General features: G+C 39.0%; 4 protein-coding genes and 1 long non-coding RNA gene across 5 annotated transcripts in view; 3 read left to right on the top strand and 2 right to left on the bottom strand.

Annotated features, from left to right (window-relative positions):
- Nucleotides 1–4,059, bottom strand: part of LOC145492709 (uncharacterized) — a 5,961-nt gene extending 1,902 nt beyond the window's left edge. Inside the window, exons 1-5 of the mRNA XM_081472110.1 lie at nt 3,415–4,059; nt 3,110–3,204; nt 2,603–2,762; nt 501–564; nt 1–208 (exon numbers count right to left, since the gene is read on the bottom strand). The exon at nt 1–208 is cut by the window's left edge and continues 46 nt beyond it. Of these exons, the coding sequence (XP_081328236.1) occupies nt 1–208; nt 501–564; nt 2,603–2,762; nt 3,110–3,204; nt 3,415–4,047 (1,160 nt within the window). The 5' untranslated portion in view covers nt 4,048–4,059. The remainder of the gene's footprint in view (nt 209–500; nt 565–2,602; nt 2,763–3,109; nt 3,205–3,414) is intronic.
- A 6,148-nt stretch (nt 4,060–10,207) lies between these two features.
- LOC145493891 (uncharacterized) lies at nt 10,208–16,661 on the top strand. The gene is made up of 2 exons (XR_014050198.1): nt 10,208–11,805; nt 14,662–16,661. It is a non-coding gene; the product is annotated as an uncharacterized LOC145493891 (long non-coding RNA).
- Nucleotides 16,662–22,059: 5,398 nt separating this feature from the next.
- On the top strand, nt 22,060–25,660 carry LOC145492711 (uncharacterized). The gene has a single exon (XM_081472112.1). It carries the CDS (start codon nt 23,252–23,254, stop codon nt 25,658–25,660), a length of 2,409 nt encoding a protein of 802 aa, XP_081328238.1. The 5' UTR covers nt 22,060–23,251.
- A 4,609-nt stretch (nt 25,661–30,269) lies between these two features.
- Nucleotides 30,270–39,222, bottom strand: LOC145493879 (excitatory amino acid transporter 1-like). Its single transcript, XM_081473358.1, has 7 exons — nt 38,613–39,222; nt 35,968–36,010; nt 34,923–35,218; nt 33,895–34,128; nt 33,272–33,466; nt 32,409–32,543; nt 30,270–31,957 (listed from the first exon to the last, which is right to left on the bottom strand). Exons 1-7 carry the CDS (start codon nt 39,083–39,085, stop codon nt 31,738–31,740), a joined length of 1,596 nt encoding a protein of 531 aa, XP_081329484.1. The 5' UTR covers nt 39,086–39,222; the 3' UTR covers nt 30,270–31,737.
- A 1,989-nt stretch (nt 39,223–41,211) lies between these two features.
- On the top strand, nt 41,212–50,176 carry LOC145492588 (ADP-ribosyl cyclase/cyclic ADP-ribose hydrolase-like). The gene is made up of 8 exons (XM_081472020.1): nt 41,212–42,030; nt 43,756–43,844; nt 44,633–44,765; nt 45,942–46,033; nt 46,948–47,040; nt 47,793–47,879; nt 48,544–48,645; nt 48,909–50,176. Exons 1-8 carry the CDS (start codon nt 41,755–41,757, stop codon nt 49,054–49,056), a joined length of 1,020 nt encoding a protein of 339 aa, XP_081328146.1. The 5' UTR covers nt 41,212–41,754; the 3' UTR covers nt 49,057–50,176.
- The last annotated feature ends 8,269 nt before the right edge of the window (nt 50,177–58,445 follow it).

Below are 58,445 nucleotides of genomic sequence, written 5' to 3' on the forward strand. Positions count from 1 at the left end.
CGGAGAAGATTTAAGCACCGTGCCAGTTCCTCTCTATCCTTTGAAAACAGAGCTCCAGTGTCCCTTTGAAGTTCTAGCTTCTTGACTGTGAGAAGCGATTTCAGTTTGCCTCTTGACTGGTAATAGGAAGCTGTGAAGCGGTCCAGTAACATTCCATCTACTTCCTTTGATTTCACAGCTTGAATGACGTCGTCAATTCTGGAATACTCTAAGTATAGGAAGAAAAAAAATGACGTTTTCTTTAAAGGTCATTGAGAATAGGACCGAGAACGTCAATCTAAAATTTGTGATCGTAATGATAATTCTTAATTACTAGACATCTGATGTGTAATGGACGCCTAGTTTAGTGTAATGTTACATTTAGTTTTTCTTGTACAAAACCTTTGCCTTCTGGTAAAAAAAAACCTGAATCAGATAATACGCGATGACTGTAACAGTACCATTTCGCTCTGAACCACCCAAGTTTCAAATATTTGCCCTGTGCATCAGTTTTAACCAACCTGTTGGTTTAGCATCTTCCTCAAGAGCATGCTGGTATTCTGTACTATTGGCCAGCACTGCAACCTAACATAAATTATGAAAACATATCGGTTATTTGATGTATATAAATGCAAATTTTCAATGCTCTTTCAACGAGCGGTTCCGAATGGAGAGTGCGAAGTCAGCAAGCTTCACTTAATTATAAATAGGTGAACGACATAAAGATCGATATCGTGTTCATGAAAAATAGTGACTCGGATATAAGCGTTCTACAATGGTATATTTGCGCTATCCAAACGCGCTCTGTTGTCCCTCTGTTGAGAACGCAAAAATCAAAAATCAGCTGTTTATATAAATAACACCAAAACAATTCCTCCAGAAGGGAATGCTAATTTAATACGCAAATTTGTTTGAACTAGCGATGTCTCGATACTGAGAAAGTCCATTTTCAACTTTTCTACAGTGTTCCGTAGCGCGGTTTTGGTTTATATATATTCAGACCTTCATGCAACTCAAAGGACGATCGATATTATTGCTTCTAAGTGATTATCGCCCTCTTAACCATCGAATGGGTCTTCTTGATGTTTATTCCTTAGCATTTCGAACTCTTTAAAGGTTTTTTGGCTCTAGACCTTTACCATCTAGAAGAAAATCACGCCACACGACGCCATTTTTGTCTACGGTCAAAAAACAAAACTTTCCCCTACCCCCTAGAATATGAAAAGGACGAAAACACAATAGGTACCAAAAAACTCTGGTGATTGGGAAAGAGGTAATTTCTTATTATTTTCAAAGGACCACTTGCATCACCTACCCTGCAAGGGAATTTATATGCTTCCCCAGCTACCCCTACACGAAGTTAACGGAGTTAACAATGAAAATTTAAACAGATTTCTTTCACGGTCTTTTAGTATGTCGTTATATTGTGTCTAGCTGACGAAAATATTGACATCAGAGGGCCACGTTTTCGATCAGGGACTAGCATTTGGCTCACTTGAAGTTTCTTCTGAATATTCAAACCCCATAGTTTTGTTTTGGACGTCGAAAAGAACATTTCGATTTCTTCAACCTTTCGGGTCCGTATGGAACGTGAAAGGAGCATATTGGAAAGTGAAAAACATGCACGAATGAAGAGGAAGAAGAAGCAGCAGCAGTAGTAGCAGCAGCAGGTTTTGCAGCAATCTGCAAAAGAGCCGATATCTCGACCAATATTTCTATAATACGGACCACACGGTAGTTCAATAACACATGTATTATATTATATTGCACACCTTTTGAACAACAGGAAGTAAGGAAGTCCAAATGATCCAAGTGATACGAGGCCATTTCTAAACACTTTTGCCTACGCAGAAGACTAGAAAACTGAAATCGATATATACATCATTCTTTGTTGTTCAGCACGCTTGAATTGACAACGACGACGGCGACGCCGGGGACGACGCCTAGTAAAAATGAATTTATATTATAACATAACTAAAGCAAAGCGCGCGCTCTGATTGGTTAATTTAGCGTCTACTATTTGCCCATGGGTGTACGCTGCTGACGTGTGTGCCAATGTTTACATAGCAAATCTTTAGACAGACATTGTTTCCAAAGTAATGGCCGGCGTCCTTCTCCCAGAAATGCGAAACTGTCTTCACAGTTGTGTGAAGATGAAACTTTATCGAGTTACTGGTGTGCAGTCGGTTGTCATGAATGAATTTTCGCGCGCTTGTTTTCTCTTGTCATGTAAGACTACACGAACATTTTTTTGTGATGTAGCTCAATAAAAGGACTTCTGTTGTTCCAATGTCTCAATGTTATGTTATAAAACAAATGGTAAACGCCATAGCGTGCACCATTGAGTTATGGATGCACTTGGGAGGTTTGCTAAGCACTCAAGAAGCTAGAGTCTTACGACTCTTACGCTTCTTTCGTGCTTAGCAACCTCCCGCGTGCATCCATAACTCAATAGTACACGCTATGGCGTTTACCATTTGTTAATTTTACAAGCGAAGTTCGCAACTACTCGTTAAACCTCTTGTTTGGTGGCGTTCTTGTTGCCGACGTCATCGTGGTTTGCTTGAGTTCCCTAAATTAGGATATCACAGCAACAACAGCAACAAGAGATATTTGGACAAACCTTGACACCGACAAGATCAGTTGGTTCCAGTTGCAAGGAAGCAGCTGTAAGTGCAGAGGTGATGTTCGCCATGAAGATCGCCATGATAATGAGACCCAACAGGATCCAGATGATAGAGAAAATTCGAGCCACGACCGACTTTGGAGCTTTGTCGCCATACCTCATGTAGAAAGAAACTGCTATTAATTTATGATAGTTTTATACGAATTGGCTAGTGGAATAAGCATTGCCAGTAAAAATGTCAGTGATAGGATTTTAAAAGTACAGGCAAGAAAAGTATAATGGACATATCGTCACCGAATGAATAATAAAAGTTGAAAGCAAATAATCTTATTTTACTTTTTTACACGTCGTTTATCCGAGAGTTGCCTCGAGAATTTGCACTAGTGAGTCCAACGTTCTTTTAGCTTAGTGATGTTTTCAAGTGCTCCGAATTACTGTCGTCAACCTAGTCTATAACATAGCTGCCAATGATGGACGCTTTGTTATCTGTCAATATGTTCTTACCCCACTGTGGTCATGGAAATAAAGGACCACCAGAATCCATCACAAGATCCTTTGATGAATGAACGTGGGAACTCTTCACTGTTCCAGTAGGTGTCCTGTCAGTTCATAAGAAAAACAAAAACAAAAACGATCGAGTGGCAAGGCGATTTGCTATGATTACGTCTGATTTTATACTAGTTATACTTATGTAAGAGCTCGTCTAATGTTGAGAGAATTTTTAAATATCACTTTCAGTGTAAATCTTTAGATGAACTTGCATTCTTACGATTACCTATACTAATCTAGTTACACAAAGTTAAACATACCAGCGCCCACATAATGATTCCAGCAATAGCCGTGAGTATCAGAGTCACCGCAAACAATGACCAAGACTTCAGCACTGCGTCCAAGACAAGACTGAGCTTGTAGGCTTCATCTTCACTAGTGATGAACTCGCTCCCAGGATAATCAGTGATTTTGAAAAAGGAAAATTCGTTGTAGCGTCGGTTTGTGGACTCGAATATAGGAGCAGCGACGTGGACTTTGTTTTGCCTCAGAAGCTCAATCATGTGAAATTCACTATCAGCTCGAAATGTTTCTAAAAGGTATTTTGTTGGTTCATGTGCATGACGAACACCGCATTTAACTGTTATGAACGGCAATAGTACGTCTCTGAGCATACCATGGACTTCGTCGTCTAGCGATTCATTGGTGGGTGATGTTGTGTAAGGAGGCTTCTCAATCCAGGCTATTATCAGATCTTTCTCTGGCAAGCGTAGATTGTCCTCGTCGACTCCGTCTTCATTGCCAGGGATGGACTCGTTTCCAATCGTTGAAGTTGCTCGCAGGTGAATAACACAAAGACAAATGACAATCGTTGAAAGACCTTTTATCCAAGAGCTCATTGTCGCCCTATATATGGGAGAAGAATAAGGGAAAAAGGTGTTAACTGATGACATCTCACGGCTGGAGATTTGACATACTACCACGGCTGTCCATACATGTAATAAGAGACATGAAATGCATGAAGACATGTAGTATGTCTTAAGTATCAACTTCTCAAGAAAATGCACAACTAACAGGTGTATAATTTCTATTTACAAGGCTGACAAAGTTAAAAGTGAAAAACACACCGAACGTTTTCGACACTAGGTCATCGTCAGGGTAAGTGAGGACTTACCCTGAGACTTACTCTTATTTACCCTGAAGATGACCTACTGCCGAAAACGTTCGGTGTGTTTTTTACTTTTAACTTTTTTAGCCTCAGTTGTAAATAGAAAATATTGTAAAATCAAAGCGAATATTATGGACATAACAGGTATATGCTGTTATCAAATTTAAATTCTGAAACAGTTCCTGTAGATGATAGCGTCCAGATCATCTCTCTCATGGCCCATTGTCCGTCCAAGGGGTTGTGATAAATAAAGAACCATATTATTTATTACTAACTAGATCTCAGCATCAATCTTCATAAATGGCAGACCACCTTACTTCTCTTACCAGAAAATGCTGATTGGACAACATAGCAGTTTAGCTTTAATAACCAACATCTCAACGTATGGGACAGCATTATTAATATGTACAATGCCGGCATTATTTACTCTATAATGCTTACAAAATTCCCACAAATTGTTTCCACGTTAAGACGACAGTATGACGTGGACTTTGATCACTTTCGAAATATCTCGGATGAGTTTTTTTCGCACTAAACTCGAGATTAAATTATCTAATTGTTTTAGTTGAATTCTGACAGAATTTCCTTTAAATAACGATTTCCAACCATTTCTCAACACGGTATTAGATTTCATGCTTTAGCGGAATAAAGCGGATTGAATCGTAATTTGAAACTTGCAATTGTGCACCCGCCCTCGTCGGCTAATTGAAAGCTTTGGGGTTTTAAAGTCGCATAACGGCCAGTTTCCTTTCTTTAGGGTTCCAGAGAATTAAGTTATCTAGCAATATTTGTAAATCATTTAATTTCCAAGGGGCATCTGTCAGACCGATAGTTCCGAGACCTAAATACTCTACTGATTGTCTTTCTTGTTCACCACTAAATTTTCTTCCGCGTGCCAGTGCAAAAAACATTGAATTTTTTCATTTTTTTCAATATAAGGCGTGAAAGCCAAACGTAAAATTTAAAAACAAAGACAGACAAAACAAGTTCGCATTGCTTCGCGGAAAAATCATAGGCAAATGTATGATAAATTTTGAAACTCGACTTTGCTGTTCATAAACTGTGCAAAATTCAATTTTTAAGAAAATTATTTAATTTAGTATACCAGCGGATTCAGCTACAAACACGGCAATTTCTGATGCATGTTGCATGCCCATGGGTCGATACAGAAATTCTAAAACAAGCCTTATTTTGTTAACCTGTTACTCTGATTAGTGAGGATATTTAAACCCAAAAGTACTGAATGGGTAAAAATGCCTCCTTATTGTTAAGAAATGGCCGAAACAAATTATTGTCTGAATTAGTTAATATGCAAAAGAAAACACTATTTCGTTAAGCAGAGTGAGTGAGTGAGAACTTTATTAAAGTGTCAAAAACCTTATAGCCTGGAAATAATACACCATACTAATTAGGGGACACTGCTAAAAAACTATACTAATACTAATATTAATACAATAAAAAAAATAAATGACTTTATGATGAGGGCGGGTGCAGAAATTATACGATAGTGTTACAATTCCTTTGAGGAAACGTATTACCATATTAATTGCTTTAGGTTATTTACATTCACATCATATAAGAGAATCTTTGTTTACAATATTTGACTCATTACCATGAGCGATACAGTTTCTGATGGAGCTACAAAGAGATTAACACTGAATATTGAAAGGTCACAGCACGATTAACTGTCCCAAGGAATTTGAGCGCGATGTATTGAATACTTTTTGTGCGACGCGGGTTTAAAAGCTCAAAATTTTACAAAGAATGTATGAGCTCATTAGCGCTTTTGCCACACAGAAATTTTGATGTTTTTGAAAGCCAATTTCTCTTCGAATATTACACCCAAAGAGCCAAAAATTTCACCACTTACTAAGTTTCACATGCTCTTTAAGTTTTTCTAGTAAAATCGTGTCTAGCATGATGCCTTCTATGCGCAAAGTCGTATGTTAATGAGGAAAAATGTAAACAATGACGTCAGCAAACATTCGCCTGTATGACTCACTAGTTGTTTAAAGATGCACATAACCACTAAAATGGAGAGGCGGCTTTGTCAGATGTCTGTTTTAATCATGGCAAAATTCATTAATCCAGTAGCCATGCATGGTATCCATGCAGCTCTCGTTGATGTTTGTTTTGAGAGCTACTTCAATTTTGCGCCTTGAATTAGTTGTGTGAAGGCCAAATATGGCAAGATAAAGATAGCCCAAAAGCTGACCAAACACCTGCCAATTACACTGGTGAAACTCTTAGCTCGTTATATTGGCATGAATACTGAATATTATCGAGCTAAAACTAGTGTTACCAGGTCTGACATTTTTTTTATTTCCAAACTACTCAAAAAGTGAATAATAAGTGAGTCTTTGATAGGGAAACATATTCATACGGAGGATTTGTGATATTTCACAAATCCTTCAACGACATCAAATGTATAATAGGGGAATTTAAACTTGAGTACGAGATCGAGTCCGAGAACGACTTTTCAATTCTAGTTTTCAGGCTTCACATTATCACAACACGTACCCATTCCACCCATCTACTGCCCTCTCTACCTAAAACCAACATGAACAGCGAGGGGTCTGGAAACGTCACTGGTTTGAAATTCAAAAATCGTACTCGTACTCAGTCTCGTACTCGTAGTCCAATCTAAAGGTCTCTAATATTTAAATATGCACTTCTTTTTGCCGGTGATTGTTGCTTTTTATAAAACAGGACACAAATAAATGAAACATGAAACACTTTCCTTCCAAAGAAAATATGCTGTTATACGCTTGACTTGAAATTTACGTACCAGACCTTACACAGAGAATGGAGTATTTGTTTTCCAATTTACCGAACGCAAGTTCAGTGGCGCTCGCTCACTCATAAAATATGCTAGTCTGGTTACAACACGCGTGCATCTTGGCTGGCATTGAGTTAGATTTCTAAATTAAAATTATGGATACTTGTAAAGCTCAAATCACTTACTTTTGGAACTTACTTCAAACGTTTAGTGCCCTCTGGATCGTTATGCGATTCAACACGTAAGAACGGAAATCGAAATTCTTTTGTTTTGGAATGAACCTCGATCATTAATTCACCTTAAGTGCGCAACAGTGGAATGCGATTACCAGTGTGAAAGTCACAAAGTCAAGTTTTGTTTATCACGCGATAAGCCGCCTGCGAGCTAAACTAGCTCCTATTGGGATACCATTTAATGTAATAGATTAATATTTTACAAGAGAGCTTGTTTTATTTCAGCTCTGCGATCCAACAATGGACCAAACATTCAGGTCTAAATAATGACAAGAATGACACTTTTAATGTACTAATGACATCGCGGAGAGTGGGAAACCACATCAATTGGAGAAACTTAATATAAATGCAGAATATCTGAGTAACACCTGTTTACAACGCCAGATGACTGACTCTGGCTCTATTATTAACTATGATTTCGCGCTATGGTCAAACAAAAGCTAGATAGACATAGCTTGTTGGTTACGGCACAGGAATGCTAAACCAGTATCTTTAAGTTTCTTTTTCGCAAATAAATGCTCAGATTCGTTAAATCGTCGGATAGTAATAAGTAGTAAATTAAGAGAAGCACACACTTTTATGCAGTCAAAGTTGACCTACTAATAAATGTGAGCTGACGACACCGAGGTACGTAAATTGTCTATCTTACAGAGAGCTTGAATATGGTACTCTCTTGTATCAAACGAATTTAAAGCATGAAGTCAGTTATAGAATAAGTCGAATAAGAAAATCGGGAACTTGAAATATCCATACCTTGTTGGAGTTGACGGCAGTCACTGGTTCGTACTTGTGTTTTATTGACACCTAAAATTGAAATGTGAGTATGAGTTGTGGTAAAACCAATTTGGCGGCGTCATAACAATTCTTGAAAGACACACCAACATATTATACTTCTGCATTTTAGTCAGTATTCATTATCGGCAAAAGAAGCCCATTTATTTCCGATGAAAAGCAGCTGATATATAAATATATTTATGTTTACTAAGACTTCATGTTAAGAGCGTAAGAAAGTAACACGCTCTAGATATCAAGGAGGCCCACCTGTCGTTAGTATTGTGTTTCTAAAACATTTTAAGCAAAACACGACAGAAATTCGCAGCTTTTTTTTTTCTTTTCGGCGGATCACGCACAAAAAGCACGCATAAATGAAATTATCTAAGATATTAGTCAGGCTTGCGGGCTTGTTTTGTGCTTAATGTTATATTAAACAGTTTCACTGCCTTGCTTTCTGTCCTTCTTCTTTACCGCTTTTATATATTCCCGATTACTAACTAAGCTTTTATCGATTGCAGTCATTTCGGATGCCAGTCGATGAATATTGCTAATTATCAGCACGAGTGAGTATAAATATATTGCTTTTTCGGCAGAGTTTAGTATTAACGATTCTTTATGCATTACGTCCAGTAAGTAGGAATTACTGGTATTCTATGATTATGAGACAATAACAAAACATAGTGACGTTGATAGCAAATCGAATTTCCTTAGAGGGAAAACGTATTAGGCACTACTCTTATTATCTATTAATCAATAGAAGTTTGTAATTCACCGCCTAAAATCTTGCAGAGAGGTCCTCGTAAATCCGCAAGCGCCCAAAAACCTCTATTCCATCGCTTGTTTCGAGAAATTTAGCGCAGATCAAGCACTGAATCGAGTTCGTCTGAGATTAGACGGATTTCTTCTGCGTAGAAGTTAGAAACATAGCCAAGAAATCGTCACTTTGCCAAAATCTGATCATGTAAATACCCGGTTACCTCCAACAGTTTCGATGGTTACAGCAATAAGGCATTTAGGTGTTCCTACAGTTGTGCGGGCATTTCCCTCATGTGTAAATTTCTTCTCACCTGCAAGTCAACTTAGCATATCTCAGGAGCTACCACCAGACAAACTCAGTGCAGCAAATAGGGAAACAGTGTCCAAAAGCAATTTAGATGAAGAGCCTTTTGTACAGTGGTGGACAATTTCTATACTGAAGCCCCTTTTTGCGTTTTCTAAGCTTAATAATATTCCCGTAATATTCGATCGTGGCTTGGTTTGCTCGCACTGGAAAAGTTGAAAATTTACATGGACATGTCAATTTTAATTTACAGCATGTAAATATTGATTTACATTCTTTGTAAATTACAATTTACATGTTAGGGTTTTGTAAAATAAATTTACAGGAAATTTACAGCTTTTAGTACAGCATGTAAATGTTCTCTAAATAGTGATTTACATTGTTTTTGTCGACAATGATCATTTGAAGAACATGTAAAAACCTGTAAAATATTTTACGCACTTTTACAGTATCTGCCTTTGTAAAAAACATGTAAATTGCTTTGCTAAACCATGTAAGAAACGTGTAAATAATTCAAGCGAATGCTGTAAAAAGTCTGGAAATGTTATGTTTGTAACCCTGTAAAAACCATGTAAATGAAAAAAGGGGGCCTGTAAGAAACATGTAAAAACCATGTCAATGAAAAAAGGGGGCCTGTAAGAAACATGTAAAAACCATGTCAATGAAAAAAGGGGGCCTGTAAGAAACATTTAAAAACCAGGTAAATGAAAAAAGGGGGCCTGTAAGAAACATGTAAAAACCATGTCAATGAAAAAAGGGGGCCTGTAAGAAACATGTAAAAACCATGTAAATGAAAAAAAGGGGGCCTGTAAGAAACATGTAAAAACAATGTAAATGAAAGAAAGGGAGCCTGTAAGAAACATGTAAAAACCATGTAAATGAAAAAAAGGGGGCCTGTAAGAAACATGTAAAAACAATGTAAATGAAAGAAAGGGAGCCTGTAAGAAACATGTAAAAACCATGTCAATGGAAAACCTAGAAGTTGCTGTAAATAGCCTGTTACAAACATGTAAATTAAAAAGGGGGACCTTGCAAAGGCTGTGAAAACAATTTAAATGAGATAATGGGGGCTTTTCGAAAAACTGTTAAGACCACGTTAATGTAAAATGGAGACTCTTAGAAAAAAAGATCTAAATTTAAGAGAAGGCCTGCCTAAACCCTGCAAAAACCATGTAACGGAAAAGTGGGCTTATTTAATATAACTGGTGTAACGGTTCAACCAACGAAGACTGTTGAAATGATGTAAATTCCAAGTTACCGACAGGTTCGCTATCCTCTTGTAAACGGTTGGTTGGATTTTGCAAGGAAATAAATGAAAAGTTACCCCGGCCAGGTTAAACTTGGGGGGACGGGGGAGAGAGAGAGGAAGGGTTGTCTCGGGTAACCGAGAACATATAAATGGGACCTTTTAAAGGCCTGTAAAGTTAAAATGTAACACCGCCCTAAAGCTCCGTAAACCTTCGTGAAGCCTCCATTAAGGTGCCTTTTACGTTGAAGCATTTGAACTTCTCTAAAATCCAAGTGTGTGCTATAGTGTGCTTTAAATTGAATTTGGGTTAGAAGGTATGCACCAAACTAAATCGCTGCATTGATCGACACCGCACTAAGCTGTCTTCTTGTGAACTTTCCGCGCATCCACAACGACAAAATAAAACTAGAATTGTTACTGCACATGCAGGCGTCCCAAGCTTACGTCTCTAGAAAAGAGAAAAATTAATTCTCGGACACGTACGTATTTATTCATGAAGGACCATGAAAGCGTCACGTGTTGTATGAGTTCAAGACGGAAAGAGCCCCGGTGACCGAGTTTGAACTGACGCGAGTTAGGTTAGGCAGGGAACCATAAGGGACACGGCCGGCCCAACGACCGTTTTCTCTCGAATGCTTTGAAACGCTGTTTTAGGCTATCTCGCGTACTTTCAAAGCTCTGTAGGTTAATTTTAGGTTGCGCAAAAAAAAAGAATATCTGTTCGGTTATTCTAGAGGAGCGTGTGTATCTCGTACTTATTAGGGCTTTTTTGAAAGTGAAGAATGATCAATTAATTGACCTCGCTCCCAATGTGTGGCTTCATAGCTCAGTTGGTAGAGCATCGCACCGGTATCGCGGAGGTCACGGGTTCGAATCCCGTTGAAGCCCTGATTTTTTTCAGGCTTCTTCTTTCCAGTTGCTTAAATTGGAAAATTAACTGCGATGATCATTCTTCACTTTCATCTATAACCGCAGTTCATATATGAAATATTTCATATAAACGTTACATTATTAGGGCTTTTTTGTCCATTTCCCGAAAACGTTAGGACTTATCGCCTTTCCGAAAATGATAGCTGACTTTTTTTCGGTACCCAGAATGACATTTTGTTTTTTTGTTTGTTTGTTTGTTTGTTTGTTTTTTGGTGATTTCTACCGTTTTGTGCTTTCATTGCCATCACTGTTATCCCAGTCCCTTTATAAGAGCATACCAGCCTTGTGAGTACCCGATCACCAACAAACAGGAATCAGCGGTCTTCATGTTAGGTACCAGGTCCTCTCGGTTCTCCCGCCATGTTTGGCAGTTCGTTGGAACTTGCATCGAACTCGAGCTCTATTTTAGCGGGCCAAAATCCACCCTACCTTCGCTTCGTCATCGTGCACGGTTTCAAGGCAAAATTTTCCGTTACCCAGAAGCTGAAGATAGCGATTACAGGTGACAACAACAACAGGTAAGCAAGTTTTGCATAAATTGAACGAGTAGAGTAAAGTAACGTCAAGATACGTATACAATTCATTTTGCCTTTGGTTGTGAATGTGTCATTATCAAGGAGAAGTTACTTTGCTTGTGGAATCGACTTTGTTGAGGTTTACCTGCTGTGCATAAAGGGCTTTATTATCTGTTATTATCTGTTCTCGATAACCGAGTAAGAGCATGCGACATTTGTTATTGGCTTATATGCACCTTATGATTCCTTCTGATGCATGCTCTTGTAAGGTTATGTTGCCCTCTGATGTGAATGCTAGTAAGCTAAAATGTAATGTGCCATCTTCAGCAGACAAATTTCTCTTATGCTATTGTAAGTATTCTGAAGTTACTCAGGTGTCTACAGTTGTACCTACATGCAAGTTACAATATGCTACACAACTGTACATAGACATTGCACCCACTGGTGCTGATAGTAAGTTAAATGTTGTGAAATTTTCTTTCACCAAAAAAAACACTACGATACTTTATAAAGAAGTATACATGTACCTCAAACTGTCATGAAAACTACACAGGACTTGAAAAAAAAAGGAAGAGTAACTTGCCCAGGCAGGAAAATCTACTTGTCTTGGACGACACAGTATAGTCAATCGATTATTTCATAACAATCAATAGGAATTAGTCAATGATATCAGAAATCAATAAAAGGATTCGTCATGAGTAATCAATTGTGATCAAATTTTCAATAAACATTATCAATCTTGCTGATACTAGCGTATCTTCTAAGCAACATTTGATAAGAAAGAAATGAACAAAAGATACAAAGTGAAATATGAAATCATGAATACAATTGCATAAAAACATAACATTGTATCTTGTAAACAGAATATTTTGCTGGCATACATGTATCAGGGACTATGTTTTGGGGATCTTTGGTAGTGCCTTTGAAATCTACATAAAAAAGTTACAATCAAACATTGTGTTGAGGGACACAATTTTTCTACAGTTTATGTGAACTAAGAAAGAGAGGCCAACTTTCAATTGACTCTCTAATGACTGATAAATTTGGTAAAATCAAATTGATAACTTGAAACTTCTCTAGCATGTGAGTATGAATTTCTTTCAATTGATTGATAGCACTGATAACACTTACATTAATTTCAATTTATTGATTTATATCAATTTATGGATCAATTTCAATCGATTGCCTTACCCTGGGATGACCAGACAGCATTTTAGAGACCTGTTACAGCTGTACATTTTACTTGTACGAAATTGGGCTCTTACCAAATACATGCAGGTTTCATGTGTCATGCATCTGTTCATTCATCTGTAGCAGGGCAGGAAAAAAAATTGTAAGTCACTTGCCCAGTGGGCCAGTCAATTTCAGTTTTCACTTGCCCCCATTTAAATATTAGTTGCCAGTGTGGTGGCCAGTAAGGAAATCAGAGGACAAATGCGAATGAGGTACGCTCGGATTCCTAACTAATTCTTGCTTTCAACCTAATAATTAACGAATCTTTAGGTCTTAAGTTTTTAAATTGAGTGACTGGAAATTATCGTTTATCAAGCTGGCATTTTTAGTCAGACTCACAAGACTACTGAGGCTACATTGTAATTTCACTTGCCCACCGGGCCACTGAACTTCTATTTTTGTTTACCCAAGAGCAAAATTTACTTGGCTGAGGAAATCAGACCTGGTTTTTTCCTGCCCTGAGTAGATCACAGATAACACCAAAATGTGGTAAAAACAAAAAATATTCACATAAGGCATTACCAGAGTGTGTCACAGAATCTGTGAATTTTTCAGGCGTGTGTCACTGATGTTCTTACCACATTTTGATGTCTTCTGTGATCTATTACTGAACAGATGCGTGACAACGTAGAATCTATCTGCTTTGTAATGCATAACAAAGAAACAAAAACAAACATTTATGACATCAGCTGTACCTTTGCCCACCAATAGAGCATAAGTGCGTGTAAGAAACAATCAAATTGTGCCTGCAAATAACTTGACTTATTATTTAAACATTGTTTGATAGGAGTTTGATTTATTGTGCATGAATATTACAATGTAGAAGATAGTGAACATTGAATATTTACTGCCACACATTTTGAGTTTAGTTCTTCTACACCCTCTGATATTCAGTGCCTTCCAATCAGAGATGCAAAGTTTTTGTCACACAATAGCTACAGATGTAGATGTAAGATCTGTTTGATTGATGAATATTCAGGGCTCAAAATAATGGCCGGTCAACGGGCAATGTCTGGCCAGAATGGTGACTTGACTGGCCAAAAACTTCACTCGCTGGTCATGTTGACCAGTCATGTCATGTTGAGACGGTCACGTTGTTCATTCTTGAATAAACAATCGAATCTCCAACTGTAAATCTGAGAGTTTTTAATCTTTTTTATTATGACCTCTAATGAAAACATACACCAATGCATACATGTATCTGTTCGAACAGCTAAAGACCATTCGCTTGCTGTTTGTCATGCGTTCAAGATCGATAGGAATGCCATTCAAGTGACTGGGGTTAAATCCATTCGGAAAAATATTAAGCCAATTTTTAAACGGTCTAGCAGTGACTGGAACAAACAGACTATATTTGTGGGTTTAATTTGGCTCACATTACATGTACTTGATTTTTGCATAAATATCCTGACCAGTCAGAAACGAGACGTGACCAAGCTAAAATTACTTTGGCCAGTCAACATGACCGGCTACAGTCCGATTTCAAAGGTCACAGTATAAATTGGAATAATAAGAAACAAAATAATAACTCCAATGTAAAATTCACTGATTGATATCATACACAGAATTTGCTGATTCATACTCAGACATAACTTATCTTAACGAAATGTTTTATGTTACTTGTAGGATGAAGTAAAATTGAGAGCGGTCAATACATGCATACTCCTTGGCATTGATGCTTGATCAGGAAAAAATCAGCCACTGAGAAGTCTACAGTACTTATGACTCTATAAGGGGTCCAAGGCCCATTTCTTGAAGGCCCTGGAAACTTTTCGGGCCCAGAAAGCCATCTTTAATTGAGCTGTGTCTAAAAACTAAGAGTTGTATATGCCTGAAACTTCTTGTGTGAAGGAAACCTCTCTTCATATTGAGAATAAGCGATTAAAACAGCTCTGTAAGCATAAGATTTCAGATTTTGGTAAGGCTTTCTGGGTGCGAAAACTTTTTGGGACCTTCGAGAAATGGGCCCCTGGTGCATTACAGTCTAACATGGTGACCTTCAACACTTTGATATGCTCTGGCAGCTTTCTGGCATAAATTGAACCACTTTAAACATTATTTTTTAATGCTTTGAAGTATCACTTACACTGTACCTGTGCTAGTGAATTAGCATCAAATTTAAATATCTTAGATTGCTAGGTTGATACTTATTGTTCAATACAACAGCTATAAGATTTCATCATAAAAAGCAAAGGCTATGTTTACAAACACATAGTACCAGAACAATAATTTATTAACTTATGATGTGTTATGGGAACTATGGTGCTAGATACGCCTTTCAATTTCAACAGGCCCCTATGAATTTTTTTTACAGTACAGTTTTTTTTATCACAAAAAGAAAAAGTAAAATTTTGAATATTATTTACAGTGAATGTTTTGTCAGGGGTCCAAAATGTTTGTACTGTTTGGATTCCGTACAGTTTTGGAAAAAGAAGGAAACTGTGACTTTGTAAACATAGCCTAAAAGATGTCAGAAGCCTTGTTTTATGTTATGCAATGTAGTATTCCTTTGGCATGAATGTTTTTATGATGAATTTAAAATGTCAATCTCTATCTTGTGGTAAAGGTTTTTTCTCCCTAGTTTCTGTTATTTCAAAAGAACAATTCACTCTATGAAAAAAGTTGATCAATACTTCACACTTATGTTGCAGTAATTTTCATAATAAGGTAAAGGTAAAGTCTGCATACGAGTCATGTGGCCCAACAGGCTGGAGCTTATCCCGCTACCTGTAGCAGGAAGTGACTAGGACTATTTCTACTCCCCCTTGATGAGATGCCAGCCATTGCAGGGTTACCCCACCATTAAATTCACTGCTACCCACTTATACACCTGGGTGGAGAGGCACTGAGAGTAAAGTGTGTTGCCCAACAACACAACAGAATGTACCCACCTAGAGCTTGAACCCAGATCGCTCGATTAGGAGTTGAGCGCACTACATGTAACTACAAGGCCATCGTGCCTCCCCCATTTTTCATTATTAAGGCTAATTTAATCCTACATTAATTACTTAGTAAGAAAAAACAGTTTATTCATTCATTTTATGACAAAGGTATTATCATTATGTTACATTTGACTTTGTGGATTTAGTATATATTTAAGACAGGTATCCATTCGCAAACAATTTTAATTTAGTAATACACCTAAATTGCAAAATTTTTACTAGTTGTAGCTGACAACAGTATACATGTAGTTCTTAATCATTTTATTATTTAGGAATTAAATAGAGCTGAATATGACATGGTTTCGCACAATCTTGAAAAGGTCTTGAATTTTAGTAGTCTTCTTGAAAAGTGCTTGAATTTGGTTAAAGGAGTCAGTCATGGTATTTTAAAATATTTTGGCCATGCACAAAATTACATTTAAGTTGTCTTGTTATGGCTAGATAGAAAAGAAAACATGTTTTATTTGTTGCAATGTATACATTGTACACCTTATTCATGGCATATAAAAACTATTTGAATTTTACTGAGTTTGTTCTGATTGCAATAAATTTCTGATTCTGTATAAATTTGCATATTTTCTACTATTATAATTAAGGTCAACAGATTTGATTACAATAAAACAGTACATTCCATGCATTTTTCTTCAACTTATTATTTACAAGTCATTTATCGTACAGGGTTTCTGCCTCCTTTTTCGATTTCCATGTTATTTACAGGCTCCCTTTTTCCATTTCCAGGTTATTTACAGGCTCCCTTTTTCAATTTCCAGGTTATTTGCAGGCTCCCTTTTTCAATTTACAGGTTATTTACAGGCTGCCTTTTTCAATTTCCATGTTATTTACAGGCTCCCCTTTTCCATTTACATGCTATTTACAGGTTCCCTTTTTCGATTTCCATGTTATTTACAGGCTCCCCTTTTCCATTTACATGTTATTTACAGGCTCCCTTTTTCGATTTACATGTTATTTACAGGCTCCCTTCTTCGATTTCCATGTTATTTACAGGCTCCCTTTTTTGATTTCCATGTTATTTACAGGCTCCCCATTTCCATTTACATGTTATTTACAGGCTCCCTTTTTTGATTTACGTGTTATTTACAGGCTCCCTTTTTCGATTTACATGTTATTTACAGGCTCCCTTCTTCGATTTACATGTTATTTACAGGCTCCCTTTTTCGATTTACATGTTATTTACAGGCTCCCTTTTTTGATTTACGTGTTATTTACAGGATCCCTTTTTCGATTTACATGTTCTTTATGGGCTCCTTTTTTGATTTCCATGTTATTTACAGACTCCCTTTTTCGATTTACACGTTATTTACAGGCTCCCTTTTTCGATTTACGTGTTATTTACAGGCTCCCTTCTTCGATTTACATGTTGTTTACAGGCTCCTGTTTTCATTTTCCATGTTATTTACAGCCTCCCTTTTTTTATTTACACGTTGTTTACAGCCTCCCCTTTTTTATTTACATGTTATTTACAGTATTATGGCACCCTCCCTGTATTAAATTTACATGTTATTTACGGGTTTCCAGGTTGAATCACAAGAAATTTACAAGCTATTTACAGTATTTGCAGGAACAGTTTACATGTTATTTACATGATCTTAGCCCTTTGCTTTGAAACATTTACAGTGTTTTCTTCATCATTTACATGTTTCACTTAAAATATTTACATGTTATTTACATGAAACCTCCAAAACATGTAAAAGGGGAAAAATCATGTAAATTATTCTTTACAGTCTTTTTTTGATTATTTACATGTTAATTACATGTTATTTACATACTCTGTAAATTTTCAACTTTTCCAGTGTCGAAAAGGAATAAAGAGAATGGTACATTTTTGTTTGATATAAGTGGATATGAAATGTTCCTCCTTAAGTATCATTATAATAAACTGTATTTAGTGGTGTACGTATATGGCTGTTAAATGTGAGTGCATAAAGAATTTGTGAAAAACAAAATTGCTTACACAGAATATTTCAAGAACTAATTTTCATACAAAGGTAACCTTGAACTATCCATGGTGTGCAAGGGAATTCAGAGCGTTGGAAAAGCCTTAGCAAGACGAGGTACTTATAAACAGATTTCAGATGCTGCATTTTGTCCAGGTGAATTTTAAATTAGTCAACCAAATCAACGTCAAAGTGATTTTAGTTAGAAACAAAGTTCCTAGAAAAAGCAACTAAAAGTGAAGTGCTGCATTTATAGCATGATAATATTTAGATTTAGCCAAGCCTAAAAGCGAAGCTCCCATAAAATACTAATCATTTTGATACTCAACACAATAACCTTTAAAGAAATTCACCAATAAGCATCTCACCAAGGCAATGAGTACAGCGAACAAAATATGCAAATCACTCCGTGCAAATGCCAAATAGCTACTCCTGTCCGGTTTTAAAGCATGATTCTCAACGAAAAATGGCCAAATGAAAGAAATGTTAAAGAATAAAATTCATTTGATGTTGACTTCATTTCAAGAAAAAGCCAAGAAATGCATTTAAAAGCCGGAAAACATGAAAAATTTCAATTTACAAGTCCTGTACCAGTATTCTGTGACTTTTAAAGAAATTCACTAAGAAGTATTTTTACAAACCGAAGGAACTGAACAAACAAATTAAAACAAAGAAGTCTCTATAAACAATACGCAAGGAAATGCATTAAGAGGGGATTAATAAGTTCTTTTCACGCAGCTTGTGAGGGTGGTAAACAATTCCAACCCTGCGTAACAGAAGAAGGATTTTAGCAGTCTGCGAAGCAGATCTCCCTAGTGACACAAAGAAAACTACAAACTTCGGCTTGGCAGTATCTAAAAATACGGTATTATTATCTTTAGCCGTGAAGTGGGAAAAACTCCAAAAACAATTGTAATTGTAATTTACAACAACTTCGACAAAGAAACTCAAGTGTTATTGTTTAGAGATTAGCGAAATTTTAACAATGAAACCAATAAAATGACTTCAGAGCGTGGTTTCAAATCAGAAAGACTTCACGACTCCTTTTGAAGCTATCTCACCGAAGCAGTGCCTTTAGAAAACACGACGGCAGTTTCTACGACAAAAAGTCACTCACCACAATTCATAAATTATCCGGGCAGAAATTTCCAACAAACAAAGTGAAGACTGTAATGAGCTAATGTTTCGATAAATCAGCGAGTCAACCACTTTTTCAGCTTTGTATACCGCTTGGTAATTTTAGAACCATGCAAAACACGTTTGATTTTTCTGCTGAATCATGTGACTTTTTTTTATACTACTGCACATTTTGCCCGCCAATCAGGAGAGAATTTAAAACTGCGAACAACTTTCTGCTGTCTTCTGAGACAATTATTTCGGGTTTTTATCCTACTACTTTGGTATGGCTTCAAGATTTATCACCTCAGAGTCTGTAATATTACATCCACCAATAACCACTTCAACTGAAGCATAAATTGATAATTTTTTTTTCTGCCCAGGGCTTTGCAGTCATTTTTTTGGCCATATAGATTTACCAGTCGTTTAAAAAAATCGAATCCAGCTTCGAAACAATATTGTTCATTACCATTTTGTTTTCTAAAAATTCGTGAGAGATGCATTAACCCGTTGATCTGTATTCATGGTGGTCATGTCTTTCGGCCATCGAAGGAAAGAAAAAAAATTCCAGGTACTCTTTACCAGGTAAAGTTTTTATGGCTTTCTACCCCCTGATGTTCTTCATCGGTGCCCCTTAAACAATGTTTGGTGTTTCTTGTTTTTCATTTTAGGGCCAAGAGAGGTAATATAATCGAAAACAGGACCTTGAAATATTCGCGTTCACGCAGTGTAAGTGGCGTACGTATGAACGTCATAGGGACAATCACGTGACAATAAAAATTGTCTCGGCTCGATGGGTTACCAAATTTTCTAAGGTATGGGGCTACGCTCGTGCGCCTTCGGTGCAAGGGAGCTACGCTATAATTTACTTTTAGGGGAACTCAAATTCTCATCGTATTATGCGCAAACATGTCTCATTTTGATACTCGTAAAGCTTGTCACCCACATTTTACTTGTTACCTTCAGTGTCACTTTATAGATCACCTCCATGGGTGAATTCAGAGGTGTCCTGAGGGTCGATTGAACAGAAAATTTCTATACACACACGAAAATTTCCAGAAGGTGTTTCATAAATAGATTCTTTCGGGTTTCGTAATTCTGCTCGGTTCCGATAGAAAGTCTTTAAGAGGAACTAATGCACTTTTCATCATTTGGACCATTGAGACCTATTATAAAACCTTGCATTACCTTCACATACGACTTGTAACTAACCCACGATGCACCACTCATGACCTACATGACGGGACGCACGGGGCTTCTACTGTAAGTACCGCAGAGAAAGGGTAGGAAATTTTCCAAGCATTCCTTACATACTATCGCTAGGGTTCTTCGTCTTGCGGCCAGGGAATGCGTCATAATCTGTTTCAGTGACATGTCGATGATATTAAATAAAAAATGAACCAGAAAGGGCCGATGGAATATGAGGCAAGCTTTAAAATGAAGTCACGATATTAACAGTGCTTTAAAAGTAAATAGTGCGTTCGAGTCATTCCCGATGCTTTCAAATGATGGCGGACCCCACCGACGCCAATAATCTGGAACAAAACAAGGTCATTATATATCGGATCACATCTAAACACACGTGAAGAAAGACTTGGGCAGGAAAAAAACGTGAGCGGACAAAACCGGGGAATGCCGATAAATCAAGTAATCCCGCAATGATGAACAAATTACACAACATGAACCTTCCTCTGCTTCTCCCCCCTGAACCAAGTTCAGATCTACGAACTGAACTTAAAGATACCAAAGTGCCTACAAATGGATGTTGAGCGCGGCGAGCAGACGTAAATGTCTTGTTTACCCAATGAAAGCCATCACAATAAACTCTGAGCTTGCATCGAGACGCTTGGCCGGGCGTAAAGGTGCGTTTGATTAAATTAATCAATCTAACACAACCCAGATGATCTGGAATACTTGTCTGAGTATGTTGTTGGCAGTGGGAGCCGCGTGTGGTATTATTATGCTCAGCAATTGAAGTTATTGTGTAGAAAATATCGCACAATCACACAGCCGAGGGAAAAAAAAAAAAAAAAGCACGAGGAGAAACTTAGTACATGGAGGTAAGATAGATTGTCAGTGCTTTAGGTGACCATGCACGGCTACCAATGGCTTGGCCAATCGCGTGGCTAATGGCTCGTACATGCAACGAATCGTAAAAGTCCGTAAGTAACGACCTCCGAAAGAAGTGAGCTCACCCCCTATCCCCTGAAAATAGAGGAACTAAGGTTCAAAAGTATAATTATTTTTCCAATCAATAACCTGAATAACGTACGATAAACTGATGACGATTCAACTAGGGAAGGTATAGTTTATTCCAGGAGGCGTCATGAAGCGCCCTTGTAAAACAAACCCAGCAAAATTTCATCAAGTAACAAGAAGGTACTAACAGGACCTTTTCCTCAAATTGAAATTACTAAAATAGACAACTTTGCATCATTTTTAACAGGAACGCATAAAAAGAACGTTTAATCATATTGAAATTAAAAACTTGACCGGGGCAGTTAAATATTTATAAAGAAGACTAACGTAGCAGTGCATCATGAACAGTAAAAATAGTTTAAGGTATCTTACATCACGTTCTACATATAAAGTGCCCACCCATGTGCCAGCAACATAAATTGGAAGAAGATTGAAGAATTTCTAAACGATTTATAAGAACTAAGTGTTTTTACGAACTACATCCACACCCTTAGAGGAGTACAGCCCTGTTCTCATAGAATTAATTAAAAAAAAAAAACCACCACGAAGAGATACTTACAATAAAAGTCACCTTGCGTTCATGGGGTAAGAGATTCTCGCCCATATCACCTTTCTTTTTTTTCTCGTAAGTTCTCGCGCGTTTAGAGATTTGCCACACTCGCGTTTTAGGTTCGGGGATCCCAACCAATGCTTACCTAACTTTTTAAAGATGCTACTTTTAGCCCTCCCCCAAATCTACACACGTGTATTTCACTTGTGGAAGTCTTTTCATTTCGACAGTGCTTAGGTGAGAGATTCTCGTCGATATCAACTTTCTTTTCTTTCGCGTGTTTTCGCGCGTTTAGAGATGCGCCACACTCGCGTTTTAGGTGCGGGGATCCACACCAATGCTTACCTAACTTTTTAAGAGCAGCTTCGCCTAAATATCAACTAGACTTGGAAATAGCGAAAAAATCGAATTTCTTCAAACTCGCCCAGAATGAAGCCCTACGGGCACTAGTTACAAAAATATCGTTTTAAGTTCGATAAATCAAAAATTATTTTTTTCGGCAATTTTTTTCGATTCGATGCTCCAAATCGGCCAAAATCCATCGAAAATGAGCGGCATATTCAGAGGCTCCTAAACTCAAAAGTAAAAATCTTCATTACAAGCTGATTGTACGTCGTATTTGTACTTCCTTTTTTGTCTATTTAGAGCTTAATAGATTGTGATTTGATTAGAACTTAAATATTTGACGAATTTTCTAAATTAACGACCCAAGACAGCTTTACAAGACGTCTACATTTAGCCTATTTTCAAATGCTAAAGAGGCGTTCTGGTACACGGCTTTTCCCAAAACGACTAGTTTGGTCTGAAAGAGCATTGTTTCTTCTTCCAATTGGTGAAATAAAATTTTTGGGTAAATAAAATCGCGAGCGCTGAGATAGCGAACTAAATGCAGCACTTCTTCCTGAAAACGTGACCTTTGACCCGAGCGTAACGAAACCAGTTACTGCAAGAAAACCCGGAAGAAAAGCAAACGCTTCGTTATTTTGAAACAATTTCTAGTGATATCTCTCCGAAACCATGATTGCAAGAAACTATTTCCAGATATGAAGTGATACAGGGTCAAAGAAGGAGGCTTCAAGATTTTATAGCATCGGGCAGGTCACGGAATATTAAACATTTCTTCTTTTAGAGGTTTCCAAATCTGGGTCCAGCTTCTTTTGAAGGTTAATCCTAGAAGGCGACTCTTCTATAAATATAAATATTCAGGTAAGTATCGGCTAACATACTTCAAGTTTGCAAATTTCACTGGTGTAGTGTTTGTAAGGTACATTTCGGTGCATCATACATAATATACTTAAGCGCGCAATGTAAGTTGGGAAGTTGATTATTAAAGCAGCATGGCGGATTTCTAGATTAGATTCGTGTGTCGTATCCGTTCATTGCAATAATCCAGTTCCATCGGTTGTGGAACGTGACATCTGGCGACGAGGATTGAAGTTGCAACTGCCCAGACCATGGCGTCAATAAAGATAGACGATTTGACGAGTGTAAAACCCTTCGACCCACATGGTGAACCTTCAGGCGTGGGAAGGCGATGGCAGCGTTGGTTGAAAAGTTTCTCGATGTATGCCGACAGCAAAGGCTTGCTCATCGAAGCGGATAAAGCGGATAATAAAATCCAGAGGAGAGCTTTACTCCTTCATTCTGCTGGCGAAGCTGTTCAAGAAATTTTCGAAACGTTGACTGACACAGGCGAGGCGAAAGATTACGAAAAAGCGGTGAAGGCTTTGAACGATTATTTCATTCCAAAGGTAAATTCGACATACCAAAATCACCTGTTCCGCAGCATGGAACAACAGGACGGCGAAACTGTGGCTCAGTTCGTGACGCGATTGAGGCAAGTGGTCAAGGACTGTGACTACGGCGAACAAGCCGAAAACCAGATTCGTGATCAAGTCGTGCAAAGATGTAAATCACATGAATTAAGGAAGAAACTACTGGAAAAAGGTGAGAAATTAACCTTAGAGCTGTTACTTTCGACGGCAGCAAATCACGAGCGAGTTCAATCACAGCTGGAGAATATGGAAGGCAGAAAGGATGTGAATTTGGTCCGCGACAAGCAGGAAGACAAAGACAAGGAGTCTGTAAAGCGAGCATGCTACAGATGTGGAAAAGTAGGACATTTTGGACGAGACTCTGAATGCCCTGCGAAAGGAAAAACTTGCTATAAGTGTGGAGGAGCTGACCATTTTGGTTCGCAGTGTAGAACGAAAACAGCCAAACCTCCCAAACCTAGACGGGAAGAGAAGACAAAAGGAAAGAAAAAGAAGAAGTCAGTAAGGTATGTGGGAAGTGAAAGAGATGCAGATGAGTATGCATTTACTGTGAATTCCGCTACATCTCCTGAGAAAATAGATGTGACTGTGGGCGGAGTTGTAGTTGCAATGCTGATTGATTCGGGTGCGAGCACCAATGTGATTGACAAAAATCTGTGGTCAAAGTTAAAGCAAGACAAGATTAAGTGTGTGTCGAGAAAGAGTGATAAGAAGCTTTATGCGTATGGCAGTAAACAGCCGCTGAACATTCTAGGAACATTCTCAGCACTGGCAAGAGTAGAGGGGAAAGAAACCAAAGCCGAATTTGTTGTTATTAATGGTGAAGGGGCAGCACTGCTTGGAAGAGAAACTGCCATACAGCTAGGCGTGTTGAAATTAGGAACCCGGATCTGCACTGTGACATCTAATGAGACGATTATGTCCGATTACAAAGAAATCTTTGAAGGTGTGGGAAAGTTAAAGAATTACCAAGTTAAGTTGCATGTGAATCCGAACGTACCCCCTGTGGCGCAACCAGTCAGGCGCACCCCATTTAGTCTTCGAGACAAGGTTAAAGAAAAGATTGAAGAACTGGTAGTCATGGACATAATTGAACCGGTAGAGGGCCCGACCCCGTGGGTTAGTCCAGTTGTAGTAGTCCCAAAGCAGAATGACGAAATACGCCTTTGTGTAGACATGCGAAAGGCTAATGAAGCCATTGTCAGAGAACGTTATCCCACACCCACGGTGGACGAAGTGCTCCAAAACCTCAACCAAAGCACGGTGTTCAGTAAACTGGATTTAAAATGGGGTTATCACCAATTGGAACTCCATCCAGATTCCAGAAGTATCACAACGTTCACTACACACTGTGGTCTATACCAGTACAAGCGCCTTATGTTTGGGATAAGCTCAGCTCCAGAAGTGTACCAGCATGTCATTCAGCAATCATTACAAGGCTGTGAAGGTGTTGCCAACATCTCAGATGATATCATTATTCATGGGAAGAACACTGAAGAACATGACAGAAGATTGCAGCGAGTTTTGGAGAGGCTGAAAGAGAAGAATCTCACGCTGAATGCAGAGAAGTGCAGGTTCCACATGACCCAGATGGTGTTCATGGGACTGGTGTTAAGTGACAATGGTATTGGCCCTGCGGAAGACAAGGTAAAAGCAATCGTTGATGCAAGAGAACCGCAGAGTGTATCAGAAGTCAGAAGCTTTCTGGGACTGGCAAACTACAATGCTCGTTTCATCCCGGACTTTGCTACGGTCGCAGAGCCATTGCGCAGATTAACCAAAAAGGGTGTCCGTTTCGAGTTTGGAGAAGAGCAGAAGAACGCATTCAGTGAGCTTAAGAGGAGGCTATCAAGTGCAGAAACTCTTGGTTACTTTGATAAAAATGCCAAGACACTAATCATAGCAGACGCAAGCCCGGTAGGCCTCGGTGCGATCCTCATCCAGGAGCAGCAAGGCAGGAAAACAGTCATTAGTTACGCAAGCAAGAGTCTAAGCGATGTGGAAAAGCGTTATTCGCAAACGGAAAAAGAAGCCTTGGCTGTTGTATGGGCATTGTATGGGATTCCATGTGTACCTTTACGGCATTGAATTTGAACTGTACACTGATCACAAACCGTTGGAAACAATCTACTCAAGCAGATCGAAGCCGTGTCCACGAATCGAAAGATGGATCTTGCGATTACAGCTATACAAGTTCCAAGTCAAATACCTACCTGGAGAGCAGAATATTGCCGATCCGTTGTCACGCTTACTGCATGCGAACGAGCAAGCAGAATCTTCATCAGCGCACAAGGGGTCAGATGAATTTGTCAGGTTTGTCGCAGTAACTGCCACTCCTCGAGCGATGACAACACGTGAAGTTGAAGAAGCCTCATCAAAGGACAGAGAGTTCGTGGAATTGCGTCAGCACATTAAAGATGGAAACTGGAAAGGTGATCAGCACAAGCAGTACATACCAGTATGTGGCGAACTGTGTGTTATTGGCAAGTTAATTCTTCGAGGTACCAGGATTGTCATTCCGAGCAAGTTGAGACCTCGAGTACTGAGCCTTGCCCATGAAGGACATCCAGGAATTGTCAGTATGAAGCAGAGATTGCGATCAAAGGTATGGTGGCCTGGGATTGACAAGGAAGCCGAGAAGTTTTGCAGAACCTGTCATGGCTGTCAGCTTGTAAGCAGTCCAGCAAACCCAGAGCCAATCAAGTCAACCCCATTACCAAGTAGCCCATGGCAAGATTTGGCCATAGACCTATTAGGCGCATTACCATCAGGAGAATCTGTCTTAGTCATCGTTGATTACTTCAGCAGGTACTATGAAGTGGAAGTCATGCGTTCGACAACATCAGAGAAAGTCATAGAGTGTTTGGAGAAAATCTTCACCACACATGGACTACCTCAATCACTTCGAAGCGACAATGGTCCACAGTTCAGATCAGAAGTGTTTGAGCGGTATTTGGAGGATAACGGCATAGAACACAGGAAGACCACACCATTGTGGCCACAAGCGAACGGCGAGGTGGAAAGACAAAACAAGTCCCTCCTCAAGAGAGTGAAAATAGCTCAAGCTGAGGGAAAAGAATGGAAGAAGGAAGTTCGCAAGTACCTGGTAGCATATAGGTCAACCCCTCATACACTCACAGGTGTGAGTCCAGCAGAACTCTTGTTTGGCAGGAAGATGCGTACTAAACGACCTGAATTGAGAGAGGAGAGTACAGAGAATGAGATACGAGACCGAGATGGCGAAATGAAAGCCGAAGCTAAACACTATGTAGACAAGAAGAGGAATTCCCAGGAGTCAGACCTAGCTCCAGGTGACAAAGTCTTAGTGAAACAAGAGCGCAAAAACAAGTTGTCAACACCATTTGTTCCTGAGCCTTATGATGTTGTTACCAAAACTGGGAACAGTGTTGTCGTTGAATCACCAGAAGGCGTTCAACTTATGCGAAACACAACTCATGTAAAGAAGTACGAGGAAGCATCACAGAATCCGGCGGAAACAGCCCCATTGCTTGATGTTGCTGATCCTGTAGAACCGGAAGCAGAACAAGAAAAACTGAGCAGCCCGGTTATGACGAGACCAACAAGGGCCAGGAAACTGCCGGAAAGATTTAAAGACTTTGTTATGACCTGAGTGTCATTTTTAAGGACTCTCTTTTGACTTGAATGCTATTGTTAGAGACTCTGTTATGACTTGATGTCATTATTGACTGTTACGGTTCAAAAGAGGAGAATTAATAATTTTTATGGCCAGCCGTTTTGTGAGTTTAAGTCGTACTAGGTTTTTAGTTGACTTTCGATTGTGTTGACATTTCCTTAAGATCATAGTGGTTATACCGAAAAAGGAAGGGATGTAGTGTTTGTAAGGTACATTTCGGTGCATCATACATAATATACTAAAGCGCGCAATGTAAGTTGGGAAGTTGATTATTAAAGCAGCATGGCGGATTTCTAGATTAGATTCGTGTGTCGTATCCGTTCATTGCAATAATCCAGTTCCATCGGTTGTGGAACGTGACAACTGGAATTCGTTAGCGGTCATTGACTTAAATTCTCAGCAAACAAAGTTATTGTGTCAAAATGCGCCCTTTAGCTCCCTCTTCGACCCTGTAACATTTCATATCTGGAAATAGTTTCTTGCAATCATGGTTTCGGAGAGATATCACTAGAAATTGTTTCAAAATAACGAAGCGTTTGCTTTTCTTCCGGGTTTTCTTGCAGTAACTGGTTTCGTTACGCTCGGGTCAAAGGTCACGTTTTCAGGAAGAAGTGCTGCATTTAGTTCGCTATCTCAGCGCTCGCGATTTTATTTACCCAAAAATTTTATTTCACTAATTTGAAGAAGAAACAATGCTCTTTCAGACCAAACTAGTCGTTTTGGGAAAAGCCGTGTACCAGAACGCCTTTTTAGCATTTGAAAATAGGCTAAATGTAGACGTCTTGTAAAGCTGTCTTGGGTCGTTAACTTAACAAATTCGTCAAATATTTAAGTTCTAATCAAATCACAATCTATTAAGCTCTAAATAGACAGAAAAGGAAGTACAAATACGACGCGCAATCAGTTTGTAATGAAGATTTTTGCTTTAGAGCTTACGAGCCTCTGAGTATGCCGCTCATTTTCGATGGATTTTGGCCGATTTGGAGCATCGAATCGAAAAAATTGCGGAAAAAAATAATTTTTGATTTATCGAACTTAAAACGATATTTTTGTAACTAGTGCCCGTAGGGCTTCATTCTGGGCGAGTTTGAAGAAATTCGATTTTTTCGCTATTTCCAAGTCTAGTTGATATTTAGGCGAAGCTGCTCTTAAAGATGCTAGTTTTAGTCCTCCCCCAAATCTACAAACGTGTATTTCAATGGTGGAAAACTATCGATTTGCACAGTGTCTGGGTTGGAGATTCCCGCCCATATAAACTTTCTGTTCTCTCGTAAGTTCTCGCGCATTTAAAGATGCGCCACACTGGCGTTTTAGGTGCAGGGATCCCAACCAATGCTTAGAAAACTTTTCAAAGACGCTAATTTTAGCTCTCCCCCAAATCTGCACACGTGTATTTCACTTGTGGAAAACTATCGATTTGGACACTGTTTGGGTTGGGAATTCTTGCCCATATTAATTTTCGTTTCTCTCGTACGTGTTCGCGCGTTTAGAGATGCGCCACACTCGCGGTTTAGGTGCGGGGATCCCAACCAATCCTTACCTACCTTTTTGAAGATGCTACTTTTAGCCTTCTCCCAAATCTACACACGTGTATTTCGCTTGTGCAAAACTATCGATTTGCAAAGTGTTTGGGTTGGGCATTCTTACCCATATCAACTTTCTGTTCTCTCGTAAGTTCTTGCGCGTTTAGAGATACGCCACACTCGCGGTTTAGGTGCGGGGATCCCAACCAATGCTTACCCAACTTTTTAAAGATCCTACTTTTAGCCCTCACCCCAACTCTACACACGTGTATTTCACTTGTGGAAAACTGTCGATTTGCACAGTGTTTGGGTTGGGCATTGTTGCCCATATCAACTTTCTTTTTTCTCGTAAGTTCTCGCGCGTTTAGAGATGCGCCACACTCGCGTTTTAGGTGCAGGGATGCCAACCAATGCTTACCTAACTTTTTAAAGGTGCTAGTTTTAACCCTCCACCAAATCTACTTACGTGTATTTCATTTGTGGAAGTCTTTCGATTTGGACAGTGCTTGGGTGAGAGATTTTCGCCCATAACAAGTTTCTTTTGTCTCGCAAGTTCTTGCGCGTTTAGAGATGCGCCACACTCGCGGTTTTGGTGTCGGCATCTCAAACTATGCTTACTGGACTTTTCGAAGATGCTAGAGTTGGCCCTTTCTTAAATCTACACAGGTGTATTTCACTTGTGGAAGTCTATCGACTTGGACAGTGTTTGGGTTGGAGATTCTCGCCCATATCTATTTTCTTTTGTCTCGTAAGTTCTCGGGCGGTTAGAGTCGCGCCACACTGGCGTTTTAGGTGCAGGGATCCCAACCAATATTACCTAACTTTTTAAAGATGCTACTTTAGCCCTCCCCTAAATCTACACACGCGTGTTTCACCTGTGGAAGTCTATCAGTTTGGACAGTGCTTGGGTGAGAGATTCTCGCCGATATCAACTTTCTTTTCTCTTGTAAGTTCTCGTGCGTTTAGAGATGCGCCACACTCGCGTTTTAGTTGCGGGAATCCCAACCAATGCTTACCTAACTTTTTAAAGATGCTAATTTTAGTCCTCCTCCAAATCTAGGCACGTGTATTTCACTTGTGGAAGTCTATCGATTTGGACAGTGCTATTTACGGTGTAGAATGAAAAAAAGAAATGAAATTACAGTAGTGTACTAGCTGCTAGCTGTAGTAACCTCAATTCAGGGAGAATTAGCGGGGAGGTGGTAGGGGTATTAAACAAAATTCTATACGGGGAGGTCCAATCCCTTGTCCTGTTATATACCATTTCGTACAGACAAGGTAACCCTTTCGCATACCTTCCAAAGAAAATATACCGATTGCTTTGTTGTTTTGTATTCTGATTGGTTCATTGTGTCTTGTCCGTTTGTTTTGATTGGTCAGATCAGATTATTCCTTTGGTCTTACGATATTAGTTAGAACAGCAGTCAATTTTCAACAGAACTGATACGTGTCGACCTTCAATGCCTACAATAATGCATTGTACGCTGAAACTGAAAATTAAATGAAACTTAGTTTAGGATCGATATATTTATTACAGTCGTTTATATAATGCTTTAATACACTCTGACCTTATACAGATGACACTGTATACTTTTCTTCCTTCCCTTGGGGACTGGAAACGATAACCTATATGTAAGCATACTAAGGTGATAAAAAATTATGTTGTAGCTCAAAAATTTAATTCTAAGGAAGGTAAAAGCTGTTACAAGCTGTTACATTAACACGCAAATAAACATGGGTGTAACTAGGACATAATTAAATTATGACTGATTTGCAGAAAGCTATCTAAAAAAATACATTGGATCACAAATAAAACAACTACCAGCCTCATTTGTTTATAGCTGACAAAAGATCCACGAGTTAGGTAGCACACTGAGTGCGCTCGGTGTAGTCTTCAATCATTGTCATGTTATTATTTCTCTCTTACATTTCTTTATTGTTGCTATAGCGCAACATTCGTTCTTTAAGAACAGCTGCTAGTAGGCCTTTCCTAGAAGCTACTAATAATTTCTTGAATATGGGAGTTGAGATTCGTATTTTACATTCGTCATGAGGAGATGCATCAGATGAATCAGAAGTACTTTGCGTTTATTGAAAAAGAAAGCCTTGCTTACCCACATTCAAGACACTATGGTACTTTTGGAAAAGCATACATGTATCTACGAGTACTGAAAGCAAAAAGGACTAAATGAAACCTCTATTATGACAAATATATACACTAAATATTTCTTGTTTTGGGAAAAGAGGATACCCTTTAACTTGATTATGGAAGGGTATATTTAGGAAGAGAATGTTTTCTTCCCCACAAGCTGCGAAAAATCACATGAAATTAATATAACTTTTGTGCTCTTAACCGGAAATGTTTCCGCTAAATCATTACTTAGAAAACAAGGAGCAACTGGACAACTCGCCGACTATTAGCAGAACATTCGACCTTGTACCTTATCGCATGAAAATTTCGCGACACGTTAATTTCGCGACTTTCGCGATTTAAAAAAAAATCGCGAAATTAAAGTGACGAGAGTAATAAGTGTCGTGAACATAACATTATCGCATGACGCGAAAATTAACTAACTAACATTGTTATTGTATAGTCCCGCCGTTGCGTTTTTTGTTACTTTTGACGTTAATGTACCTTTGATAAAGTCGGTTTACTAAATTCAAGGACATGTTTCAGTAACATTGCCAAGGAAATAAATTGTGCTTTCCGAAAACGCGAAGTTAGAGTGATTCAAATACATAATTTTTGCAAAATCGAGGAATTTATGTGTCGCGAAATATGCGCACCTCAAAATCGTGAAATAAACGTGTGCGAAAATTTCATGTAAAAAAGTCCAACTGATAAAAAACAGCTCTAACGTTTACGGGCTAACTAGTAATAAGAATCGATATTTCTTGCCTCGGAACAAAAGGCCAGTACACACATGCATATAGAATGGCCCTCTATAACTAAACCAACAGTAAAGTGGCAAGGGCAATAACCTGCTTTAGGGGGGTTGGACGCCAACTGATCCGGAATCCGGATCCTTGCGTGTGTATCGTTCTTGTGGAGCCTCGATTAATTCAATGACTTCACCGTCAACTCCCTGTCCACCTTCTTCCATCTTGGATTGGTCAGCGTTCATCAGCTCATCACGTGACAAGTGATCTACTATTCCGGCTCCAATTGCATCTCCAAGAACATTAACCACAGTTCGGAAGCGATCCCTGTAGGATGAAAAAGCGTCTGTCTTAATGCGTCAAGTTTTCGAAATTATTACGTTTTCAAGATTTCAATATTTTAATTGTTGAGGGAGAGATCGCGCACATAACAAAATAGCTGTGATTTTGTCTTCTTAAAGATCCAACGGGGTAATTATTTTAAGATTAAAAAACTGTAAAACTTGGAGCAGATTTCAGTTGAGTGTCGTAAAACCAGAACCAAAGTAATCACTTGACCAATCACAAAGAATGCAGACAATCCAGTGAACCAATCAAACCTCGAAGTAACTGTGCGTAGCTGACGCATAGCGCGGGAAAAAGAGTGAGAACGAGGTTACTTCTGAATGGATGGAAAAATTTGCGCGCGTTTTATGAGCCAATTATGTAGCGTAGTTGAAGCACAACAAATTACTATTCGACACTCAAATAAAAACCTCTCTAATGCAGAAGTCCTTACATGAACCAGTCAACGGCCCAGAGTAAAGCCACATCGCCAAGCGGAAGATTGACAGCTTGCAGCACGAGTAACATGGTAACCAGGCCTGCAGATGGAATTGCGGCCGCTCCTACAGCAGCAGCCATTGCGGTCACCCTGACAAAGAAAATAATGATAATGTCACAGAGCCAATACTAACTGCCAACATGATCATTGCAACACAACGTAATTGACTCGTTAATTGAAATAAAGCCTCTCTTAAAAATTAAGCGTTATATTATCATTTCTACTTGGTTTACCACTTTACTTGTCACTTGTTTCAGCAGCTGAAGGTCACGTGAAGGTTATTTGCGCTTTAATTTCGTGTTAAAAACGTCATTCCGAAAAATTAACCGTCAACCGTCAAATCGGCTTATTGTTAACCGTCAACCGTCTAAGGGACCCCCACTGAGACCGTGAGTAAGTAACGTGGTCTTTTTGTAGACCTGTCTGTGTGTGTTTGGGTGTGAAAATTGCAAAAGAAAGGGAGCCAATGAGTATGCTAGCTCGCTTAAGTGGCTAAACAGGTGCTAAATGACAAATAAGCGAGGAAAGCAGACAATTGGCAAAGATTTTACAGTGTAAATTACTTTATGAACGTTATTTTCTTTCCTTGTTGTCATTGTCATGATTGTCGTCGTCGTCGTCTTCGTCATCGTCGCTGTCGTCATCATCATCAGTGCCAACGCCGCTTTCGTCGTCATCGTCATCACTATTACACCTTGTTATTCGTTGTTCTTTTTTTGTTTTGATTTGTTCTGTTTTAGCGCCTCTTCTACGAAATGACCAAAACATTCCCAGGAAAATACTGTAAATGCATTGTCTGTACGTTACGCCACACTTACACAACAGTAATAACCCTCCCAGGTCCAAGACTGATACCATGCAGCTGCGCGATCCAAAGGGCACACACGCCTTCGTACAGAGCCGTTCCATCCATGTTGACGGTGGCACCCAGCGGAAGAACAAAACGGCTGATACGCTTGTCCACATGGTTGTACTGCTCCAAACATTTTATGGTCGTCGGCAAAGTAGCTGCGCTGAACAATGATCAAATCATAGAACGTTTGTAAGATGATTGATTATAAGCGGTGCGCTGTCCTAATGTACTACTTATGCACCGGCTGAAACTTCCTACGAACATCTTTTGGATATTTTCAATGTTCCTTTCCGAGGGGAGTGCCCGTTATGGAGTTATAGACTGCGTGGCTAGAACCACTGCTAAGTATTCCCTTTTTGATATATTAGTTTAACTCTAAACATTTTTGATTTTAAAGACCAGAAGTTTTAAATTGTTGTTAATAGAAACCCAAGAGAAGTGACCACAATAGGCTGCATTGAACAACCAACTGCTAGCTAGAAACGTGACAATAGCAGCAGCAAGAAAAACAACTTACAACCACCACCAAAACACGCGTACTATTTAGATTCCAATCATTAGTACATAAAAGAAGATTGTGTAACTAACCTGGAGTCCGTGCCATACGCTGTTGCGATGGCATCAGAGAGGTTTTTGATGTATATAATCGGGTTTTTCCTCGTAAATATAAAATAGACAAGTGGCAGGACGATCACGCCGTGTATGAAAAGACCGGCGACCGCGGTACCCATGACGTAGCCCAACATCTCAAAAGCTTGTCCAATATCTCCCATGCCAGCTAGCTTGGCTGCCATTAGACTACAAATTCCGATGGGCGAGAACCTGGTGAAGACAAATATAAGTTAAAAAAAAAAAAAAGAAAAGGAAAAAACAATGACTTTGAGACTCGGAAGGTTGTTAGTGGATTATGGACAAACTGCTCAAAGCGGAGGGTCTAATTAAGTGATAAGATATTGTTACCACAATGGTCGTAAGACGTTACTCATTATTTAAATTGCAACATAATTATAATTATTGGATCTATACCGCGTGTCTGACAGTTCGGGGAACAATTTCTATTCACACGGAACGGTTTAAAATGACTGACGCACGTCGGGAGCAAAACAAGTCCATTCGAAATCGTTGTTATGTCGTTGGCAAGTTTTCATCATCAGTCCTTGTTGCGAGACCTTTTAAGCAAGTTTTAATACACAATTTAAAGAAAACGAAAACTTTAAACTTCTTCTTGTCACGACATTTAAAGGCGATCAGTCAAGATATTTTAAGTTGTCTGGCCACGCAAAAAATTATCTTTAAATTGAACGAAACCCGAAAATAATAGTTTACTGAGATAGAAAATACCAAATATATTTTAACTAATAATAAACTAAAATGAAGCAGAGATCGTTAAGGGACGTAAGGATGGAGAAGATTGACACGGATTTCAAACGTTGGAACACTTAGCGATAAATCACAAAAACATTTTGGAAACAAAAACAGCTTTAATTTTAAATGGCCGCACGGGTTGCTTAATTGACCAATCGTGCACAGCGCGCATAGTAACTAAGTTATATAAAAAGTTCCTTTAAATTGTCGTACATTATATTGCAAGATTACAAGTATGCTGAAGTCCTTACCACATGACCAGTGACACCATCTCCATAATTATTTCATTGAGTGACTCGAAAAAAGCCTTCACGGGTAACCCACGCTCTCCAACTCGTCCCAACACGATACCAAACACAATGGAAAACACAACCAATCCCAGAACGTTCATATTTCGGGCGGCTATTTCTAGTCCCGCGGGAACAGTATCAGATCCCGGAACAAGTTCCTCTTTAGCCATTGTAAAATTGACTGTCCCGTTCTCCCCTTTCACTGTCTTGTTGTATTCGCGAAAAACTGGATCGACCGTCTTGTATCGCGTTCTTTTCTGTGAATTAAAGAAAATTTGGGAACTTACTTCATGGTTGGTTATTGAATTGACGTACTCACTACGAAAGTGTGACGTCATAGAAAATCATCTGTTTTTCTTGTGTTAACTAAGCTTATCGTCAAAGGGAAATGAAAATTACCGTCATCTAGCTATATGTAGAGGATAATGGAAGCTAAAACCGTTCGCTGGGAATACAATTGGAGTAACGAAGGTCTGGATGGGGTTAACTAATAGCTGAGAATTGGCCGACATTTCAAGTGTCAGTCAAGACATCGCATTTTTTTTACTAGCTCAAAAACGTTGAGAAATAGTTTGAATGTTACGTGGAAATAATTTACTTTCATAGGGGTTTTATTGAATTAGCTGAGAGCTAATAGCTGATAGCGCGAAATGGTTCAAGAATTTAATCTCAGGTGTTTACTGTCGAAACAACATATGATTTATAGTAACTTGAAACGAAAATATTTGTATAATATATATATGTAAATAAACTATATCTGTTATCATTATAACATCTAAATATTTGTTTTGGTATTTTTTTTTGTTTTGTGACATAGCTAAAAAAAAATACTACTAAATCCATGACCGGAAAAGCAAGTCGCGAGCCACTGTTAATACATAACTCCTCCCTGTGGGATTTGGGTTCTTTGTCGGGGAGGGGAAGGTAGTTTTCGGAATTAGAACCGGCAAGAGAAAGTTTAACTTGGAACATTTGACCTCAAGTCAAGAGTACACTAATAGCTCACCTGTATGAAAGACGCTTCCACAATGTTTACGGGAAAACAGCTCCTGTAACAAAATCACGGGGAAGATCAAAGTTCAAATAGAAAGACTAGAGGGCAGTTTTAACTTTAAATAGCGTCTCCACAGACAGCAGACTGTGCCCACGCCAGCTTGGATTCTGATCAAAGTGCTTTATAAGCAAACCCGTGAGTCTCCCAATGAATGAAGATTGACATAAGCTAACCTTTGCGTTATATGGAATTATTTTTTTCGTAAAAAAACGCTTATGATTTAAAGACGAAAATTTGCAATAACTAAAAGTTATTTAACTGAAAATAATGATTCTGACAGTAAACTTTCACAAAGATCTTTTCTTCGGATTTCATACCCATAGCAGAAAGGTCATTTAAAAACTGTTTACCGACGCAGTAATACATAAGTCGTGACTTGAATTAAACCCTTCGCAGCATCTACACCACCGTTGCGTGACGTACGCCCGAACGATTAAGATCAACACTTTACCCGGCTATAAACAAATGGACCGGAAATTTTAACAAACAATTAATCTGAATTATTTAAACTGAAAGTTATAAGCTGCCACTATCCCTTTCCCTGATCAACAAATTAATCAGAAGTTTAAACAACCATTTTAATTTGAGTTATTTGCTGACTTATTTTTAGCGTAACATTCGCTGTTACGAATTGACACACGTTATCCTAGAGATGTCAAACGATGTATGCGCCCGCAAAACAGCAGAATTGTCGTGGGAAGTTAAAAGATGATATGATCGACCGACCCTAATTTGCATAATCTGATCCCCGGCCCACTTCAATCCGTAAACCTGCTTACGTAATGATTCACGGGTTAAAAAACGTCAGACAGTAAAAGTTTTGGAATTCTTTACAAAGCTGTTAGTTGCAAATTCGATGATAAGCTGTTTCCCAACTCGACCGCACTTTCGTCAGACATTGCTGTTTTTTTTTTTACAAAATGTTTGCTTTCTTGTCATGAAGGGTAACATTTGCTCCTTTCGAGTCTGCTGAATAACGTTTTATGTACACTTGCATAGTTTTTGCCTGAATATTATGTTTAAGTTCATCGAAAACTTTATTTAATTTGTTGGTATGATATCTCTCCCATGGGTTAAAATAACTAGGATGACAAACATTAGTCACAATGATTGATATGGCCGTCATCTTGCAACACAAACCAATCAATTCGACCAATCAGATCGCTTTTTTTTCCGTTGAAATATTTCCCCAATCCTGACAACGCTTTTGTGGTTTTATGGCTTAAGTACTTTTAAAAAGAGGTTAATTCACGAAGCAACATACGGCTCTATCCATGGACACAAGTATCTCATCTCGTGCACGGTTCAAGATGTTATCTCGCAGACATCCGCCATTTTTATTTGGTGCAGTATACGTAACAAAACTGACCGCTTCATCCCGTTGTAAAAGTTTTGTTTATGCTCGCAAACATCTGCCCACGTTTGGTGCGTGGTAACAAAACTCACAACTTTTGATCTCAGTGTCAACAATTTTTGTTTGTCTGTTGATTTAAGTTCTTTTGTTTACATCACAGGTACTTGGCTTGATTGCACCCCAGTCCCGGACTAATTGAATACCAATCAATCAGTCCTGGTCCCAATGTTGTTCTCCTGAGAGTGTTCTAACAATAGATTAGTTTGCAGACGGAAAGCGCGCAATCACAAATCGCATATTCTATTGTGATCAGTTGTAAAGGTTCAAATTGAAATTGGCACTGTTGTATTTTGGCTCATTTTGGTCTTATTACTGAATTGCCAGTTGGTTGAAAGCGAATAAATCACGCAGGTTGTTTGCAAAGGCTTACGAGAAAGGCACTTACACATAATGAATTGGGTAGCTTCTGGTAAATTAAAAATTGTTGGTGTTCATAAATGTGTCATCCATTGCCAGCTGGTACATTACTGCGATTACTTACAGCAAACTATTGTCATGCAAGAAATGTGATACAAACACCCGCCTGATCGCATTTAATAGAAATATCCCAAATATTCACCGTTTGAAACCGTGAGCAAGGTAGACGATATTTTTGAAATGTGAAATGTGATATTTTTGAAAAGCCTTATGTCCACCCTTTGGGCTCATAAAGATGCCAGTATCCGATATGATTCAACGTTTATCTCGGTATGAAATTGTTTTAATTCAGGGCATAGCTTGAGACTTGCCGGAGTTTTGAGCAAAAGAAGCCTGCATAAGATTCTATTTCGCTAGTCACGTTAACAACGAAATATAAAGAGCCCTTCACGTGTAAAAACAAAAGCGCGCAAAGCGGTTTGTCGTTAGCCTGTTATTTCTTAAAAGAGTCCAAAAGTAATGGGGTATTGTATCACAAGGCGCCATTAAGCGGGAGGAGGATAGCAACGACATATCACTATTGCGCTTTCAACTTTTCACCTAAACAAATACTGCTGTGGAGTCAGTGGAAGGGCTTCTGGAAAATATAATCAGCCATTTAACATCCGGAGAAAAATGATTTGTAAAAATTGTATGGAGATTTAACAATACCCTTGAGGACATTGCATAACTTTCTTGGCTATGTAATAGTAATCACATTCTATTACTGTTTCATTATGGTGTTGGATATACAGAAACGGCCGGAAGGTATAAAATTTACACTCACCTGAGAAGATCGAGAAGAGAATCCAGACCTCGATAAGGTCTCGTCGGAGGTGGTTCTTCCGAGTCTTCAGGTCTGCTGCGTTCGCCTGGGCGAATAGCTACAACCAAGACAATTCCAAGTAAAACAGCCATCAACATCGTTCCAAGGTAGTAAATAACAGTTCGACGGCCGATTCTGCCCGTCGCTTTGGAATCAAGCGTGGCAAGCGCTGTAATCATGCTTGCGACGATGAGCGGCAGAATCAAAAGCTTGAGCATGTTCATGAAGAGCTCGCCTGGAAACCCGATCAACATAATGGCAGTTGCTTTCTTCTCCGGGTCTTTGATAGCGTTGACCGACTCGTTGACTGCTGCTCCGACGGCAAACCCAATGATTACACCCACAATGAGGAGAACAAGGAGTAAATCTTTGCGAAGACGGCGTAAAACGGCTCCGCAGCATGAGCGAAAGCGTCCGTTCGTACCTCGACCCATGGTTTCTCGTAGGTATGCGATCTGTTATAAGATTTGAGACACCTTGGTCGGACGTAATTTAGCTATAATGTTCGGCCCTTGATTCATGCAAAACAACAACAAAATCAATTCTTTGCCTGGTTTTAGATGCTTTGTTTGCGATTCAACGTGGCACGACCTTGTCAGTTGTTGATATAAGCTGATGTAGCTAGGAATTCGTATTTGTCAGTCACGGTCGTCAAGCACTCCATGAGAACGGGGGATGGGGGTGGGGAGGAAGGGGGGCGGGATACAGCTAAGGGATAAATGGTCATAGCGTGGCAAAGTGCCATAATTATTGAAGAGAAAGGCAGGCTCTTCTTTGGTCGTAAGGTCATGAGCGCTATGTAAAAGATGCCTTTACTCGCCTTACTCTATCTATCCTGAAAATCTTTTTCATATCCGATGAAAACAAAAATCGAAGGTCGACGTTCTGCCATTTAATATGTTTGTAGAGTGAACGCCTGGCATAAATAAATGACTAACAACATAACAGGATGAACATAACGACACAACGAAAAAAAACAACAATATATATTTATTTCCTTATGTCTTTACATCGATGTACACATTACCGACAGAAGCGATTATGTGTCGTTATGTCATTTTTTACGATAACTGCAGAAATTCTCGCGCGCTCATTAGCTAATTTCAAGAATTTTCATTGTCAATAAGCGGACGGACACATTAAAGATATATTAAAGAACAGATTTATTTCTAACTACTTTATGTTAGTTGCATTTAGTTCACCTGTTAAGTTCTCCAAAATAGTTTTTCCAGTGTGAAATTTTGTGCAAAAATTAAAGTTGTACTACAAAAACAATTTCTCTCAGTCGTTGCGAATCACTTGAAAACAGACTTTTCTACCGCAAATTGAACATCAGAAAGCGAGGAAATTCGTTAAGCGTCTTCCACAGAAATTCTCTTAAATACAGCAACGATCAGAGAGATAAACTCTACTGAAATTGACTCATTTTATACTTAAAATTTTACCGTAAACAAACAGAGGATTACACGTCATTACAGCGCCAAGCTACAAGCAACCACACAGACCAAACAAGCTCTGACAATTTCAAAACACTCAGCTAAATTTACTTGCAATGACTTTCCTTGCCATTTAAAAGTGAAAAGAGATAAACTTGCGTTGATTAATCGTCAATGAAAGTGTAAAAAAGGAAAAAGATTGACGATTAATTACTGCTACTTCGTTCACGAAAGTAGATCAACTCGACCATTCCGCCCGGCAGATGGAAAAATTTCGCCCGCTCCCGGAACCAATCAGATTCCAGGATTTGTTGAATTCCGCCCGCTCACGAACTGAGAATGAAAAAAAAAAAAAAAAAAGAAGTTGTTACGATAACCTTCGTTCTTATTGATGTCGTTATGTTTATATCGTTATGTGGCTAGTGTGAACTAAGCTTTATGACCTGAAGGTAACAGTTGTCGTTCAAGCCCACCACGCCACTGAGCTTCATTGTTTGATTACGGCAAAGGACGAAATTTTTTATGCAGTATTGGATAACACCGGGATCAATATTTACCACGACCTATAAGTCCAAGACTTTTTGACTTACTTTTTCAGTGTAGCTACGAAATTTATTCATGAAGCATGAAAGCGATATTTTCAAAATTTCAGGTATGCATGCCACAAGAAAATTAAATTTTTCTCAAATTGTGGCGTGGCCTAACACAATCTCGTTCCCAGAGTCTTCGTTCCCCTTGACCAGCGGTCAGAAAACAAGGACGCTGGGAGCAACCCTTTCAGGCATGCGCCGTAGATGTAGACTGCGCAGTGAAACCGGATAGGCAGAATCACCAGAATTCGGTTATTTCAAAATGGTTGCTCCCAGAGCTCTTGTTTTCTGACCGCTGGTGAAGGAGAACGAAGACTCTGGGAACGAGATTGGGCCTAACATGATCATTTTTTGTAATACATCATCTGCGCATAAACAGCAACTTAAGCTGTTTATCGACATAAAAATAATAAAATAATAATAATAATAATAATAATAATAATAATAATAATAATAAGTAAAATAAATAATAATCCTAAAGTTTAAATCGCGGCACCTGAAACAATGTTCAAATCTAATACTACACGACGAAAACTATACATCCTTTGTTGTCTCATTACATATACTCGTCTACAAAATAGGGGGAGGGGAAGGGGGCGCTTATTCGAGGAGGCACTTATTTCAAATTGAAAGTGGGCGCTTATTCGAGGGAGAGCGTTAATTCGAGGGTTTACGGTACTCCCCCGAGTATCCGCTGGGCATGTGATGCAGATGATTGCACTGTACGCGTTGCACAGTTTAGGTATCCTATCCAGCAAAGTATTCATGAGTGTATATCGTATTTTTTTCGTTCAACTATGGTCGTGTGTAAGCACTGGAAGCGAAAAAAAGCACTTAGAAACAATCTGTCTTTTCCAAAAGGAGGATGTTGCATTGTGTTTGTTATTCCAAATGTAACCAATCGATGACATCAATGACATCACTGAAATCAATGTCACGCCAGAAGACAATGATTTGGTGCATTCAGTTGCGTGCACAAGCGTCTGTGAATACGGAAATCAAATATCATTGACCCACACATCAAGGATCATAGCGCTAAAGAGTCTAAAGAGCATCTGATAAGTCACGTTCATCAAAATGGTTCAAGCCGCTGGTTTATGCGTAATAGTGGGTTTTGCTTCCGTTACTTTAGCTTATTCTTACGGTTCGACGAAGCATCTGAAGGACATCGTGCTTGGTAGATGCTGGGATTTCCAACGGCAGAAAGTGCAGGAGGAAGCCAGGAAAAACTGCTCGAAGATTTGGGACACGTTTTACACGGCGTTTGCCTACAAGGATCCGTGTAACACTACATTCGAAGATTATAAGCCGTATTTTGATGAAATTGGCATGGATATAGTCAAGCCGAACAAGGTTAGTGCATGAACTAACGACATTATAGTTGATCCACAATCACTGATCACTTCATCTCGTGATTGGAAAGACACATTGTGAGAGCAGGTCCAAGTTTAAGATTTCTTTTAGGTTTTTTTTAGAATGAGATTTTGCATTTTCCGGTTTATTTATAACAATACAATAACTTGGTGTATTGTGAAAGGGCGATAATTAATTAACGCGCGCGGTCGAGCTTTTAAAGTAAATTAATTTGTTATTTATTTATTTTCGGAAAGAGCAGAATTCTAGTTTTCAGGTGTATATCTTACCAGCCTCGTGATCGGTAGGTAAATCCTCGTGACAAGAAGTTTATTTGAGAGGTTATTTCTCGGAATATGAATGTACAATTATGCAATATATTGAAATTGTACATGGTTGGTTGTAGAGGAAGCATTTTGAAGTCACTATGCCTACCTGTTAGCGTTTGAAATATTTATTCAATTGACTATGCGTTTCATTTTTTAGTGTCTTACGAAAATTTATTCATTTGCTACTATGTACAGCACTGTAACACGAAAATATATGGACGTCGTGATATTTGTGTACGAGGATAGCGTGACGCGAAGTGTTTGGGTTCTCAGTGGGTTATGTAAATCAGCGTTAACAAAGCAGTCTGCAATATTGTTACAAAAATTGTAAATTTGCATGCTCTACCGTGACAAAATATAACAAGCTATAATTGAAACGGGCTACACTATTCAACACTTGTAACTACGGTCCTCATGAAAACAGCAACTAACGAGAAAAATGTCATAGCACACCAAATTGTTCTCGGTTATATTCCTCATATGTTCGCAAGGTTAGTTTTCCTTACAAAGAGCCAAGTGGCCCATCAGGGCGGAGCTTATCGCGGTTTCTGTAGCATGAAGCGACTAGGAGTATTTCTGCTCCCCCCTGGATGGGATGCTAGTCCATCGCAGGGTTACCCTCAGCATTAAGTTCGCCGCTACCCGTGTACACACCTGGCTGGAGAGAGGCACTGTGAGAGTAAAGTGTCTTGCCCAAGAACACAACGCAATGGCCCCGGCGAAGGCTAAAACCCGGACCGCTCGATCCGGAGACGAGCGCACTAATCATGAGGCCACCGCGCCTCCCACGAATCCAGGGATAAAACTTGTTTCCAATGGACAAGTGAACCTAATAACGCACAAAAACGAATATGCATGGTTTAAGTTCGTTCCAAAGTATTTCAATGTTAGAAACCGATTTCTTTTTTCTAGCTTGTACTTTGGAATTAAAAGGAATCATTAATTAACGACATTAAAGTTAATTATTAATTATTCTGTTTTTAATTTTTGTGTCACGCTTATTGACAGAAAGGATTTAGCTGATTTCTTGACTTATGTCGCCCCAAATGAACATTGCGTGAATTTTGGAAGATATCTTATTCATTATTTTCTCGGAAGTAAAAACGTTTTAGATATCTATTATTTTAAAATCCGACGACGGTTGGTTTTTTTGCACACTTCAGCAAACAAAACCTCAGAACAAACCTTGTTTTAGCTCACTGACGTTCAAAGCAAAGGAGTGGAGCCAAATTGTCTCACATCCTAAAGATTCAGTGCTATCCGAAGCTTTTCATCATTGAGACAGAAACTCAGCAACCACGTGACTTTGCAGAGTTGGTGCAAAGTATCAATCGGGCGTGCGGTATAATTTTGTTTATGTTTTCACATGTTGTAAACTGAGTTTTATTCCACACAGAGCCTCTTTTGGTCAGGAACTTATAAAGAGGCGCACCTGTTCTCAGATTTCGATGCCAGGTTCACGACATTGGAAGATACAATGGCAGGGTTAGTGCTACTGAACGTAATTCACCTTCACTGCCGATACAGTCCACGTTAACGAGTGTAACTAAAATTAAAATTGCGTATTATATCTTGCATGTGTAGTAGCATTCTCTGGTTAGGAGTTTGATAAAATTAGGGCTTTCGGCTTCCAATCTAAAGCCTTAAAAAACTAAAATGTCGAAATTTCCTTTGCCAATTACACTGGCGATGGATCATTCGTGGAGAGGAATAATAGGACCTTTTTTGCATGATTGTTTTACGTTCCGGATGTGTTCTGTTATTCTTTCACCAATACAGCTCCACGGACAGTCGGCACAAGGAATTCTATCACTTTATGGGCTACATTAGTCTAAAGCGATGGGTAGCCTGAACTTTGGAGAACGGAATTCGTGTAGTAGGGTTCGAGGAAACTTTCGAGTTGGGAAAACTGCCAACACTACCCTACCCACCCCCCTAGTCTTTCTCCAATTTTAATAAGGTTGATAAGACAGAAAATATTAAGGCACCATTTAGAAGCACTTTTCTCTTATTCTTTTTCTGCTCAAATTAAATCATGATTAGTAAGCCCGTCAGAATTTGGTAAATATAGAACATACATGTAGAAACTGCAGTAAATTTCCCTACAGTATTACGAAAAAGGTACTGACATTTATATTGTTTGTGTATGTAGCACCATTAACTCTCCGCTAAGCACACAGTTCTAATAGGCCCTTTCTTTGCTGAATACTGAAGGTCCACCCCTCTCCCTCCCCCAAACCAGATTAACCTCTAATTAAATTCTTTCTGATCAGGTGGATCGTAAACGGCTTGACTTGGTGTGGTACTGAAGCCAATAAGACTGATGGTATTAATTATTCTTCCTGCCCGAACATAACAACTGGTTGCGATTACCCGACGCCATTTTGGGGCCAAGCTTCGAAAAGAGTAAGTTTAATATAATTGCTTGTTCACCATTGTGTGCTCATTTGAATGGTGTTCTGAAAGCGGGGAGGGGGAGGGGGGGGGGGAGTGAAGGGGAGGTGATTAGTGAGTTGAAAATGATATTTGAGTATATGCCCTGAAGGTGGAGGGGAGTAGAGGGAGAGGAGTACTATGTAAATCTTTGGGTAACCCTTGCCCCATACTAGACTCTGATCAACTTGATTTTGCAGCCCTATTCGAGGCTAGACAGCAAAACTAGCTATTTTCCATGCAAAAAATAAAAAAAAAAAAACTAACGTAGTCCAACATACACTAACTAAACCAATATCATTCTTACAAAGTCACTTCCGAGTTTCAATTTCTATTATAGAACCTCGGGTAAAGAACCCTGTTCTACACTAAATTATTTATACACTCGCCACTATTTCGATAAATTATACCCTATTGACCAAATTATACCCTATAGACTAAAACTGTCTGATTTCTACACCTTATCCCAGACTAAACTGCCTTAAACCCATTCCCCTCATAGCGACATACCTATATAGCTTATATATGGGAGTAATCCTCCCTCCCCCGCACCACCCGGGGGTATGACCATATTCGTTGTTTGTGGGTCTATTTCCTGATGAAAACTCTGAATAGAGAGAGAGAGGAAAAGGAAGGTGTTTCCTTTTGGATGACGTTATTTGTTTGTGCCAGTTTGAATCAAATAAGTTCTTTTTTTTTTTTCTTTTACCATGTCCAGAAAAATAAAGCTAAACTATGTGCTCGAAGTTCTTGGCCGAATGGTGAAAACCAATTAATCTTTAGTTCCTGGTTGTGCGCTATCCGTTTACTACAAAGAACAACGTGTAACTTAATTTCTAATTGCTTTGTCTCAGGTTTTTCTACGGCTGGAAGCTAGAAGCCCAGAATAAGGGTTTGACTACTGCCCTAGTAATGTATCCTGAACGTCGATTCCATAGTAGGCTCAGGAGACTAGCTTACTCTTCTTTTCGCCTAGAATTAAAATGGCTGCGGAGTTTTTTTCCCAACAACTACCAAACGTTATGCAACCTTTGGTAGCTTTGGTAGACTTGTACTTGCAGAAAGCAATCTCCCTGTGCCTTTGACGCTCGCAAGGAGATCTTCTTTGATTCAGTTTCAAAAAATGTTGGCTCTCTTTATTTTTTGAAGTTTGCAGAAAAAGCAAGGGGAATTGTTCGTGTTATGGTAAATGGGACGCGGATGGAATCTGGGAAACGAATTCCAGCTTACAGAAACAATAGGTATTGACCTTTTCTCAGCCAATGTTTTAACTTAACATTTTCTAAATCTAAACCTAGTTAATGTACCTAAACTCAGTCCCTCTTTGGCAGCTAGCACCACATAATGCAACAGTTGTTTATCGCCTCTCACTCACCTCCCAACTTATGCATCATCTCGTTGTTCCAACTTTTGCCTCCAGCCATTTACTGATACATACTAGTTATGGAACGCTTTCGAGTGGTGTACCTATTCCATGAGATATTCCAGGTTAAGCAATAGACCACAAGTTTTTATGGTTTATAAGCTGATAAACCACGCGGGATGTTGGAAGAACACTCGAAGAATTTGTAAATCACTCGCCTGCGGCTCGTGATTTACGAATTCTTCGAGTGTTCCGCCAACATCCCAAATGGTTTATCATGCCTCTAAACCATAGAAACTTGTGGTCTATTGCTTTTATATAATAATTCAGAAGACACGCGAAATTTCCATGAGTCCGGCTACTGGCACAATACACCATAGCTGATTGACCAATCAGAGCGCGCATTTATTTGATTATTATATAAGTATACCACGAGAGAACGTTGCATAACCTTTTTATACCATGCCATGTATAATACAGCGGCCAACACAACCGCTGTACATACGCGCGGCGCATGACAAGGTTGGATTTAACACCGTCGTAAACACAACGGCTTTCTTGTATTCTGATTGGATGTGCTTTCTATGGCATGGTATAAATTCCAGTATCGCTTGCGATCTTACTTTTTGAGTATCTATCAGTCAACCTCTATCAGTCTAGCTATCCATTCGTTTTTTGGTTCCTTTGATGTTTCTATATCCCACTCATTTATTATATACTTGCTAGATGTTAAAAAGAAGAGAAAAAAGGATCTACAATGATGTTTTTATTGCTCTCTTTTAACTTTTTAAGCTTCTTTGGACAATATGAACTGCCAAACCTTCAAGTGGATCAGATCATAAGGCTCCTAGTCCTTGTGGTACACAACATCGACGGTCCAGACCTGTAAGTGAACATAATCCCTTTGCACTGGTTTTCTGACTGAAAAAAATATAAAAAAAGATAATGCCACAAATGATAGCTTCAAAGCCACTTGACAGGTAAAATTTGATAACTATGCTTTTCTGAGCAAAACCTCGCTGCTGTATAGAGATGGTTAAATGCTCGTAGAGATTCAACTTTACGTTTTGAAAAAGAGGACCCCCCCACACTCCCTTTAAAAACTTGGCGCGAAAAATTGGAGGAAAAAAATGCGCCGTCGAGACACCCTTTATACTAGAAAATGAAACCCCTTACTAGAAAATAAATGAATAGTCAGTTGTACCATTGTTAATAGAGGGGAATGGCTATGAAGCCCATTAAACATCAACGGAGGAATCAAAGATGCTAAGGTAATATTTGAAGGTCAACGACCGTGCACAATCTTTTGTTTTACGCTTGGCTATGAATGAATTGCGTAATCAAAACGTTTTTCTTGGTTAGTTCCTCAGTAAGAGGTAAACCGTAATTGTGTTTAGTGTACTGTTATGGCCAAAAATCAAACACAGACATACAACAAGAAGCTTCACATAACTATTGCCTCTCTTTTAACTATGGTTGCACGGAATAAACTTCCGCTTTTAAATTCGTATGTTTTATGGCATAGCTTAGCTAGACATGCTGAGGGTTAACCACTTGCTTACCTTTCAAACTTCAACACAATTGTGAATGTGGTGAATGTATGATGATATTTTGATGTCTTGAATCTCGGCTTGCAGAGAAACATGTAATAATGGCTCGATAAAACTAATGCAAGAGGTTGCCAACAGACGGGGAATAAAAACTACATGTTTTGACGACCCAGAGTAAGTATAGTAGAAACGTTAAGCCGGAAACGTGTGGAAGACTTTAAACTGTACAATCGTTGATTACAGTGAGGTTTTATGGAATGACTGACAAAAATCAGAGAAATACTCAAGCTTGTCAAGACATTGCTCATAGGTAGCCGAGCCTTAATAGCATCAGCCTATAGTTGTCGTATCACTAAGTGTGGGATGGTATTTTCAGCTCCTAGATAATTATTACCCACGCTAGAGGGACTGATAATAACAAATCATCCATGCAACTTGTAAACGGTCATGACAAGCAGAATCATGAATCATGAAATTAAAATAATTCAGGGCATGCTGATTTGTGACTATTGCATTGCCGTGATCACCACAGTTGCAGTTGGATTTGCTTGTGGACATTGCTGTAACTCTGAAATAGTCAACAAATAGAGGAATTTTAAATCTATGCATGTATACAGATTGCTACGTTTTCTAATGTTAAAATTCATTTTCAGCAACTTTTATTTTAGTAATGATTTGCAGTCAATCAATGAAATCAGCCATGGACAACCAGTTTGTCTTTTGGGAGAATGTTTCACCCATACTACTAGCTATCTGCTGTGTTTGAAACTTATTCTGTTTAAAATACCATCAACTGCTGATACGGGAGTTAAGTACGTTTATTTATTGCCTTTTCCAGTACTGTTCGACATCTTTTATGCGCTGATCACCCGACATCTCGCGAGTGCAAGTTCCTGAACAATGGAATAACAAAAATACAGCCTGTAAAGGAATGCAGTGGGTAAGAGTTTACACAAAAAAAAGACAACAACAGCAACAACAAACCGACTCAAATATTAGCAGTCGGAACGCTCTCCTTATTCTAGGAATGTCTACAAAGATTCATCCCATGCTTGTCAGAACATCAAAGTAATATTGTTAAGTTGGTTATGGTCTCACTTAATTTGCAAATGAATTTCCATACCTGCTTTCCTCCTTTATTCACATCCAGTGAACTAATGAAAGCCAATCTTGCCTTATTCTTGTCCGTTTTGTTTTTCTTAGAACGTGGAAGCTAGTGGCCATTATTGCGCTGGTTATTGTCGCCGCTTTCTGTCTGATTTCAATAGTTATCGGAGTATTCTGGGTAAAACGACCTAAAGAGAATCATGGTGCTTCTTTTAATTACACAGAACATAGAGAAGATGCCTAATAAATTCCCTCAAAAAAAGTTTCGCTTTCCACTTGAGCTATTCAGCCACTTAACTTTACTAAAGGAACTGTTTATTGCATGGTATCCGAGGGGGACTTCCATATGAAACAGACACCGTTGCTCGTCGGAATTTTGAAAATAACTCCTAAGAGGTACCAAGATCCTGTTTTGTGGGCGTGGCTTAAATTTTTTCTCCCCTAAGAAGAACCAAATCGTACATAACACATTATCTCCTGTCATGTTTTTTTCGACTCAATGCCCTGAAAGGGGTCGCACAAGTTCCCGCTGTGGACCTAAGAGTTACCAAAACCGCTTTGTTAATCCCTGAAAGGTGGGAAGCACCCCCGTCTTTTTCATATGGGAATCCCCCCCCCCCCCCCACCCCAGGCATGGTATTGCCATTTTTTGTAACTAGAGGTCTGTAATGTGTCCAACGCTCACTAACTGTTACAGTTGCTGTGGCAAAAGTTCTTAAAATCAGATAACATATTGAGCAAAAACATTATCACTTAGCGGTTAGCTATTTCTTTTATTAAGAATTCACCTCCAATTCGGTGATATCTTGTTTTGGCATATACCACAAAAGGACTAGAAAATTAGTTTCAAAATGGTCGAAAATTAAGCCCTTAACGTGCGATTTTGTCTCTTCGGCTGCTCGGAGGTGAATAGTACATTATTGTGCAGAAGTAATGCAACCAGAAAATTAGTTTAGAAAAAAATGGTCGGAAATGAAAAGCCTTTGACGTGCGATTTTTTATCTTCGAGTGCTCGGCTGTGAATAGTGTTTGCTTATCACTTCCGAGCTAGGCAATGACTGCGTGCAAAAAGTTATATTCAGTTGTGTGGTACATGCTGTACCTTTCTATTCCTTTATGATAACTGTTCACGATTAATTAGTCTTAGTAAATATTATTTCATTTGGCCGCCTCTAGCTTTTTCGCCAAAGGAAGCTTTTGTCATAAGTATGTGAGCCTTTGTTGTAAGTAAGATCTGCCTATCACTGGAAAAGCATTCTCAAAACAAAATGCGATACGAAATTTAATAAAGATTTGTCTATTTGAGTTGACACTTGTGTATTCATTTGATTTTGTTATACCGTTGCAAACATCTTTCTTTGATTTCACGTGCTTCATCTAAATGTGAAGTTTTCGATTACTGTTTCAATTATTAAATTTTTCAGATTTGGCACAACCGTAATGAGGTACATCCAGCAACGGATGGAAAGCGGTTAATAAATCAGCATAGATGATCAGTAAAGATGTCAATCGTGCTTTTAATAAACGGTTCGGGTGCCTCGCGTAAGCAAGTTACAGATCATATTCAGTCTCGTCAAAGTCGTGCCAAAAAAAAACTAAATAAAAAAACCTGTTCTTTTGCGATATTTTGTTCTTTTCCAATTTGTTGGCGCAAACAAAATAAACGTACGGTCAAAAGTTTTCGTTTCGGTTAAGTATTGCGCTATTGAACTTAACGTAACTTTAGAATTAAGATTAGCAGAGATTATTAATCATTAAGAGGTTATTAATCATTAATTTAATTTTCACTCTCTTGACGTACACGGCTTAACCCTTCCCAACATAAAGCACCCGGTCTAGAGGGAAATTTCACAATGCCACTTAAATACGATTTTGAGAAGGGTTGGGTGAGAATACTGGAATCTCTATTATCAGTATTTTTTCTGCCTATTTCTCAGTTATCATGTAGTTAAAACTGCAACCCACTTCTATGCAGCTATCAGTAAATTCTTTCTCATCTGAGATCTCAGCAATCATTTGTTAGCCGACAGGTAAAATTATGACCAATTCTCAGTCATCAGTTAAGAGGATCTCCCAGGGGCTTGGGGAAACGTGGGAACATTATCATCTGTTTCAAGGGAACAAGGGGTATTTTGGGATAAATTTGAGGGAACAAGGAATGTTTCTACTATTAAACGGAACTTTGAACAAAAACATTTAGGGACAAGGAATTTATCAATGGGGAACAAGGGAGAAAAAGTGGAATTTTCAAGGGATCAAGGGAACATGCTACTCTCGATGGGGGGCTCGGAGGATAACCTCACCTAGGCCCTGAGTTAATGATCTAATCTGAGGGCTAAACAGGTTGATCAAGATCATCGATCGTTTCGATTATAAGTCTTCTAATGTAATCTACTACATACCTTGCACTCAGCACTAAATCAGTGTGCTATATTAGCTTGACGGGAACAACGAAAAAGACACCTTGAAACCTGTCTCTAAACATTTCAATCTTCCTGACCATTCTTTAAGAAAGAAGTTTGTTCTTCGACTAGGAAACTTGGCTCCCCATGGGATCAGTTAAAACTTTCTTATTAGCTCATTAATTCATGCATTTTGCTTTGCCATGCTTTCTCCAATAGCGTAACTCCAACCTCCACTACATAAACACACATACAACATAATCACCTGCAATACAATACAATACAACACAACACAACACAACACAGCACAGCACAGCACAGCACAGCACAGCACAGCGCAACACAACACAGCACAGCACAGCACAACACAACACAATACAATACAATGCAATGCAAGACTCATGCAACAGCCTACTTTGAACTGACGAAGGAACGACGGTTGAATCGACAGCCCCACTTATGTGCTACGGCGGTTAAATAACTTTGGAGTGGAGGCGTCGTGGCCGAATGGTCAGGGCGCTGGATTTGAAATCTGGTGGAGGTCCCTTGTTCAAATCCTCCTCCCTATCGCTGTCTGGATTTGTACCCTGTAGTCCCGAGTTCAAATCCTCGACCGTTCGGCCTCCCACCAGTTGGGATTCTTAATAGTTTATGTTCTATTTGAAATATTTGTTTATTTATTTACAGTGACCCAAACAGTGTAACAGTGCTAAATACATTTGACACATAAATAATATTATTAATTAATATCATTATCATTATCATTACCATTATCATTATCATTATCGTTACCATTATCGTTATCGTTATCGTTATCATTATCATTGTTTCTTCTTGAATACGCGCGATCAATATTGTCATGACAGGTGACTTCTTTCAAAAATACCTTTAAATGCATTTTAGCAATATTCTGTTCAATGTAAATGCAAACTATTCATATTGATTGCTCTTTTATAAATGTAACGTCGTGATTGGCGTTACCATGGTTATTTACCACTTTATTGAACTTTTTTTTCCGAAAAGGAAGAGCTAACACACTTTTACTGTTACCGTTGCTATGGCAAAATCTATAAAACATATAATGTTGAGCTAAATATTATATTTTGTCTCATCTACTGCATACCGTGCTATACATTTAGTGGTTAGATATTCCTTTTATTAATTATTTACCTCCACAACAGTTGTTTTGGCATATACCACAAATGACCATAACAATAGTTTAAAAAAATGGTCGAAATTAAGCATTTGACGTGCGATTTTGTCTCTTCAGCTGCTCGGATGTGAAAAGTGCCTGCTTATCATGATCACTTCTGAGCTAGGAAATGAGCACGTATGAAAAGATCTATTCACTTGTGTGGTACATACTGTACAACTGTACTTTTTATTCCATTGTGATAACTGTTAACGATTAATTAGTGTTAATAAAAATGATCTCATTTGGCCTCTTCTAACTCTTTTGCCAAAAGAATCTTTTGTAATTAGTGTGTGAGCCTTTGTTGTTAGAACGATCTGCCCATCACTGGAATTACATTTTGACAATCTCACCAAATGCGTGGTCTAGAAATTTGTATTTCCTTGGCTGAAAATTGGTTAATGGACGTCACTCAACTTGCGTTGACTTGGGTTGGGTGGCCAAACGGTGAAAAACGTGCGTCGACTCGCGTTTAAATTTGATATTGACCAAAGTGAGCGCAAGTCATGGAAACTTCTCTTAAATATGTGCATTTGGTGGTAATAAACACTTAACGCAGTGTTTTGGGTGTGAAAACTGTATTTCTGTCACACGAAGAATTAGCCGAGTTTTCTGATTTGCATTTGATTTACAGCAATGCAACTGTGATTCACAGTTTCGTTGACATTAAGCCCTCTTATATTCCATTAGTAAATTGCGAAGGCCAGATACCCGGGCCGTTAATTAAAAGCACAATTAACATCTAGCTACATCTCATCTGATCATCTAAGCTGATTGCTTGACCGGTTTGCATCCGATTTAGAGGCCTTGCTAAACGGACTCGCAAGTATACTTAGACGCTACTTGAAAAATTTTTTTGTGCCTACTTGCGAATCCGTTTGGCCAGGTCTTGCTTCCACTTGGATTAACTTGCGATAAGCTAAATGTTTTGAAGCCATATCCATGATAGGTCACAGTTGAGTAGAGGTTAACTTTGTACAACAGGTGCATGAAAATGGTATAATCTTCATAATAAAATGTAGAGGGAATATCTACCTTTTATAGTACATGTGTGTCTGTCTGTATTCTTAAAAACATAGCCACAGAATTTGACTTGTCACTAATAATCTTGGTTCAATTCTGTCCCAGAGCTAGCTTTCCACAAGGCTTATCGTAGCTCAAATAACAGCAAATAACTCTCCTGTATGCCTTTTGAGGCCAGGAAGACTAAATTCACCGTCTTTTCGTTGCACAATTTAATTAAGAGTGCTTTCAACATGAAATTGGAGTCTAAATCAAGACAAACGTACACATATCAAAACCGCAGCGGAGAGCTGAACTATAGCTTTCTAAAACCTGCATCGTCCTAAATGGACTGAACAAGAGCTTCTTACATCGAGACTGGATTGAACTTCAAACAAACTGGGCCATAATTATGTAACACTCCGCATGATGTCAGTTCCTCAATTGTCGACCGGAAGCCACACAAACAAATCTCTTCCGCGCTAGCGAATCACAGACATGTCTGATAGTTAGCTGGGCCGGAAACGCCTAACATTGATGAAACAAGGAAATTAAATGTTATTCACGATCGATCAGGCATTGACGTGATTTCCTTCACTCTGCTCGTTGCCTTGTTTTGCTCGCAAATAACAGTGTCATGTGCTTGAAATTCATCGAGCGGGAAATGCCATATCCACACAACATTCTTCATTCATTCCGCATATGCATTAAAGTTCAGAGCAAATAACGCCAACAGCCGCTAGAAAGGTCTAGTACATTGCACGTCTAAGCCCTAAATTGATGTGGCTAAAGCTCTTTGCTGTCTAAAGCAAGCGCACATTATCGCCACAGGTGCAAACCGTCTACTATTACAGGACTAAATGACGTTCCGTTAATAATACATCTCAGAACCGCTTCATGCATATGTACGATAATGGACGACGCTTGCTAGCAAATCGTTAGACTTAATGATGTCCTCGGGCAGACTTGCTTTAGACAGCAGTTATAGAATGCTAATTGGTGGGCTAATCCTCAGAGTCACCGCGCGGACTGAAATTCAGACGAGTGTAGCCTGGGCTAAACTGAACACCAATTGAAAAGGGGAGGGGTAGCGATAAATAATTAAAAAAAAAAATTACAAATAGATGAAACATGCAGCAAGAAGTTCTCTACATTTCATGCTACGTAAGATTTACAAGCTGCTGCCGTACGGAAAGCCAAAATAAATAAATAAATAAATAAATAAATGTATGAATAATAAAAAAACCGCTTGATTTTTTCAACACTGTTTTCATAAATCCAGACATATATTTCAACGGAACAAGACTGGATGAACCAGAAAGGCCGAAAAATGAGCGTGTCTAATTACTGTCGACCTTTCTAAAGCATTTGGGGTCAAACTAGGGCATTCCCTGATTATTTCGGACATTCTGTGCCAATATATGACTGAATTTATGAAACCGTGTCAAGACTGCGCCAAAATAGCGGGCATGTTTTTGGAAAAACGGTCAGATGTAAAGTTAAGGAGAAAGTTGAGCAAATCTCCCCGCTCAGTGATGCACAGTACACTGCTACAGGTATAACGTTAACCACCGTAAACCTGCATTCATAACTTACATACAGAACGGTTCGCAAGTAATATAAAAAAAATTAATAGCGAAATAAATTAATTTATTTTTTCAAAAGAGGGCACTGTAACGAATCCTGCAATCTGATTGGTTCTTAACGCGGTCCGGATTTTCTTATCTCTGACCACGGTCACGGAAACGGCGGGAAACAGCGCGGGTGAAATTGTCGTGTTGGTCAATATTCGTGAGTGAAATCGCGGCAATCGTCAACCTTTGCCCTTTTTACACTTCCTCGACGATTAATCGACGCAAATTTGTCTCTATTCACTTTTAAATTGAAAGTAAAGTCACTGTAAGTAAATTCAATTGAGCGTTTTGAAGTTGTGAGAGTTTGTTTGTTTGTTTGTTTGTAGCTCGGCACTGTAATGGAGCTGTGGCCAAGAATAGGGACAGATGGCGAGCATTGATCTCCGGCCCTATCCCCCACTCGGGGGCAAGGAACTAAGCCTAAACCATACTGAGAAACTAACCAATAGAAACGTGTTGGTTACGTAATTCATGCATAGTGCATGAGCACAAAACAAAAGATTTTGCACGGTCGTGGAGCTTCCGACATAAATCTTGGCATCTTTGTTTGCTCCTTTGGTGTTCGCCGGGCTTCATAACCAGTCCCCTCTATTAACTATGAGCGCACCAAAGGTTGGGAATCAGTATCATCGAGTAGACAAAGGCTCAATTTCCTGTGTTCCGATTGGCTCTATTTTCTATGGCATAGTATAAACAGGGTGATATAACTTAAGCCCTTGGTATATATTTATTTTTGTTAGTCAATTCAAAAGTCTGTTACACTATGGTGGATTTTATATTATGGTGTGTCTTGGATAACACTTTAATAATACTCGGCCCATCCACTGAGACACTATAGACAACTGAAAAATTGACATTCAATCATAATACAGAACCAAGTAATTCTAGCAAGCTGGTGTTGATAGTGTACTTTACCTTTACCACTTTGTTTTAACTTGCCTAGAACAACATTGAATCGCCCAAAATCGCCTTACGTCGCCTAATCGTACGGCGATGATGGACTAGGGAGAATCGAATCGTTTGGTTTTCTTCGCTATACTTGTCATACCACTTTCCATATGGATCGCTTTTGAACTGTCAACTGAGATGAAGGAAAGTTGCTGCAGTTCTAAACTATCGAAACAACAGCTTTGAATATTCAGTTAAATTGAGGCTGAACTTTTTCTCCTCAAAAATATTTCGTGGGGCTTAGCAAGCCGGTGAACACAATCTACAAAAATGACTCCATCGCACGAAGCTAATCTTGCCATGCGAGGCTGCATGGACAGCTGATGCCAGCTATTTTTATTTGAATTTGAAGGTCTGGACAACAGTTCCCTGGAGTTCTTATAACCAACGGATTTCTCTAGTTGCCCCACTGACCCAAACGGTTCATTTCTTCTGACAAATCGCGCGGCACCATCTCCTGGCTAAGCTGCGTTCGGTTCTCTCATCCCTAACAACTCTAGCACAACCTTTCGAAACTGGCGGTCTCTGTAACAGTACAAGATAGGACTTACTAGAGAGTTCATATGCATCAGTGCCTCCCCCAAACGGGAAAACGAATTTGTTTCAAACACTGAGGAAATGTGTTCCAAGATAACCATTCCAATCGCTGGGAGAAACGACAAAATTAGTGCAGCAGTTAGCAGGCAAGTCGTCTTGGCAATCTTCGATTCGAGTTTCGCTTTATTTTACGTTTGCGTACTCCAAGGAACACCACGATGTAGAGGTACGCAATAGCTACTAACCAGATAAATGCCACGGCAGCTTCTACAATGTGCCTGATTTGCACAACCTCGCGGTCAACCTCAGCTACTTTCGCTGTGAAAGGTGGGACCATCGCTAACACGGGTAACAGCCAGGCGGCTATCGAAAGTTTTTGGAGGAGACCTTTTGTAACGATAACTTCGTAGTCGATGAATTTGTGTATCGCCACGTACCTATCCCAAGCAATCCAAGTTATATGAAAAAGAGAGGACGAGCAAAGAAAAATGACCATGGGTTTGTTCATTAATGAATCTAATGTACGGATATGCTCAAGCGAAGTATTGTGGAGAATTAATATATCAACTGTGGCAGATAAGGGCATTGATATGGCGCCAACTAGAAGATCTGCGACAGCCATACTAGACAGCAGAATGTTGGCAGGCCTTTGCAGTTTTTTTCTAATGTACAGATATGCTCAAGCGAAGTATTGTGGAGAATTAATATATCAACTGTGGCAGATAAGGGCATTGATATGGCGCCAACTAGAAGATCTGCGACAGCCATACTAGACAGCAGAATGTTGGCAGGCCTTTGCAGTTTTTTCCTTCGCTTGATAGCAATGATTACCAATAAATTCAATAGAATGGTAACGGGCGAGGCAATAGATATGATGACCACCGAGATCCAAGGAATGGTGGTATTTTTAGGGTCCCAGGTAAAGTGTGGATATTGCGGGCAAAAATACACTGACCTGGCATTTGTAGAGGGATCAATGTCGCTTGTTTCTGTGTTATTAACATCCATATATGCATACTGTAATAGCTTCGCCGATAAACGAACTATTTAGCCTAAGGTACGGTTTGTTTTGGGGGAATTTCGGTCTTTGGTGTGTTTGGTTGTGCGGACCTTGTCGAATAGGTTAACCGACTTTAAACCACTTTTTTGAGCAATTTTGTAACATCTCAAAAAAAACAAAAACAAAAAACAGTGAAATGCAAAGATTCCGCAGTTGTATACCAGGTGGTACCACCTCTTTTGATACTGTTAAGATTATGAGCATATATTCCTAATTAATGTATTTCTCGAACTACTGCCTTTGCTTCATATCACACAACCTTTAATCTAGTGCTTTTAGGCGCCAAGGAAAATTGCTCTTGTCTTATGAACTAATGGCTTCGATCTGAGCTGGAGTGTTTGCCGGACTCATTAGTGCGGCTAACTCTGTAACTCGCACTAACGAGGGGTTACTCATAAGTGTCTGTTGTAATGAGCTTTCATCACTCCATGCACGAAGTTTTAAATCAGGTAATCTGTTGTCTCATGCTGCATAATGCAATGTTCACCGATAAACCAAACTAATTAGTTTTAGCTGCCTTTGGCTTTGGCGCAATAAAGACTTTGGTCCCAAACTGCGGTTTGGTTACGAGGTTCTGTAGTATGTTAACCAACTTTTTAACTGCTTTTATTCTACGGCTAGCTCCGTGAGTGGGCAAGAAGAACCAAATACCGCGCTGTGATTGGCTAATCCAGCGGACACTATCTTGCCTGCTCGGGACTAACCGCTATAGCCCGCAAGAAAAATTTCCTTCAAAGCCATGTAACAATTGCTTGTTTGGTCAAGATGGCTGGATATTGGCCTCGATCTTTTTTTTTTTTTTTTGCGTGGTTTATTGTCCTTGACTCTCAACTTCGCCATTATCCAGCCTTCTTGACC

The sequence above is a fragment of the Orbicella franksi genome, chromosome 7, assembly GCF_964199315.1.
Source record: "Orbicella franksi chromosome 7, jaOrbFran1.1, whole genome shotgun sequence".
Taxonomy (NCBI): Eukaryota; Metazoa; Cnidaria; class Anthozoa; order Scleractinia; family Merulinidae; genus Orbicella; species Orbicella franksi.

Excerpts from the sequence above, each read along its gene's own strand:
- LOC145492711 (XM_081472112.1), top strand. The coding sequence starts at position 23,252 with ATGGCGTCAATAAAGATAGACGATTTGACGAGTGTAAAACCCTTCGAC.
- LOC145493879 (XM_081473358.1), bottom strand. The coding sequence starts at position 39,085 with ATGGGTCGAGGTACGAACGGACGCTTTCGCTCATGCTGCGGAGCCGTT. Across the intron at positions 33,467-33,894 it reads GCGTATGGCACGGACTCCAG|CGCAGCTACTTTGCCGACGA; the intron begins GTTAGTTACACA and ends ATCATTGTTCAG. Across the intron at positions 32,544-33,271 it reads GGGAGGGTTATTACTGTTGT|GGTGACCGCAATGGCTGCTG; the intron begins GTAAGTGTGGCG and ends TTTCTTTGTCAG.
- LOC145492588 (XM_081472020.1), top strand. The coding sequence starts at position 41,755 with ATGGTTCAAGCCGCTGGTTTATGCGTAATAGTGGGTTTTGCTTCCGTT. Across the intron at positions 42,031-43,755 it reads ATATAGTCAAGCCGAACAAG|AGCCTCTTTTGGTCAGGAAC; the intron begins GTTAGTGCATGA and ends TATTCCACACAG. Across the intron at positions 47,880-48,543 it reads ACATGTTTTGACGACCCAGA|TACTGTTCGACATCTTTTAT; the intron begins GTAAGTATAGTA and ends TGCCTTTTCCAG.